At 41.3% G+C, this 72,089-nt stretch overlaps 1 protein-coding gene across 1 annotated transcript; it reads left to right on the forward strand.

The window, feature by feature from the left end:
- Positions 1 to 12,910: 12,910 nt before the first annotated feature.
- On the forward strand, positions 12,911 to 42,774 carry PPP1CC (protein phosphatase 1 catalytic subunit gamma). The gene is made up of 9 exons (XM_043972632.1): positions 12,911 to 13,025; positions 14,618 to 14,653; positions 29,080 to 29,211; positions 30,728 to 30,958; positions 35,256 to 35,360; positions 40,198 to 40,421; positions 40,556 to 40,690; positions 41,361 to 41,421; positions 42,382 to 42,774. Exons 1-9 carry the CDS (start codon positions 12,971 to 12,973, stop codon positions 42,450 to 42,452), a joined length of 1,050 nt encoding a protein of 349 aa, XP_043828567.1. The 5' UTR covers positions 12,911 to 12,970; the 3' UTR covers positions 42,453 to 42,774.
- Positions 42,775 to 72,089: the final 29,315 nt, after the last annotated feature.

Here is a 72,089-nt window from a genome sequence, read left to right on the forward strand (position 1 = left end):
AGCTGTAAATCAATCAGGGATGACAACTATTTGTTAAGTATCTACTATTCGCCAAGCACTGTGGTCTGAAGAAAGCCAATTCTGATTTCCCTTTCCAGGCAATCCTTTTCACTCTCCTCTGCTAGATGATCATTCTCTGGGCACCACTTTGGGGATACTGATAAGCTAGAGTGTGTCTGGAGAAGGGTAACCAGGACAACAAAGAGCTTCGAGTTCATATCACATGAGGATTGCTCAAAGGAACGAGGAATATTTAGCCTGGAAAAGAGAAGACTCGGGGTAGGGGGGGGGGGACACACAATAGATGTCTTATTTTAAATATCATCATGTAGAAGAGTGATTTGACTTTTCCGTTTAGCCTCAGAGGGCAGAACGAGAAACAATGAGTAAAAGTTTGAAAGAGATCAATTTAAGTTTAACCATCCAGGATTTCCCCCAAATGAGAGTTTTTTAAAAGTATTATGGAGTTATCTCAGAGAGGTGGTGGTTCCCCTTCCTTAGAAGTCCTTAGGTAGCAGTTGGAGAAGCATTTGTTGGGTATGTTCTACTGGGAATTCCTTTTGTGTATGGATTGAACTGGGTGACTGTTGAGGACCCTTTCACCTCTCAAAATCTGGTATTCCTTGAGCCCACTGAAAGTGGATGCACCCCGGGTTTTCTGTCCTGAACACTCTTCTTTCTCTAAATTTCTTCTCCTGTAATGATCTCATCAGTTCTCATGGCTTCGCTTATCATCTCTTTATAGACAACACTCAAATCTTCATAACCAGTCTTAATCTCTTTCCTGAGTTCCTATTTCACTGCCTTCTGGACATCTCTACCCGGATGTCCCGAAAACATCCCAAACTCAACAAACATAAAACAAAACTCATTCTTCCACACCTCCCCAAGCCCATTACTCTATTTTTTTCTTTTTTCCCCAGTGAGGCAATTGGGGTTAAGTGACTTGCCTAGGGTCACACAGCTAGTAAGTGTCGGGTCTGAGGCCGGATTTGAACTCAGGTCCTCCTGAATCCAGGGCTGGTGCTCTAGCCTATTACTCTTCCAATCTTCTCTATTTTTGTTGAGGGCCCCATCACCTTTTCAGTCAACCAGGTTCACCATCATGGACTCATCACTAAAACTCCATCCCTAATTTCAGTCAAATGCTGAGATCACTCCTCTCATATTGGCATAGATCTGATTGCTAAGAAAGCTGACTTTTCCATTTCTGAGCATTGTTGCCAACCTCTGGAGCCAAATAGGATGGATCTAATGATTCATTCATGTGACAGTCCTTCAGATACTTAGAGACAGCTGCTACAGATGTAGACACACATTTTCATCTTAAGAGCTCTCCAAATTCTGGGCACACTCATTGAGCAATATTTTATTCACTGTGGAGACCTTTCTGACTGCTCAGAAATGCCAAGTCAGATAAGTGATAATGACATAAAGCCTGACCGGGGTGCCACAGCGCATCCCACCTTCTGAGATTACTCCATGGGGACTTGCACTTGAAGCCAAGTGTCATGCTCTCCAGATGCCCCAAGCAAGACTCACCCACCTTGGCCCAGCCTAGAACCTACTGCCATCCCCATACCCGACACAGAATTAGCACCAAGGATTTGGCCTTGGAACCATTCTGGTTACACTCAGGCATAGAAGTGCCCAGAGAAAAGGAGATCCATACCCAAAGGTTTTTCCTTTCTGCACACACTCATCTGCTTCACCAATACATGCAATGATCCACACCACTGTCTTTCACTTCATTATCCCTCTTGCTCTCTCCTCCCTCTCTTTCTCTCTCTCCATCCCTCTCTCCCCTACTTTCTTTCTCTCTTTGATCTCTCTTCTTTTCCAACTATCTCTTTGTCTCTCTCTGCATCTTTGTCTCTCTTTCTCCCTCTCCCTTTCCCTCTCTCTTTTTCTTTCTCCCTCTCTACACCTCTCCCCTTCTCCACTCTCCCTATCTCCCTTCCTCTCCCTCTCCCTCTCCCTCTCTCTTTCCCTTCCTTCCCTCCCTCTCCCCCTTTCCCTTCTCCCTCCCTCCCTCTCTCTTCCTCCCTTCCTCTCCCTCCATCCCTCCCTCTTCCCTCTCTCCCTCGCTTCCTCCTTCTCTTCACCTTCTCTCTCCCTCTCTCCCCCTCTCCCCTTCCTCTCCCCTTCTCCCCTTTCCCTCTATCCTTCCCTCTCTCCCTCCCTCCCTTCTTCTTCCTCTCTCTCTCTCTCTCTCTTTCCCTCCCCCCACTCTCTCCTCCCTCCCTCATCCTCTCTCTCTCCCTCCCTTCCTCTCTCTCCTCTCTCTCTCTCCCATCTACTCCAACTCCTTCATTTTATAGATGGCCCAGCCAGGTCACACAAATAGCAAGTGTCAGAAGCAGGATTTGAACCCAGGTCCTCTGACTCAAGGGCCAGTGGTCTGTTAGGGCTTGAACAAACAAAAGATACATGTGCACACCCACACACATACACACGAGTATATTGACTTGAACCAGGTAAGTATCCAAATCACCCACCTTAGTTCCATCCACCCCATTCAAATTTCTTTTCTTTGTCTCTCACATGGACTTATTACTGTTGTTGCTGCCTTTAGTTGTATGCAGCTTTTTTGGGGGGGTGGGGGAAGGGCAATGAGGGTTAAGTGACTTGTCCAGGGTCACACAGCTAGTAAATGTCAAGTGTTTGAGGCCTCATTTGAACTCAGGTCCTCCTGAATCCAGGGTTGGTGCTCTATCCACTGTACCACCTAACTGCCCCAACATGCAGCTTTCATTTGGTTTTCTGTATCACTTTACATGTCTTCCTACAATTACTTGAGTTCTCTGCTATGTACTCTGTTACATTAATGGTCAGTTGTCTCCATCAACCATTCCCCAAATGCTGGGAATGCTAGTTTGCTTCTGGTGTTGTTGGTTTTCGTCAAGAGGCATGGTAGCAGAATGGGATTTGAAGTCAAAAGATCTGGAATCACTTACTCTCTGGGTGACCTTGGACAAGTCATTAAATTTCTCTAGGCCTCAGTTACCTGATCTGTAAAATGATAGCATCCGCCTAGATGACCCCTGAGGTCCTTTGCAGCTGTTTCTCTGATGGTTCTTCTATTCTCCTTTTTATAACTTCCTTAGAGTTCTCATTTTATCCAGTTCATGCTACTAATGTAATTTTTGCAGCATTATAAGATTTTAAAATGTAGTTTTACTTCATAGAAAGCCCCAAGTCCTTTTTAAATGCAGTCATTTATTTGGCAAGACTCAGCCAAAGGAAAGGAAGAGGCATCATGAGTCTGGAATCAAAGGACCTGGGTTCAAAGCCCAGCTGCACAAGAGAGAACAGAAAGAAGGCCAGAAAGAGTCGCAGAAAAGTAGAATGTTTGAAAGTGACATGTGGAATTTATTACAACGTTCTAAAGGAGATCAAGCTTATGTAACAGACACTTAGGTTTCATATTTAATCCTCTTTTTCTAGGCTATTATTTATATGGAAATATCCAGTGTATTTGGTATTTAAGTTCAAAATTTAAAAAAACATATTTTTAAAATCCTGAGTCATTCTTATTAGACAAATGGTCAAAGGATATGAACAAGGAATTTAAAATCATTTATTTAAAATTTTTCCCCAGTTACATGTAAAAACAATTTTTAACATTTGTTTAAAAATTTTTTTGACTCCCAAATTCTCTCCCTCTTTCCTTCCCTTCCCCCTCATTGAGAAGGCAAATAATTCTACACGGGTTATACATGTGCAGTCATGCAAAATATATTTTCACGTTATACATGTTGTGAAAGAAAAGAGATGAAAAAACCCTAAGAAAAATAAAGTTTTTTTTAAAGTATTCTTTGATCTGCATTCAGACTCCATCAGTTCTTTTCTCTCCAGAGGAAAGACTAAGGGATAGCATTTTTCATCATGAGTCCTTCAGAATTGTCTAGGTTCATTGTATTGCTGAGAATAGCTAAGTCATTCACAGTTGATCATCTTACAAAATTGCTATTACTATGTACAATGTTCTCCTGGTTCTGCTCATTTCACTTTGCATCAGTTCATGTATGTCTTTCTGGGTTTTTCTGAAATCCACCTGCTCATCATTTCTTATGGCACAATAGTATTCCATCACAGTCATATACCACAGCTTGTTTAGCCATTCCCCAGTTGATAGGTATTCCTTCACTTTCCATTTTTTTGCCACCACTAAAAGAACTGCTATAAATATTTTTGTACATATATGTCCTTTTCCTCTTGTTTTTCTTATTTCTCTGGGATAGAAATCTAGTACTGATATTGCTGGGTCAAAGGGAAGCATGGTCTTTTGGGCATATGAACAAGCAATTTTGAAAGAAAAAAAATCCAAGTTATCAGCAAACATTTTTAAATGCTTTGAATTACTAATAATTAGAGAAATACAAATTAAAGCAACCCTGATGTTCCACCTCACACCTAGCAGACTGGAAAATATAACAAAAGAGAAAAATGACAAATGTTGGAGGGTCTGTGGGAAAACAGGTACACTCATCCAGTGTTGGTAGAGATAGTAATTGATGCAGAATTCTGGAAAGCAATTTGGAACTGTGCCCAGAAAGTTACTAAACCCTTTCATCCTGTTTGAGCACTACTAGGCTTATATCCCAAAGAAATCGAAGAAAGAGGGAGAGTATAAATAGGTATGAAAATATTTATAGCATCTCTTTGCATGGAAGCCAAAAGTTGGAAACTAAAGATATGTCATCCTATTGGAGAATGGCCAAACACATTGTGACACATACATGAAGACAATGGAATATTATTGTGTCAAAAGAAATGATGACACTGATGATTATGAACTGATGCAGAGAAAAGTGAGCAGAACCAGGAGAACAATTTATAGGATGAAAACCTCATAGAGAAGTACAACTTTGAAAGGCTTTAGAACTCTGATCAATGCGATATCAAACCACAAGTTCAAAATAATGAATATAAAATACACCACTCATCTCCCTACAAAAGAGGTGATGAACCTAAAATGTATAAAGAGATATACATTTTTTTTGCAGGGCAATGAGGGTTAAGTGACTTGCCCAAGGTCACACAGCTAGTAAGTGTCAAGTGTTTGAGGACGGATTTGAACTCAGGTCCTCCTGAATCCAGGGCCAGAGATATACATTTTTTTTTTTGCAGGCAATAGGGGGTTAAGTGACTTGCCCAGGGTCACACAGCTAGTAAGTATCAAGTGTCTGAGGCCGGATTTGAACTCAGGTACTCCTGAATCCGGGGCTGATGCTCTATCCACTGCGCCACCTAGCTGCCCCCCCCAAGTAATTTCTTATGCTGACCCATGATATATTGAAACCACAATGGGAAAAAGTCATGATGTGGAAGGGATAACTGTATTCCGTTCCCAAACTCTATTTTACAGTTCTCTACCCCAACCCATGGGAAGTGCTCTTTCCCTCTTCAAATTATCTTGTATTTATGTATCTGTATACATGGAATGTCTCCCCCAGGAGAATGCAAGTTTCTTGAGGGCAGAGAAGGCCTGTCTCACTTATATTTCTATCTCCAGTGGCAAGCTCAATGTCTGGCACAGAACAGTCGTTAAATACCTGTTGAGTTTAATTGGATGGAATCTGTAAAATGGTGTGAATAATACTTCTGCTACCAATGCCATAAGCTTGTGGTTAGGCAAAGCCTTTTCAAAGCATGCTAGAATTTCGGAAATGAAAACTGGGAAGAACACAGAGGAATATGGGAAGACTAATAGGAACTGATGCAGAGTGGAGGAAGCAGAACCAGGAAAACAATGTGTACAATGGAAATGGAAAGAAAAATAACAACAACTGAGATGGAATGCTGCAAAATCGGAACAACTAAGCCTGACCCCAATGGAGAGTTATAAGAAGGCACTTCCTTCCTTCTTTTTTTTTGGGGGGGGGGGGAATGAGGGTTAAGTGACTTGCCCAAGGTCACATAGCTAGTGTCAAGTGTCTGAGACCAGATGTAAACTCAGGTCCTCCTGAATCCAGGACCTGTGCTCTATCCACTACACCACCCAGCTGCCCCCTCTCCTTCCTTCCTTGGCAAAGGCTGGGCTGGTGGGGAGCTCTCTGGATATGGAATACTACATAGACAAAAGAAGGAAACAAACATTTATTAAGCACCTACTATGTGCATTTTACAAATACCATCTCATGTGATCTTCACAGCAACCCTGGGAGGGAGGGACTATTATTATTCCTATTTCACAGTTAAAGAAACTGAAGCAAGCGGAGGTTATATGCCTTACCCAGAGTCATACAGGTAGTAAGTGTCTGAGGCTAGATTTGAACTCAAGTCCTCCTGACTCCAGGTCCAGTGCTCTATCCAGTGTGCCTCCTAGCTCCTTCTGGAATATGCATTTGATGTCAGACTGGGTAGATAAGTTCTTTTTGCTGAATTGTTCCCCCCCGCACCCCGCCTCCATTTTCTTGTTTATTCTTATGATTGGGTTTTTGAGAGGGAGACACATTGGGAAAGATAGGTTTTATAGAAGTGGAAGATTTCAATAAAGCATTTTAAAGTGAGTTACTCATTTGAATAGACTGTTAGCAATGAAATCCTCAGTGAAGACATGAGAAACCAATGTCTAATCTATAATAAGTCCTTAGTAGATCTAGATGTACTAGGCTCATAGGATCCTGGATTTAGAGGTGAAAGGCACCTCAAAGGCCTTCTGATCCAACCCTCCCTCATTTGACAGAGGAGGAAACTGAGGAAGAGGGAGGCAGAATGTTGCCTAAGGTGACACAATTCATATGGGTCGGAGGCAGGATTTGAACCTATGTTCTTCCACTCCAGAGTAGGTATTCTTCCATTATTTTCAGATGTGCCATCTCCTAGTCAACCTGAGAACTCTCAAGGCAGGGCTTGGGCAATGTGTTAAGCCTTCCTCACCCTGCTCCTGAAGGCAGGCTTGGGACTGCTGCAGCTCACAGACACTTGGAATCCTTCCTTCTACAGGAGGCCTCTGTCAGTATCCCTCCCCTTCCTCAGCTGCAAATGGCCACCCCCTCTCAGTCTTGAAATGCTTACTGACTGACCCCCTAGACATCCCTCCTGCATCCATCGACAGGAGATGTATTTTAGCAGTGGGGAGGAGCTGACACCCCAGCAGACACACTCTCATCCTCCTCATGGCCAAGGGCACACACCTGCAAGTTTACCAGCCAAGGAGGCCATCTCTGCTCAGGGAAACAAAGTTTTGGCTGTGTGTGGCATCAAGCCTGCAGCCTCCTTCACACCGAGCATTAACCAACTGAGCTAACTGGCTGTGACAGAGACACTACAGTTATGGGAGAAGCGGGGAGCAGTGGGACAGAGAGACTCGGCCTCTGGCGATGGTTCTGTGAGATCTAATGAATCTGGAGGAGACAGCTGCTCAGTCCTGGCTCAAGAAGGCAGCTCTACTGAAGCAATTCCAAGGACTTATGCCCACTGTCATATCACTGCAGCTGCCCTCCCTCATCTGCTGGTTTATACAAAGAGCAGAGAGGGCGCAGGAAAACCCGAGTTCAAATCTTGCCTCAGACACTTACTAGTTGTGTGACCCTGTCAAATCGCCTCACCTCTGCTTGCCTCAGTTTCCTTATCTGTTAAATGGGGCTAATAATATTGCAGAATCAGGGTGAGGATCAAATGAAATAACACTTACAAAGTGCTTTGTGAACCTGAAATACCAGCTATGGTTGTTATTGGTAAGAAGGGGAGATTTCAACACGCAGGGAAATTAACTAATGAAGGCCTGCTTCACACACACACACACACACACACACACACACACACACACACACTTCCTCTCAGCCCAGACGTACTTTGCTCCAACAAACTCCCTGAAATATTAATATGTCTTCCCAGGAGGCCGAACAGGAGCCATCCTGTGGACAGATGGAAGGATTTGTAGAAAGCATTTCAGAGACTCCATCAATCCTGATCCTGGACACGTGAGAATGAGGAGGTGGTTGGAGCATCAATGTAGCTCAAATTGTTACAGGGCAAATCCCCAGGAAAAGCTGCAGACAGGAGAACAGTGTCCAAAGCCCAGCTAGCAGCCCACTTATCTCAAATATTCTCTCTTGTAACAATAGCATCAAAGATCAGTAATAGCTAATATAAGTAATAATATTAATTAATAATATAATAAGTAATCACATTCATGTAGTACATTAAGGATTGTAGAGTACTCTACCTGTGTTATTCTCTTTCAATGTTCACAACAATCCCGTGAGGGGATGTATTCCTGGTGGCAATCCAACAACAACCTTTTGAGGTAGGCACTACAGGTTCTTTTTTATGGGTTTTGCCGCTCCAGGGCTTATTTTATTGCTGTTTTGGGGGTAATTGAGTCAGGAGCTCTGTGCATTTAATGTTTTTCCTCTGCCATCTTGGCTCTGCCCCCCTCTACAGGTTCTTATAGATGGGAAAACTGAGGCTCAGTAAAGTTAAATGTTTTACCCATGTTCACATAGGTACTCAGTATTAAAGGCAGGATTTGAACTCAGTCCTTCCTGACTCAAAGTCCAGTGGTTTATCCACTAAGCCTCACCTTTTCCTCAAAGGCAACTCTCTATGGGCCCCAAATCCACTCACCAAGTATTTATTATGCATCTTCTATTTGCCTGGGACTGTGCTACATGCTAAGAATACAAATATACCTTGCCAACAGGGAGCTTACCTTCTCATGCGGAGAATTGGATGTGCATAGACACATAACTATTGAAAATACATACAAAAGTAAATATAAAGCAATTTTTTGATGAGGAAGGGCACTAACCACAAGGAGGATCAGGAATAGGCCTAGTGGGATGTATCACTTGAGCTGAGCCTTGAAGGACACAATAGACTGCAAATAAATCCCCATTCCTAACCCCCCATGTCCCCAGTAAACTGTAGTATTCACATTCAAGATTGAACTAGTTCTTTGACCCAGAGTTGCCACTATTGGACCTATGTCCCCAGCATGTTAAAGAATGAAAGGCCTCTTATATATAAAAATGTCTATATAATAGCACTATTTTTTAGTAGTCAAGAACCAGAAGCACAGTGGGCACTCATTGACTAGGGAATGGCTAAGCAAATTGTGGTCCATGGATGTAAAAGGCTATTACAGTGAAAAAATAATGAAGAAGAATTCAGAGAAGTATGAGAAGGCTTGGATGAAATGATTCAGCACATTGTAAGCAGAATCAGGAAAACAAGACATACAATGGCTAGTAGAAAGAATGGCAGCAGAAAGGAGCAATCATATGCCCCTTAATGATATTGATAAAAGCTTGGCCCTGAAGACAGGAAGAAAATGCAACTCCTTCCCTTCATTGCAGTGATGGGTAACCCATGAATGAGGAACCTGCATAAGTCATCTGATTCAACTGATGTGTGAGCTGATTTTGCTAAACTCTTTTTTTTTCTTCTCTTTCTTTTTAATTGTTTTTGATCATACTGCATATAACAGCATATAACAAGTGTTTAATAAGTGCTTTTTCATTCATTCATACAAATAGGGATCAATCAGCCAGTCTTTGTTTTGTTGGTTTTTTGGGAGGGCAATGAGAGTTGAGTGACTTGCCCAGGGTCACACAGCTAGTAAGTGTCAAGTGTCTGAGGTCACATTTGAACTCAGGTCCTCCTGAATCCAAGGCGGGTGCTTTATTCACTGTACCACCTAGCTACCCTCTAATCAGCCAATCTTTAACAAGCATTTATTAAGTATCTCTTATACCTACAACACCAGGCAAGTGCTTAGTCACTAGAGATGCAAAGGGCAAAGAAACAGGCCCTATTCTCTTCTGTGAGAAGCAGTAGAGTGCTGGGCCTGGCGTCAGGAAGACCTGAATTCAAATTTGACTTCAGATTCTTAATATAAAAATGAGGATAATAATAGTGCCTGCCTCCCTAGGTTGTTATGAGAATCAAATGCAAAGAAAAAAAGCATTTTGCTAAGCTAGATATATAGCACTCCTATAACATGCTTACAAATATTATTTCATTTGATCCTCACAACAACCTTGAAAGATGGTTGCAATTATTATTTCCGTTTTATAGATGAGGAAACTGAGGCAGAAGTTTAGAGACTTGCCTAGGATCGAACAGTTAGCAAGTGTCTGAGGTAGGATTTGAACTCAGATCTTCTGACTCAAGTTCCAGAAATGAGATTATGTAAAAGCAAGAAATGTTAATTAATTTTTTTACATTAAAGATTGAATCAAATCTTTATCTTTTCCTGGCCAGGGTTGGTTTTGGCATAAAAATGTAAAACAGTAGGTGTCAGTCTCCTCTGTCCCTACAGACCCCCAAACAACAACATTTCCAGGAGGCTTTGTTCTCAGCAGCCTCTTTGGCTCTCTCGCCATGAGGTAAGAGTATCTGTCTCAAACCCCTTAGCCAGTTAATCAACTTTAGAAACTTTTAATCAACTTGCAGAAACTTTTTTCTGCAGATGAGTTACCTGACCAGTTACCAGACCAGATTCAAAGCTTCAAAATGTGCCTGGCCTTTGTGGTGACCTTGTCAGGATTGGGAGATTCCAGCTCAGAAGGGTGTTAATAATCCTTGCAATTTAGTAGATTGCACCCAGTTCTCCATCTGACAAAAATTACAGGCTTCTTGCTATGTATAGTGCTAAATTCATCGCACTCAGATATGAGCTGTCTTGCAAGAACAAGCCAGCTGTGCACAGCTGTGCACACTAGAAATGTTTAATGGAAGTCCCATACAGCCTCCACTGAAAAACAATAACAGGCCTTGGAACCCTGCATGGAAAAATGGCTGGCTGTGGGGCTGTTAAACTGTTCCCATTTAACGGAGATTCTTTTTTAGTCCCAACTGGTGTTGAGGCTGGGCCTGGGTGCAACCTCCAGGCTTTAAAGATAAGGGAGACTCATACCCAGACTATATTGCACAAATATAAACACTCAGCAGTTTCCAGGTCAGAAAACTATTGCAACACCGTGTTTGTTTGTTTTTCAAAAAATGAGTCTTCATTGTCCTGTCTTTTTTGCTTTCTGCAAATAAGTCTTCCTCTATTCCCTGTTTCTCCCTCCTTCCCCCCACCCCCATCGCCCCCTAGCTCAGGCTGATCCCAGGCTGTCTGAGAACCTTAAGGATTTTTAGGAGGAGGGAACCTTAAGGTGCTAGGGAATTTGACTTCTCTTCCCATGGAATGAGGTGAATTCAGCGATCTTTTATTTATTTGGTCACTTTTCTCAACTTATTTCAAGAGATGCAAGAGACTTTAGGACCATAGCCAGAACTCTCCCTCACTTCTCAAAGTAGAGGTGTCATTGCCCCAAGGGCAGTTTAATTACAGGGGTGGGATATCTCTTAGAGAGGAGAAAGGGGGGTACAGGATAGGGGAAGGGAAAGAAAAATTGAAAGGGAAAGGAAAGGGGGGAAGAGAAATAGATGCAGAGAAAAAAGGGAGAATCAGAGGGGGAGGGAAAGAGGGGGAGAGAGAAAAAGGAGAAGGAGAAGAAGAAGAAGAAGAAGAAGAAGAAGAAGAAGAAGAAGAAGAAGAAGAAGAAGAAGAAGAAGAAGAAGAAGGAAGGAAGGAAGGAAGGAAGGAAGGAAGGAAGGAAGGAAGGAAGGAAGGAAGGAAGGAAGGAAGAAAGAAAGAAAAGCCCACTAAAAGAAGGGGTAAAGGGAGATCGGGAAAAGAGAAGTGGGAAGGAGAGGGAGCAGAAGGTGGGGAAGAAAAGAGAGAAGAAAAAGGAAAGAGCAAATGAGTATAATAATAAAGGGAAAGAAGGAGAAAGGCGGGGTAAGGAAAAGAGTGAATAAAAAGAAAATGAGAGGAAGGAACACAGAGACAGAGACAGGTACAGAAACAGAAAGAGGCAGAGGCAGAGGAGGATAAGTGACTGCGTTGCCACGTGGCCCCGGCTCTAGGCAGAAAGCCTTGACTGCCGCCCCCAAAGCCCTCTCCTCGGACCCGGCTTGCTTCTTGGGGCAGCCAAACGTGCCCCCCTCGCCTTCCCCCTGGACAGAATGGAGGTATTTAAAGCATTTGCTTTTCTTCTGTGCCACCCAGCCCAAAGCCCGAGCCCCAGAAAAAAGGAGGACCCCCCCCCCGCAGGGCTGCGGGGCTGGAGAGATGGCAGGCCTGAGCCCCGAGACAAATAATCCACCCCCTCCCCCCTTTAATCCGGATCCCAGGCCAAATGCGCTGCGCCTGGGGCTCTGAAGGATGCTCCAGTGTGCAACCGGACCTCTGCACAGTGGGAAGGGAACACCACCTGGCTGGACTGCAGTAACAGGCCAGGGATTCTCCCGTGCACCCCGAGCTGAAAGTGTCTGTGCGGGTCAGGGAGAGGAACCCCCGAACTAGTACAGTCAAAGCCAGCTCCACCGCACCTAGCACATCCCTCTCTGGTCCGCGCGGCTTTTCGAAATCCCTCCCTAGCCGGGGCCCTATTTGTTCCCCGGATCGCGGAAGGATCCGGCGCAGAGCGCGGCGCGAAGCGTCTAAGATTCCCCCCGCCCCCTCCCGCCTCGCGCGCCGAGTCTCCGCCCCCTTCCCCTTTAGCACTAGGGCCCATAAAGAGGTTCCGGACGTGCCGCCGCGTTGCTCCGCGTATCCGTACGCCTCCCGAAGCTGGCTGAGGAGTCGGCGGCCATTTTGTCCCTCTCGTGGCTCCAGCGGGAGAGAAGGAGGAAGAGGGAGCCCGGGGGGGGGGAGGGAGGGGACGGGCAGGGAGCCGGCCGCCGACGCTTCCACCGCCGTCTCCACCGCCGTCTCCACCGCCGTCTCCACCACCGCTACCCCCGGCGCCTCCATCGCCGTCGCCGCTTCTCTGTGCTCTGGAGCGTGGGGAAGGGGCAGACGGGGCCGTGAGTCCGGGGGCTGGGGGGCGGGCGGCGGCGCCGCCGCTGCTGCTGGGGCCGAGCCGAGCCGGGCCGAGCGGAGCCGAGCCGGGCCGGGGGGTGGGGGGAGGGCCGGTGAGGAGGCGCCGCCGCCGCGGCCGGGGCCGGGGTGCAGGAGGAGGCGATGGCGGATATCGACAAGCTCAACATCGACAGTATCATTCAACGGCTGCTGGAAGGTGAGCTGCCCGCGGGGGTCTTGGGGCCGGGGGGTGGGGTGGGGGGATGAGTGTGCACGGCGGAGAGGGGGGGTGTGCCAGGGGGGGTGTTAGGCTCCCGCGCCCGCCGCTGCTCCGGGGGGCTCTAGGAGACCCCAAGGCTGCCTGGCCTTGCAGGCTGAGATGGAGAGGAGGGGAAACCAACACTGAGGACCCCCCCCCCTTATCCCCCTTCCCGTTGAACATCCTCATCCCTCCCTGGGGAGGGACTGGGGGCCCCCTCATTCATTGCCCCCGCCTGTGATCGAGGGGATGCACGGACACGTCCTTGATGCTTAGCCGCAAACCTTGCTTTCGCTCCCCCTGCCCCCCACCCCCCACATCCCCTTGGCTTTGAATTAGAAACCGAGATGTGAAGTAACTCCTTCCTCCCCTCCACCCCCCCGCCCCCCCCCCAAACACTCCTCCTTGGCCGCCCCAAAGCCTGGCCGGTCTCTGCAGACTTTTCTCTGAGGTTGGCAGGGCTCGTCCAAAGCCGCAGGACGGCGTGTTCCGTCCCTTTCTGCTGGGGCGAGCATCGGGTTTCTCATAGTAGCCTCCACAAAAGCCGTTTGATGGGGTGGTTGGTTCACTGGGTTTCTAGGTTTGTGGGCTTTTGTCCAGCGTACCCTTTCCCTCCCTCCCCCTACAGACCTTAGTCCTGGAAAGTCTTCTTTCTAAAGTTTCAAGCTCAAGAGAAGGTTAAACGATTTAACCCTCTTCCCCACTCCCCCCTTTTAAAAAAAATAATTCCATTGAGTAAGTAGGCACTTATTTCACTTCCTGGCATAAGACCTACACCGAGGAGGGAGAAAGGTTCTATTTGCTTAAGAGAAAAAAGAATAGAAGGAGATTTCCCCCCTCCCCCTCCCAATAATCGAGGGCTAAAATGCACTTTGGGGCTGACTAAAGGGTTCGTAGGTAGTGTGACTGATGGAGATCGATGTAAGGGAAAGATGCAGATCATTTCAGTAAAACAGTCTGAGATTCTGGGCAGATGTAACAAGGCTAACATTTTATCCAGACTTTCGAAGAGCTCTTGGCACTAAGTAATCAAGGCTTTGCTAAGTTTCCTGTGAAGTGCTTATCTGCTGTCCTCTTAAAAGATTCTTTGTAATGTGAATGAATGATCCTAGTGCTGAGGGGAAAGTAAGAAGAGCGTGAACTATGTGGCCTGAAAATTGCCATCTCTTTTGGGACAGATGACTCACATGTAAAAACCAAAATGAAATTTTGTTTTCCTTCTAGTAGCTTTATTTTTAAACAACAACCAAAAAACCCACCTAACTGAATGTGAACGTGTGCCCTCAAGTATTCTTGACGTGTTGCTACTGTTAGGTGTGAGCTCATCTGCTTGATGTCTGTTACAGATATTTTACAAGATAAGATTATTCCATTTTTATGAGTGTTTGTAGTTCTTTGCCCAGAAACTGATGAAAGCAAACTGCATTCTATGATGAGCAAAGAATCTGTTTAAATAATTTGACAATTAAAGTAATCTAAAATTGAAATTGAATAAATGAAAGAAATTGAAAAGACAGAAGAATTCATTCTTTTTCCTCTTCATTTGTTAGGTTGGTGGGTTGCTCTTCAGAGAAAGAAACTCCACGGTATTTACTTTGTCACTTAAAAGGTCTTAATGGGATACTTTCGTGAGTTATAGGCATAAAAATTAGGGTTGTAGTTAGCATATAAATCTATTAAATTATAATTCCTTTGCCTTTCCTTAATATATTTCATTTATTAATGTGGTTTGTTTTTTTATACAAGTGTACTTACCATAGTACCATTGGAGGCCACATTTTATATTTCCTTGATTGTCATTTGAAAACCTGTCATTGCAAAGCTTGTCCCATCACATGTAGCATGAATTAATCATTCAAATAAATGTAATAAACCTAGTATTTCCTTAATGTTTAGGTACTAAAGAAGGCATGCACACTGAATATTTAAATAACTTGTAGCATATGCTTAGAATTGGCAAATAAATCATTTCTCAGGCACGATAGGCAAAAATCCACTTAGGCAGTGGCTCACCATCCAAGTAGGAAGACTTAATAATGAAGGTTAGTAAGTTTTTTGGGTTTGTTTTGTTTTTTAACCCTAAAAACCATCTCTCAAGTTTTTCATTCAGATAGATATGTCTGGAAATAGAAAGAAAATGCTTGCTCAGCAAGTAATAGAACGTTCCTTCCTTGAGGCAGACCTTTTACATATTCAAAATGGACAGGCCTTTAAGTTGATTTAAAACAGTGTGTTTATGATGATATATGGTGGTGCGTGTTTATGATGATATATGGCTCAGCAAAACCGGTAGACACTAGAGAAGCCAACTCAAAATGGATGGCTTGCTTTAGGTGGGGTTAGAGGGTCAGTTCTTTGCAAAAGAGCATTATTTTAGATTTTGCCAGTTTGAGTTTAAGGGTACTAAGCTTTTTCATGCAATTTTTTCATAAATAGAAATGAAGCTTCCTATATTCCATCTCAGTAATGATATTTCACACGTAGAGGTTGATGTGTACAGATAGTATTTTGTAAACACTTAACAGTGAAGTAACTCTTTAATATTACTAGTATTCCCGTTATTTAAGCTATTGTAAGATGAAGAAAAATAAACTTGCTAATGATTTCAGTAAAAGCATGGGTATGCTTGCATATTTAAGAGGTGCATTCAGTTTATTACACTAAACAGTAATAGTGCTTTATAAAGCATAAGATGTACACATTGAGGAGCTCAGAACCTTTGCTCATGTTTCCTTATGGCAGTTGCCACATTTTCCTGGAAACTTAGACTAGACTGTTTATTTCTCTTTATTAGTGGAGGCAAAATTTATCTTTTCCTTTAGACTAGCTCTTGCCCAAAGTCATGTAAACAAGTCTGTGGCATGGCTCGCTTCAGATTAGAATTCCCTGACTTGTTTTGACATCATAGATGCAGCCTTTCTATAAAAAGCGTATCTATAATAACCTCCTTCCATTTGATCCTTTGAAATTTTGCTCCTGAATAAGTACATTGCCTATATTAATACCATTAACTTGCATTGGAACAGTCAATTCTGAGGTGGAAATTCTAAAATTAAGTAACTTTCAGTTTTTAGAGCATCAAGTACCCAATTATCACTCAGATATTAATAAAGTAGGAATACTTGTTCCTAGTGAGCCTATTTAGTATAAGTAAATTTAATATGTGAGTTAAATTCAATTTATTAAGCACCTACAGTATAGTATAGGTGGCACAGTGAATAAAGTACTGGGCCTGGAGTCAGGAGAACCTGAGTTTAAATTTGGCCTCAGACATTTGCTAGCTGTGTAGTCATGGCAAGTCATTTAACCCTGTTTGTCTCAGTTTTCTCATCTGTAAAATGAGCTGGAGAAGGAAATGGCAAAATCACTCCAGTATCTTTGCCAAGAAAGCCTCAAAAGGGGTCCTGAAGAGTCAGACAAGAGTAATTGACAAAACAACAGTTACTAAGGAATTGTGACTGGGAAACTAGGATGAAAATTCATACCATCCCTGCCCTCAGAGCTTACAGCTAGCTTGTTAATGGAGAGTAATGTGAGTGCATGTATAGTTTGTTTAGGGCAGGGAATATTAAATGCAAAGGAGTGTCCCAGAGCCCCATCAATGGCCATGACTCCCATGCAGAGTCTGATTTTTGAAGGTGGGAGAAATGTCCTAGAGGTCAGTAGACCTGGCACCGAGAATCAGGTCAAGGAGATTTAACTTAGGGCACAAACTGTGGAGGAAAGCATATTGAGTGTTGGTAGCAAAGCAAATGTCTGAAAGGGAAAAGGCATTTTCTACTTAGTAGTTCTAAATGACTTGGGACAGAGAGAATAAGAGGTTGGGATTTAGCCTGAAGGCTCTGAACAGATATTTCATGTGTTGGGCATTTCCCTGGTGAACACCAAGGGGCAGTGGTCCTTTCTAGAGAGAAGACTCTTAATGAGGAGATATTAATATTTTTACACTTCTTTTCTTTGATTCAAAATATGGTTTATGTTAAGTGCAGTAACAATTCATGCAGGTGTTCCCTTCCATCTCTCAAAATAACTCCTAGCATACTTTTTTTTTTCCGGCAGCTTTGTGTAACTCACATCCTCTGATTATGCCCTTGCTAAGACATTGGAAATTCTACACCAGAATCAGATAATCTGCTGTTTTGAGGCAGGGTTAAAGAAGAGTTTAATTGTTGGTCTTTGGTTAAAGAGGATTTCTCTCCCTCTAGAATTCTCGTTGCCTATATCAAGCAGTAGGCAATGGTGAAACCGAGATCGTGTATTTGATTTTTCTGCTCCTGAGAGGAAGCATTGTGTAAAAGAGTAACAACATAGATTTTCCTTTCCAACAGAATTGTGAACACTGGGTGAGAAGGAAGGGGGGGGGAGAGAGAGAATCTAGCTGCCTATCAACAAGAAATGTTTATATGTTTTAAATGGCATGTGCTTATGACAGATAAATTTCAGTTAACAGTATTATATGATTAGTTTGACCTAGGGAAGAATCATTGAAGTAATGTTTAATTGTTGCTTGTAATTATGACTCTTAGCATCTCTTGAAGACAATTGAGTCTGGCATGGCTCACTTGAAGCTTGAAGGAGGGGAACAAACTTGGAAGCATCAAGAAGAATAGGTTTTAAAATAGGTTCAATTTCTCTAATAGTTCTGGCATTCTGGAAAGATGACCGAATCTAATGCTTTAGTATATTCGTTGTGAATTTAAATTAGCTTAAGGTAGGTCTCTGAATTAGTGGATATAGATAGTTCTACTGGTGGGTATCCAGGTTGCTTGCTGCCCTACTCCCCAGGGTTTATGGGACTTTTTATCCCCAGAATGATAGATTATAATGGGTTAGTGGTACTTCTTGCCTGCTCTTCTGCTGTGACTTCTCTCATCTCAGGGCTTCAGAGGATTCAAAAGAAGTTAGTTGCTTTTCACCCAAAGAAAAAAAATTAGAGGTCCCAAATGGACCTAAATTAATTCTAATTTCACATGAAGGGCTATTTTTTCTGTGTTTTTGCTAAGGAAACCTAAACTTGAGTACTTTGTATTTCATTGTTAAAGTGTGTTGCTCACAACAACCCTGTAAGGTAGGTAGTGGAAGTGATCCCCATTTTGCAGATTAAGAAGCAGGCTTGGGGCAGCTAGGTGGCACAGTGGATAAAGCACTGGCCATGGATTCAGGAGGACCCGAGTTCAAATCCAGACTCAGACCCTTGACACTAGCTGTGTGACCCTGGGCAAGTCACTTAACCCTCACTGCCCTACCAAAAAAAAAAGAAGAAGAAAAAGCAGGCTTTACAAGCAGTTAAGTGACTTGCCCAGGGCCTTACAGCTATTGATCTCCAAAGCTGGAATTGAGGAGGGAGGAGTCAGATACTGATTCATAGAACCAGATTTAGAGGTCATCTCATCTAGCCCTCTGTTTGATCTTATAAATTAGGAAACAGGTCCATCCAGAGGGGTCACCCAGAACAGAATTTGAACCCAGGGCCACTGATTGAAATTCCATTTTTTCTTTGCACAGCACCATGTTCCTGTTTCTTATTCCTGTTGGATTCTTTTTTGGTTTTAGCATTTCAAACTTTATTTCTAAGGCTGTTAAAGTATTATAATTGTGTCTGCTGCCATTGATTTTTTAAAAACTGTCATTGAATTAAATACAGTTGGATGTATTTGTTTTGGGGGGTTTTTTGTGTGTGGTTGTGGTGGTGGTGTTTTGGTGGGGCAATGAGGGTTAAGTGACTTGCCCAGGGTCACAGAGCTAGTGTCAAATGTCTGAGACTGGATTTGAACTCAGGTCCTCCTGAATCCAGGACTGGTGCTTTATCCACTGCGCCACCTGGCTGCCCCCCTAATTGAATATATTTTAAAATCAATAAGATCCATGCCCCTCAAAACTTTCTAACTAGATATTTCCTTGTGGATATGGGTTTTTAAATTTTTATCACAATCTTTCTACCTTTTATTGTTTTTGTATCTGCCGAGTAGTCGAAGTTTTTCTGCAGTAGTTAAAAGGTTTTCTGATTTTGTGCTTACTGTAACTCCAAGTAGGTTTTTTACTTTTTTTTGTTTGTAAGGTAAACAACCATCTCCGAAATTGTAAAGTCCTTCCTTGCATAAGTAGCTTGCTTGTTTCATCATTTTGCCCTTGATAGAATTTCAGGGAATTAAATGTTGTCATCTGAACAGTTAAACTATCCAACAACATTGCCCATGGCTCAAATGTATAGTACGGGAGAATTAGGAGAGGGTCTACTAGACAGGAAATTATTTAGTATCTCCCTCTAAGTTCCTGTAGTCCTTATTTAGGCTTCTCATTTAGTACTTATTTAAATAATCTCTTGGATTTATTTAGTGTCTTTTTTGTATCTCACCGCACCACCTAGTTGTGATGGGGGGGGGGGGTTGGGACAGGGCTTTAGGCTGCTTTGTTGTGCTCGTAACACTTGGAGAAAAGGCACATTTTTTACATTGTGGACATTTGTTATTTGTTGGTTGGTTGAATATATGCTGAGAATTGTTGTACAGGGCTTGGTGGTGAGGTGAGCAGGTATTTTTAATGACCCAAGTAGTCTCGTACTAGCATATATAAATGAGGGCTGTCACTGGAGAGCCGGGTTCTGCTGTGATGTCACAGTATTTCTGGACCCTTTGTCGTTCTTCAGGTGCATGAGTGTGTCCTTCCAGGCGGGAACAGTGGTGCTTTTAGCCTCACTGCTCATCTGGCAAGGTCAGCTAACAAATGAGGTGTGCCTCATCAGCAACAAGATTGGTGCCTTGTATAAAGTCACCCCCAAACCCTATCTCCATCACCACCAGAAGTTTCCAGTTGTTTTGAATAATTGGAATAGTAAGCTAATAATAAGTTGACATTTCTATAATGGCACCTGTGTGCCAGGTACTTTACAGTTATTTCATTAGATTCTCCAAAAAACCTTGGAAGATAGGTGCTATTATTATTCCTATTTTACAGATGGAGAAGCTGAGATAAACATTAAATGACTTGCCCAGGATCACACAGCTAGTGTCTGAGGCTGAATTTGAACTCCAGTCTTCCTGACTCCAGGCTCAGAACTCTATCTACTATGCAACCTAGCTTCCTTCAGAATAACCTCCCAAAATAACAATCATTTTGGATCCATCAAAGTAACTTTCCGGCAGTCCCTGCCATCTCTAGAGCCTCTTATTCTATGATATCCATGTAATATGCATGTAGCTTTTTGAATTAACCTCTCATTTTTGTATGGCGATACAAAGCATAGACTCTGGTCCGTCCAGAGTGCCATGTTATGAATTCTCTGAGTAGGTCGCCCATCATGAAGTGGTGCAGATTTTTAGGCCTTGGGTTCAATGATTTGCCAGGTAGATTCTGTCAGCCTGAAGATTCTGCTTTACAACCTTTTATTACAGACCTCTAAAGTCCTTACAAACTAGTAAAAGCCTAATGCTTTCAAGTCTGTATCACTGAGTGCTTTTTTATCAGCAAGTCAGGTTTTTATTGTGGAAATAGAAGTGTTTAGTTTTCATCTTTTTATGTTCAAAATGCTACTCATTTTATTCCTGTGAAATATCTAGATAAATGGAGCCTAGGAATACATTTAACTTCATCCTTTGGATTCAAAGTGACATTGAAATAATTTGACTTTGCTATTAGATAGAACTACTATTTAGAGGCTGTAACGAAGTGGTAAATTTTGAGTGTTTTCACCTCTGGGCTTCAGTATTTTGTGGGTTTGTTTTTGCCACCACCCCTTGCCTGCTCAAATGATCTTTGGTGAGAGATTTCCCAGATTCAGTTTTATGTTACTTGATCTTTGTCATTTTTTGTAGCTAATGAAAGTAAAATGAAGTGTTCAACTCTGAATTCTCTTATTTTAATCATACTTTTTTGTACTCATTTTAGTTTCATCATTTAGCTTTCTGTATTAGATGAAGGCAGTATTCATTTATGCAAAAAAGTTCTATTAGAAATTCCCTCCTCAAAAAAAAGTTATAAAATTTTAGGGTGACTTTAGAAGAATGATTTAGGAATGTTTGTTTTTGCTTATTTCTAGCCTAATAAAATAGAAATGTTACCTATCTGCAGAAATAAATTTTGAAAGCAAATATTTTAAGATATTAAACCCTATGCTTTTACCATTCAATTAATGCAACATGTTACATATTTGCTTGGTGCTTGTCACATGAAGGTTGCTTCAGTTCAAAAATTAAATATGTAACAGAGAAATTGTTAAAATGCTGCATTTTATGGCCAGTAAAACAGTGAGTTTGTAGCCTAAAATTCACTGTATATGGGTTTCTCTCTTGTAATGATTTTATTTTATTTTATTAATAATTTTAAACTCTTTGGGGACGGGGGCAATGAGGGTTAAGTGACTTGCCCAGGGTTGCACAGCTAAGAAGTGTCAAGTGTCTGAGGCTATATTTGAACTCAGGTCCTTCTGAATCCAGGGCCAGTGCTTTTCCCACTGCGCCACCCAACTGCTCTTGTAATGATTTTAAAGAAATCCAGGGGGTTTTATTTTTATTTTTTTGTTTTACAAGGTTGACTTGTGAAGACCTGATTGGAAAATTTTGGTATCTGTCTTCTCAGGCTATAGTTTGGAGGAGACAGGCAGTATTTGCACTTAAAAGAAATTTTCTACTAATCTTCTCTATTCTTTATGCTATCCCTGTGTCCTCCCTAAATACATTTCTCACCATCTATAAACCTCTTAAAGGTGGGCAGAGTTTATACTTTGCATGCCCACAGGACTAAATACTGTGACTTGAACAGAGGCAAATGTTGTAAAATTAATGTGCATGTTGTGTGCCTTAGAGTTCCTGTCGTTTCTCTCTAGAGACAAAGATTATCATATGGACTCTATGGGAAAGTATTAATTGAATGATAACCATATAAACTTAGTATAGTTAAGCTCCATCTTTCCTCTGCCATTGTCATCCGTCCCGGTGAGACAGGCCCTCATGACCTCACCTCTCCCTGCCACTATTCCCCCACCTCTAATCCATCCTTTGAGTGTCAAATAGTTCTAACCGTGGCAGCCCCCTACTCAGTAAACTCCACTGGCTCCCTAGCACCTCCAGAATCAAGTATAAGATCCTCTTTGGAGCATTCAAAGCTCTTCACAACCTGGCCCCCCTCCTACCTTTCCAGCCTTCCTACACCTTTACTGCTGCCATGTACTCTGTGATCCAGTGACACTGGCCCCTCATTGATGTCCCTCAATAAGACTTTCCATCTCCTGACTCTCTCCCCTTTGCCTGGATTCTCTCCCTCATTTCCACCTTTTGTTGTCTTCAAGTCCTTGTTGAAAATCCCCCTACAGGAAGACCTTACTGCTAGACCCTTCCTTTTATGAATTGTCTCCAACTTCGGTCTTCAGTTTCTTTGTACATGGTTGTTTGCATGTTCTCTCCGCCGTTAGACTGTAAGGTCCCTGAGAACAAAGACTGTCTTGCCTTTCTTTGTATCCAGAGTGCTTGTAACATAGTACTTGACACATAGTAGGTACTTAATAAATGCTTATTGATTGATTGACTGTCAAGCACATGGAACACCAGCAGCAGCGCCTAACAGTACAAACCTGCAAGTCTATTTAAAATGTCTCCTGTACTTAGAAGAGCCCTTATTGAGCCTGGGCCTCGAGGGCAGTGGGAGCTTAGCCTCTGGCAAAAGATAAGAAAAGGCCTAGAGAGATTCCCAACTCTTGAGACTGGTCCCTAAGCTCCTACGGCTACTCCTTCACCCCTCTCAGGGCAGGTCAAGAGCTCTTCTACCTTCCACACTACCGGCCCTGAAAGTTCATGTCATTTTGGAATTGAAGGAAGCTTGTTTCCACGAATAAGCGAGAAAGAAGCTCCTTCAGTCCAATTCACGTGATTCTTTGGGAAACCCTGTCTTTGAATCGAGGGGATTCTGCCCTCTGAAACAGGAAACCATGTTCTTAATTCCAAATCCCTTGGGGACCTCTCCCCTGCGGTCTGGACTCAAGTGAGAGAGGCCCAGCATTCTGCACTATTTCCAGTTCATTCTAAACAGTGTGAGGGAAATAATGACAAGAATGACTGGGGAGGCGGCAGTGCTTTAGTGGTCAGGTGTTCTGAATACAGTCACAAAGAAAACAAGCATGAATGAATATTGCTGCTTTTTTCCTGGTTCTATCTCTGTTTTTTCCATCTTAAACCAAACTTTTTCTTATTGGTCATTGTGGGTTTGCAGATAAAGTGGTTTTAGCACTGTTGGTAGTCAACAAAAATCTCAAAGTATGACTTGAAAGAAGGATTCTGAATTATTTCCCGTTGAATTTTTTACTTAAACATTAATTGCTCAAGGGAAAGTCTGAAGCCGTGCCGGTCAGCAGTGGTGTTGGGGTTTGAAGAGTGGGCAGCACACCTCCAGCCTAGCTAAGAAAGGAGAAACCCAGTATTTCCTTGCATCCCACAATGCCACTAAGTGCTTTGCTAAATTTTTTAAGGGTTTTTTGCTTTCAAAATCAGTATGTCTTGCCTAATTTCAGTATCGTCAGTCTTACTATATTAGGTCTATAATATTTTCCAATTTGAAAGACTTTTATTCTTGGCTAGTTGAGGAAAATGGATAGTTTCTTGAGGCCATATAAGTGTTGCTTATAAAGCATTGTTTTGTGAACCTTGGTGTGTTCAAGAAATGTTTGAGTACATTGAAAGTTCGTCTCGCACTCATTCAGGTAGTTAACATTTGGTAGTAAGTATAAATACTTCTAACCTACCTGTTTTATGAGGGGTATATAGGGTAGCTAAGGGCAGCCAGGTGGCACAGTAGATAGAGCACTGGGCTTGGAATCATGAAGACTTATCTTACTGAGTTCAAATCTGGCCTCAGATACCTACAACTTGTGTGGTTCTGGACAAGTCACTTTACCCTGTTTGCTTCTACTTCCTCATCTATAACAAGGCTTAAAACTGTGGTACACAACCCCGTTATAGGGTCACATAACTGGATTGGGGGGAGGGGCATGAAAATTTTGGCAACAGTCAAAGGTTATGTATACCTATTTTATGTACCTATATACCCAGGGTCGCATAAAAATTTCTTGGGTGAAAAGGGGTCGGGAGTGGGAAGAGTTTAAGAAGCCCCTGGTCTATAAAATGGACTGGAGAAGGAAATGGCAAACCACTAAATATCTTTGCCAAGAAACCCCCAAATGGGGTCATAAAGAGTCAGGCATGCCTGAAACGACTCAACAACAATGGCTAAGTCCCTTTTAGTTTCCTTATGTTGGGGATATTTCAGTTTTACTGGGGGAGTAAAGAGTGTAAGATATCAAGAAATAATATTAGGGTTGGGATTATATTTTAGAGTGAAGTGTCTGCAGGTACAAATAAATCATTACATAAATATCCCCCCAAATAAATAAAACTATTTTGGAGCAAGAAAGTCTGTATTTGTACAGAAGCAGCATATAAATCACAATGTTCCCAACTCCCAATAGGCTGCACAGAGGCACCTCTTTCTGCTGGGAAAATCACCTGAGAATCTTAAGTTCATAGCTTTACTGCCAGGTGGCAATAGCTTAACTCTTAAGTGTTTTTTCCTGGTTAGAAAAGCAAGACTCTTTCCACATTGGGTGCTTCTGATGAGAACACACCATTGCTTTTTCTGAAAAACCATTTCGTCTTAATTTTTACAGATGGAGAAACTGAGGCCCCAAGGCCCCCAGAGAAATAAAACGAAATTACTTCCCTAGGGCTCTCACAATATTAAGTGGCAGAGCTGAGACTTGAACTTGGGTCCTGTTACTCCAAGTTGAGGATCCTTTCAGCCGCCCTGTGAGAACTCTTTATAAAATGAGGGAAGCCCTGGACCCAGAGAATTTAAATAATTTCCCCAAGTTCCATAGCTAACTATCTCTAGTCAGAGGCCAGGCCTCCTGATCCCTCTGTCCAGTATTCATAATACCCTTCTCTCATTGAGTGTGCTCTTCAGCTGTTTGTCATCTTCCCTCTTTCTATTCTAAAATTACTTTGCTTAGAGTGTCCCACTTCTGATCAGAATGCATTAGATGAGAATTCTGGGTTATCAGCAGAAATACTAATCTTAATGTGTTTTTAGGGCTACCCTGTCCTTTACCCCGATGGGGCTTCTCCTTCCCCTGAAGTAGGGAGCAAGACCCCTTCCTAATGATGGACCCTCTGGTAACCAGGTTTTGTGGGGTTTTACCTAGGCACTGTTGGCCTTATTGTTATATAGATGAATAAAAGGGTGTGGGTTTATCTTAGGTCTCTAAGGTATACTCTTCACTTTTTCTGTCATGTAATACACAGGTTTTTTTGCTTTTTGTTTTTGGTTTGGTTTTGTGGGACGGTGGGGGTTAAGTGACTTGCCCAGGGTCACAAAGCTAGTAAATGTCAAGTGTCTGAGGCAGAATTTGAACTCGGGTCCTCCTAAATCCAGGGCTGGTGCTTTATCTACTGCGCCACCTAGCTGCCTCCCTAATACATGGTTTTTGTAGCTCTTTTGTAATTTATTTAGGTCATTTCAATTTGAACAGTTGCTAATTCGGTATCACTTGCAGATTTAAAGAGCATGTTTTATATTCGTTTGTTTAGGTTATTGATAAATTATGTTGTTGTTTTTTTGTTTGGTTGGGTTTTTTTGGTGAGGCAGTTGGGGTCAAGTGACTTGCCCAGGGTCACACAGCTAGTAAGTGTTAAGTGTCTGAGGTTGGATTTGAACTCAGGTCCTCCTGAATCTAGAGCCATTGCTCTATCCACTGCGCCACCTAGCTGCCCCGATAAATTATGTTAAATAATTGTGACATCTAAATTTTAATGAAATCATTAAAGGTCTCATGAAAGAAAGCAAAACTTGTAATTCTACTTGCTGAGTTTAGAAATGCTTTTTGTAGATTTTAAGATCGAATCTGGGATTGTAGAGTTTGGGAAAAAATAGGGGGGAACATAGATAGGAAATGTGTGTGATCATCCAGGCTAGGGCTTCGTAAACATGCACTCACAACTCCTTTTCACCCAAGAAATTTTCATGAGACCCTGGGCATGTAGGTATATAAAAAATAACTCTGTGTGTGTGTGTGCATACATGTATATATAAAGGTATTCAGACTCCATATGGGGTCATGACCCACAGTTTAAGAAGCTAGGATCTAGGCCAGGCCTTGAGCCTCTCGATTAGAGCTGCAAGTCTTTGACAAAGTTTCTCTTCTTAAGGAAGTAGTATCTTAAATTATCTAACAATTCAGTTCAACAAGTATTAAATGCCTACAGTGTATGCAAAGCACTGTGGTTTGTGTTGCTTCTTAACCATCTAACATCTATACTATCTCAAGTAACTAAAGTGAATTCCTTGTTAGAATCACTCTATAAAAAAAGGATAATTAGGTGGTCTTATAGTAAGATAGAATTTTCTTTCTTTTTTTTTGGTGGGGCAGTGAGGGTTAAGTGATTTGCTCAGGGTCACACAGTTAGTAAGTGTCAAGTGTCTGAGGCTGGATTTGAACTCAGGTCCTCCTGAATCCAGGGCCAGTGCTTTATCCACTGTGCCACTTAGCTGCCCCCCATGAGGTAGCATTTTCAAATTTAATTATTGGTTGGTTTGCTGGAAATGGACAAAAAGGGGAGGAGAATGAATGGAAAGAGTACAAAGTGATTCAGCAGAGATAGCAAAGGGAAGGGAGATCTCTAAAATTTCAGATATTTACCCAAGAAATGTTGTTAAGGATTGGGGCTGCAGATGAGTGAATGAATGTAAATATATTTGAACATGGCCAATATGACAGTTTGTTTTGCTTGACTTGACTATACATGTTTGTTACAAGGTTTTTTTGGTTTTAAATGCTTAATAATAATTTTTAATTTAAACAATTCTATAGTATGTGGTCAAGTAGGCCATTTCATGTCCTACTTCTTTAATAATATTCATTCCTTTGGCCTTTCATTGTGAAAATGACTAGCCTTGAGATTTTATTTTAACTCTTTGCCTGAACCTTCATAGATCCCCTGAGGAATGGCTAGTGATAGAGTGCATCTTCATATAGCTGTTTCCTGTGGTTACCCATTTTTAATGGAGCTGGAATAGGTACAGATTAGGTCACCTCATTGATCAGAAGGATGGAAAGGCTGCCATATGAGGACATTTTTTATTAAAACTAGGACTTTTTTATACCAGTGATAGAAGAAAAGATTGAGGTCTATAAAATCATGAAGGATGAATAGGGATTTGTTCAGTAAATTGAGCGTTCCAGAAAGAAGAGATAGAGGACAAAAAGTAGTAGGTAAGAATTATTATTGAGTAAAACCCTATGTTAAACTGAAGTAAAATTGACTACTAAATCCATAATTCATTGGTCAGAATATGGACCACACTGCTAAAATGATATCTCTTTAGAAAGGAAAAGAAATCACTAAACATTATAAATAATAACTCATAATACTACCTAACATTTATATAGCACCTACTGTGTGCCAGACACTGTTCTAAATGCCTTACAATTATTATCTCATTTGATCTTCACAGCAACCAGGGGAGGTAAATGCTCTTATTATCCCCATTTTACATATGAGAAAACTGAGGCAGGCAGAGGAAATATGACATGCCCAGAGTCACACAGCTAGTACGTGTCTGAAGTTAGATTTGAACTCCGGTCTTCCTGATTCAAGGCCCAGCACTCTGTTCACTGCTCCACCTTGCTGCCTCTATACTATAGTACCTGCTAGGTGCTGGAGGTACAAGTACAAAGAATGAAGAGATCCCTACTTGATAAGAATTGTATTTAGATTCTATTTGAAAACTGTGGAAAGTATAGTTCTTATTGCCTTTACATGCATCAAAAAAGGAAAAGGCTGGCAGGGTGCTGGTGCTAAGACCATTTCTGTTTAGTTCCAGAGGATGACAACCAGCTTTGGAACTACAAAAAGGAAAGTTTAGATTTGATAGGAAGAAAAGCTTGCAAACAGTGAGAATTGTCCCAAAAAGGAATAGGCTCCCAGGCTTTGGGAGTTGGGGTTGGGGCTCATGGCTGCAGTGTCAGAAGCAGCCCCTGCATGCCCCCTTTTCTTCCCCAGTCTGCTCAGTGTGACTTCTGGTTTAATCAGTTTGATCATAATTGGGAAGAAGCTGAGAGATCATTCTGTACATCATTGGACTGAAGTTGAGCCTCAGCTTCTATTCTTTGTTCACCACTGACTTTGGAGTTGATCTTAGAATAGTGCAGTGGAAAGACCTCTGGATTTGGAGTCAAAAGAAACCTGGGTTCCTATCCTGCTCCTGACACTTAATAGCTGTGTGAACATGGGCAAGTCATGTCACCTCTCTGAGCCTGAGTTCCTCTATCTGTCAAATGGAAATACTATAACTCGGGCTGTCGTGAATTTCAAATGAAATAATATATGTCAAATAGTTTAAAAGTGATAGATAAAAGCCAGCTATTTAATTATATAATAGAATAAATAATCTTTCCTGATTAAAAAAAAAAAAACATGGCACGGGAGGCTGTTGGCACTGCACCACAGGGATTCCTTTCAATTAGGGTGTTGGGCTAGGGAGTCACTGAGGGCCCTTGCAGTTCTAAAAACAAACACACCCTGTGGTTTTGTTATACTTTATGGGCTCTGAACACTGTAATCCTAAATTTCAATAAATTAGTTTAAAGGGTCCTTTAAATTCTGTATGAATTTATGTGATGTCTTATCTTTCCATGTAAATATGATATTAAATTAGAAATTAGTATTTAAATTACAGATTCTTTTAAATATTGTACTAGAATGTTTCTAATAAAAATAAGACAACTACAATGTTTTAAAGTTTTCTCTCTAAAACACTAAAAATACCTGAGGAAACTTATGTAAACATTTCATATGTTTTGCTTGATTTCACATGTATATTAAAATATTGCTTGCCTTCTCAGTGGGTGGAGGAGGGGTGAGAGGGAGGGAAAGAATTTGGAGCTCAATTTCTTTAAAAGAGTGCTAAAATTAAATAATAAATAGATGTTTTGAAAAGGCATTTCACCTGATTGTATTTTGTCCTTCCTCAGTGAGAGGGTCGAAGCCTGGTAAAAATGTCCAACTACAAGAGAATGAAATCAGAGGACTGTGCTTGAAATCACGGGAAATTTTTCTCAGTCAGCCTATCCTATTAGAACTTGAAGCACCACTTAAAATATGTGGTAAGTAGTTCTGGTATAATAGCTAGGGTTTTGGTTGTTGTTTTGTCATTGAATTGAATCATAGATGTGTTAATAATAAGGCACTTACTCAGTGTTTCATTCTTCTCTCTCCTCTCCCCCCCCCCCCCTTTCTTTAAGGCTGGAAGAGGACAGGTTCTAGTTTCACTGGCATAGAAAATTGCCATTCAGCAACCTTGGTGTCCAGTTCAAGTGGACAGTCTTAGGGAGCCATCTGGGGCATAGAGGTGTGCCTGCCCAGGATCACACAGCCAGGACTTGGCTCTAGGTCTTACCGGAGTCCTGGGTCAATTCACTGACACTGTATTGTGCTGCCTCCCACTCAGTCATTAGGCATAAGTGTTTGAACCCTTACTCCTGTAAGGCTTAGTTTATGTGTCCCTTCTGTCTCTACATTATGATCCTCTTTTGTTTAGATGCTTGAGAAGCCCCTTGTGGTGGTAAAATCATGGGACAAACATGGGCATTTAACTTCTCCACATGTTCTAGCCAACCCTGTATTGATTAGAGGAGATTTTCTCTTATAGGGGAACTTCCCTAGATGAATGAAATCTCAGTATAGGCTTTCTCTTCCCCTCATCTCCCACCCCCTGAGGTATGCAAAGGGAAGAGAAGTACTTGAGATATTTTCCTTAGTGATTTTGATGATTAAGGAGAAGAGTCTTGGGGGGAGGAGAGAAGAGATGGAAAAAGTGTGAAGAAATGGAATAGTTTTGGGTTTGGGGTTTCTTTTTTAATCTCTTCACCTCAGTTTTCTTATGTATAAAACAACTAAAATATTACATATATTGCCCGTGTCACAGGGTCAAAGAATTTGGAGCTGGAAAAGAGGCCTTAAAGAGATCATTTCCTACTTCTAACTCTCATGTTGCTATAAATGAGGAGGAAGCCGAGTTATAAATCTGAGTTGTTATTCTATAGTAATTCCTTCATGCAAATTGTGTATTTAAGCCTGAGGACTAGAAGTAAAGACCTCTCTAAATAGCACTTTAAAATCTGTTGGCTATTACTGCTCAGCAGACCTGGAAGAAAAGCTGTTATTTGACAAGGACATTTAGAAGTATCTTTTGTTTTTGTTTTTGTTTTTTTAGGTCTTTATTGAATTTTATTTTTTCCCCAATTACATGTAAAAATAGTTTTAACATCCATTTTTAAAACTTTGTGTTCTAAATTCTAGGAGTATCTTCTTAATGAGACATTTAGTCCCTTGGTCAGGTGTGATTTTCCTCCCTTGGTGGAAAGATTTCAATAGTAAGTCTACTGAGCTGCATTGAATTGAATGAAAAAAGTACTAAGCTACACAGTATATAACAGGGTCCATGAATGCTAGTTTGCTAAAGAATTACCGAGTTTTAGGTCATATGTAAAAGTAGAGGCTATTGAATGTACCATGTTATATGGAAGAGTCTGCAAGGGGTGTGTTTACAAAGGTCTAACTAGCAACAGCAAGGTGACTTGAGAGCATGAAAGTGGTGTGAGACACAGCTCTTGTTCTTAGGTGACATTCACGGACAATATTACGATTTGCTTCGGCTTTTTGAATACGGTGGTTTCCCACCAGAAAGCAACTACCTGTTTCTCGGGGACTACGTGGACAGAGGGAAGCAGTCCTTAGAGACGATCTGCCTTCTGCTGGCCTACAAGATCAAATACCCAGAGAACTTCTTTCTTCTCAGAGGGAACCATGAGTGTGCCAGCATCAATAGGATTTATGGCTTTTATGATGAGTGTAAGTAACTTGTCTGTGTGAGAAATCGTTAACATCTTTTAAAAATGCTTTATCCCAAGAGGCAGTGCCCGTCACCACCAGTGAGTAACACCGTCCAGAAGACTGGAATTTGGGGGATACCCTGGTTATTGTTGCATGCCCTACAACATAGTTCTGAGACCTTTCTTCATGAGTTCTTCTTCCTTCCTTTGAGGGGGGGGGGCGGGGTGCAATGAGGGTTAAGTGACTTGTCCAGGGTCACACAGCTAGTGTCAAGGGTCTGAGGCCAGATTTGCACTCAGGTCCTCCTGAATACAGGGCCAGTGTTTTATCCACTGTGCCATCTAGCTGCCCTCTTCATGAATTCTTGAAACCATTTATTAATGTGTATCGTTTCTCCTAGTATATATGTGCCAATGAAAAGATGAATTTGCTCACTTCAGAAACATGCTGAGAGAGGCAAATAATTCGTATTGCTAGGAATTCCGTGCAGTATCCAGAATGGTTTGTTGTAATGGATTTTTGTTAAAATGCACACATTGATCAAAATCCTCTTTTGAAATCATGTCTCCAAAGTGTTTAGCACAGTGCCTGGCACATTGTAGGTACTTAGCAATTGTTGGTTCCCTTTACCCTAGAGATGAACCTCCACTTCATCTGTAATGAATGAGGGTAGCAGAAGGAGACTCATTCTTGCTCTTTTCCTTTTGGTTCTTTCTGCACGTGAGATCTGGTTTGGGTTTTACCTGGACTGGCTAGGGCATTAGGAAGAATTACAGAGTAACCCCAAAATAACAGCAAGCTTTAAGGCCAGTTACATTTCTGTATCAGAAACATCCCTTTTCCAAAGCTGATTGCCTTTGTTGATAACAGCGATGCTTCAGTGTAACTGTTTACACAGTTTGTTGTGGAAGAGCAAGGACTTCCGGTTGTTTCCATACTCTGATTATAGTTCTTCCATTCACCAGTCATTTAGGAGATATTAAACATTCAGGCTCTGGGGATCCATGCCATCTATAACAAAGGCAGATACTATGTGCTTAAAGTCCAAGTGTTCAGTTTTCTTAAAGTTACTTTAAGACTCATGATTACTGGTGTTGTGCTTTGATTAGCCATTGACAACCAGAACCAGTGTGTTCATCTTTGAAATTATGATCTTCAGAGTTTTCCATTTGTGTAAATGGATTGTTTCCCTTCTGTCATTTTGCATACAGCATTTTTATGACATATACATCGAGAGAAAGTTGTTGTCTTTTTTTTTATAGCATCTCCCTGTAATTGCATTCATTTACTTTTTTCTTAAATTTAATGGAGTTAGGGTGTCGATGAGGTTAAAGTCTAAGCAGAAGGTCACAGAAAGCCCTAGATAGCCTCACATCTAATGTTGGCCCTGCCTTTGTGAGCTGCTTTTTCCATTCTCATTTCACATCATTCCCTCTCACCTCCTCGATATTAAATTCAAATGGGCCTCCTTCCTGTTTCTCATCTCCATGCCTTTGTACAACCTGCGCCTGTAATGCTCTGCCTCCCCCTCTCATAATCCCTAATTTTTCTAGACTCGGCTCAGCTAGTTTCCAATAGTGAGGCCTTTTTCTGATTCCTCATGTTGTAGTCCTTTTCTCACTCACCCTCAAATTATTATTTCATATTTACTTGTATACATATTTTTCCTTGGTAGACAAGAGCTCCTTGAAATCAGAGATAATTTCATTTTTCTTTCTATTATCCCAGTTCTTAGCCCCTTTCCTACAGTACATGCTTAATAAATGCTTGTTGAGTGCTTTTTAGAGACATTGGGTGGGGGGCAACTAGGTGGCACAATAGATAAATTACTGGCCCTGGATTCAAATCTGGCTTCAAAGGGACAGCTAGGTAGCGCAGTGGATAAAGCACTGGCCCTGGAATCAGGAGGACCTGAGTTCAAATCCGGCCTCAGACACTTGACACTTACTAGCTATGTGACCCTGGGCAAGTCACTTAACCCTCATTGCTCCACCAAAAAAACAAACAAACAAACAAAAAAAAACCAAATCTGGCTTCAAATACTTGACATTTACTAGCTGTGTGACCCTGGACAAGTCATTTATCTGTCATTGGTGAATGAATGAATGAATGAATGAATGAATGAATGAAAGAGGCATGGGGGGAAGAGAGGGGTAAGAGTATAGATAGAACAATGTAATCATTACTCATATGAGTAGGATCATGTTTTTTATACAGAGCATATATTTATGGAACTTTTTTTTAAACCAGTGATACAATTGACTTCAGAAAATGAATAAAAACATTTTGATATTATAAAGACTCCACAAGAACTTCTTTCTTGAATTCACTTTATCACGTACCTCTGATTTACAGTGATATAGTTGTGGGTTTGGAAACATCCCTACTATGAGATTTTTCTATAATGACTTTGTTTCTAGGAAGATGAATACAAACGTACTGCTCCAGATAGCATAATTTAAGCTTTATGATCTTATATGAAAATGTACTCTTTTATGAAGTAGTCATCAAATTAGTTTAATGGAGTATGAGCCTGTCATCACATAGAGCTTTGGAGGGGGGGGGGCAATGGGGGTTAAGTGACTTGCCCAGGGTCACACAGCTAGTAAGTGTCAAGTGTCTGAGGCCAGATTTGAACTCAGGTCCTCCTGAATCCAGGGCCTGTGCTTTATCCACTGTGCCACCTAGCTGCCCCTATCACATAGAGTTTTAATTTTCCCCTGTAACGATTGGAATGACACCACCTGCTGGAGACTTACTGTAGAAGAGTTCTGCCCATGAAGCGAAGGTCTTTGAGAGCAAGACCAGGAGTCTTTTCTTTGGTGTCAGGAAGTGACATTGGCTAGTGGGAGGAAGAAGGAAGAGACTGGCGCTCGGTCTCGCGCTCTTTCCTGAGGACCCCGGCAGAGAAGGAAGCTAGAAATGCACTCTCCCTTTGATAGATAGGAATCTAGGCCTTTCTCTCTCTCTTTACCAAATTCTCATTCTCCTTAATAAATGCTTAAAAGTCTAACTCTTGCCAAAGCTTATAATTTATTGGCGACCACTCATTAGATATTTTAGACAGTTTAGCTAGAAATTTAGCCCTTAACACCCCTTTCTGACTCCAGCAGCTGTTTTAGATACTCTGCAGTAATCGGTAGAGGCTATTTTGTACCAGAATAGAAGTAATTTTTAGTAGTTAGTTCCATTGCTTAGAATAAAGTCATAGATATTTGGTGTTAGGTCACAACTTAGATGAAGCAGTCAGAGGTGAGAGAGAAATCACCGTATAGCTTACAAGGTCAGAGTCTAAGAGATGACTTCATTGGAAAAGAAGGGAATGGTCCACAATGTCAATTGCAGACTGCATACTTAGAAAAGACCATTGGGTTTGCCAGGAAAAGAACAATGAAGGCCTAGGCCAGATTTGCCAGGGGATTTATTATTTGGAGGAATTGGAAGTGATCATTGGCCTGCAAAACTGTCTTACAGTTTACAAATATTTGCAAGTTGGTTTAGCTTTTGAGACACATTTTTCCTAGAAAACTGTTTTAAAGAGAAGTTAGTTTCTTTTTCCCTCTGAATTCCAACAAAAATGTACTTAATTCATATACTTTGTACAGACACACTAATGCTCGGGGTGGGGGGAGAATAATTGCTGGAGACCTTTCCTTCACTAAGCAAATCTTTATAAGTACAATGGTCCCCAAAAGAAAAATCATAACCTATTGGCCATGTTTTGGTGAAAAGCCCCTCTGAACTTTGCTAGGTTGGTATTTGGTTTATGGATAGTTCATCATTGAATCTTTCCAGCTTCTTGCGAGGCATAACACTGGTGTGTGGAGCTTTAGAGAATTCAGCATTAGGCCCATGTCAGGAGGAGGCATTAAATAAACAAAGCTTAAGTGTGGAGGCTGAAATGTGGTTCTGTCCCATCCTCTGCCACTGGCCTCCTTGCTCTTCTTCACTGGAGTGCTGAGTGGCTGTGGTATGGACAGACAGTTGGGTTCACAAGGGGAGGGTGCTGTGGAGGTGTATGGAATAGGGGTTTCAAGTTGAATTTATGTTAGTACATATTCATTGGCTTTGACAAAAATGACTTGATTATATTCTCATGTCCAAACTGATTTCACCGTGAAAATCAAAATGCCTTGGTGTTGATCAGGTCCCTCCATAGAAATGGTCCAGGGTCTAAATCCCTTCCAAACCCTCTAGTGTTTACTACTTGAGGGTTTTAGTGATGGTGGTGGTGATGTTTAAAATCTTAATTTGTTGAAGATTATGTTGAGCAAGTGAATCTGCAGATTGACAGTTGATTCTAAAATCTTTATAGGTAAAAGAAGATACAACATTAAACTATGGAAAACCTTTACAGACTGCTTTAATTGCTTACCAATTGCAGCCATTGTGGATGAGAAAATATTCTGCTGTCATGGAGGTATGTGATAGAGTTTGATTTCTAGGTACCTGTTGTGGGGGGAGGGGGGGGTTGATTTTTATATTTGCTTGTAGATATCATAATATTGACCCGACTTCCAAAATAATCCAATCCTCACTGTTGACTTTAAATCACCTGTCTTCCCTGACCCATCTGTGTTTATCAAGTTGGAATTGTCTAAGGAGAAATTCAAGATAAACAGCCCATTTTGTGGGCGGGCATTTTTGTTTATGTGCAATTCTAGGCTTTTGGTTCTAAGGGGTTTTTTTGTTTTTCTTTTTTTAACCTCATTAAAAGATGTCACTGAATTGCTCCCTTTGCCTTATGATCTCTAACCTGTTTTTTGTCTTTATTCTCTTACTATATCAGGGAAAAGTTAGCAGAACTATGGGTCCTCTACCATCTTACTCCTATTCATTTACTATTGAACTGAGCCTGGAGAGAATCACAAAACCACATTGAATGTGCCCACTACAAATTTGTCATCGCACCCCCCCAGTTCGTTGAGAACCTCCCTCTTCTCCCTTCTCCCCTTCTGACAACACATCCTGGTAGCACTTCCTTCACTCCTGTCTTTGAAGAGGCAGCCTTTCTCCTTGTCAGAGCCAACCTGTTCATGCACCTTTGATACCATCCCCTCCTCCAGCACTGTCTAATATTTAATTTCTCTGGATTCTTTCCTGCTACCTACAGACATGTATGCGGCTCCCTCATCCTTAAATCCTCAATCCTGCCATCTCTTCCAGCTACTCTTTCCCCCTCCCCTCAGGACCCCCATTTCCTCTCCTCACTCTTGCACACCTTCTGCAATCTGATTTCCAACCTTATCGGTAGATGGAAACTATTTTCTCCGAAGTTACTAGTGCTCTTTTAATGGCCAGATCTAAGTCCTTTCCTTTTTGGGGAAGAGGCAGCATATTGTAATGGATAGAGCTGGGCTAAAAGGCAAGTGGACATTGGCTCCAGTTCCGCCCCCTGTCTCCCTCTCTGACCCTGGCACAAGTTACTTAACGTGTCAGGGTTTTAGATAAGTCTCCAAGAGGATAGTTGCAGATAAAGTGCTGATATTTATTGTGAGAGGGAATTTCCTCACCCTGGGAGCTAGTGTTTGAGTGAAATCAGTCAGAGATCCAGGTCCTGTCCCTGTCTGTTCTTTTTGACTTCTCTTCACATTTGATGGACTGCTGATCCCCTCTTCTCTGGGAAGACGCTCCTCTGGGTTTCCTCCTCCTCCTCTGACTGCTCTTCCTCAGTCTTGTTTGTTGGGTCTGTCCTCCAGGGCTCTGTCAGTGCCAGCACCCTGGGGTCCATGAGCTTGAGTTTTTGTTTGTTTTGTAACTGCATTCTGATAGAATTGATTTCTTTTATAATCTTTTATTTTATTCAATAAATGACATTGAGAATAAGTCCATGGGTTGCACCAGACTGCCAAAGGTCAAGAACTCCTCTTGTGTATTCTCACTTGGTGGGCCACATCACCACCTGCCCAATGGACATCTGAAGCTGGCTGTCTAGTAGATAGATCAAATGCAGCTTCCTCTCTTCTCTCACCCACCCTCCCCTTTTTTCAACTTCCCAATTACTATTAAAAGCAATATCATTCCCAGCCTCCCAGGTCCACAATCTTGGTGCCAGTTCCATTGCCAAATCTTGTCAGCTGGGTGGCACAGTGGATAGAGCAGCAGGCTCGGCGTCTGGAAGCCCTGAGTTCGAATCCAGCCTCAGACACTTACAAGCTGTGTGACCCTGGGCAAGTTACTTAACCCCTGTTTGCCTCACTTTCTTCATTTGTAAAATGGAGATAATCATAGCGCCTTACATTCCCAGGCATGTCATGAGGATCGAATGAGACAATGTTTGTAAAGTGCTTAGCACAGTGCCAGGCATATAGTAAGTGCTATATAAATGTTAGTTGTTATTATTGTTATCATTTCTACCTTCACACTGTTGCATATTATTGCCTTTTCTCACTATAATCAACTGCCATCTCTGTTTGGGTACTTATCACCTCACCTAGACTGTTATAGTAGTTGTGCTTAGTCTTAAGGCTTAAGGCTTTTCTTCTGTCCACCCTCCATTCATCTCTAATCAGTCTCCTCAAAGTCCAGCTTTGACCGTGTCACCTCCTGATTCAGTAAGCTCTAGTTGCTCTCTATCACACCTCCAGGATAAAATGCATAATTTTCTGTTTGGTTCGTAAAGCCCAAGGTTGGAAAACTGCTCCTCTGTAACACATCATTTTGTCTCTAGTTAAAACTGACTTCATTATATGTCTGTTCTGGTTATCATTTACAAAGCTTCCCTCCAGATATCTCCTCCTCTTTCTGCCTGCCAAATGCAAAGCAGAAAAGCATAGCATTAAAATGGATGATTTTGATTACATTAAATTAAAAAAGTTTTGTACAAACAGAAGCAATGCATCCAAAATTAGAAGGGAGGCAGAAAGCTGGGAAACAATTTTTGTGGCCAGTACTTCTGATAAAGGCTTCATTTCTAAAATATATTGGGAACTAAATCAAATTTATAAGAATCCAAGTCATTCCCCAATTGAGAAATAGTCAAAGGATATGAACAGGCAGTTTTCTGATGAAGAAATCAAAGCTATTTATTCTCATACCAAAAAAATGCTCCAAATCACTAATGATTAGAGAGATCCAAATTAAAACAACTCTGAGGTACCACCTGACACCTATCAGATTGGCTAAAATGACAAAAAAGGAAAATAATAAATGTTGGAGAAGCTGTGGAAAAATTGGAACACTAATGCATTGTTGGTGGAGCTGTGAACTGATCCACCCATTCTGGAGAGCAATTTGGAATTATGCCCAAAGGGCTGTGAAGCTGTGCATACCCTTTGACCCAGCAATACCACTTTTGGGTCTTTTTTCCAAAGAGATCATGGAAAGGGGAGGACCCACGTGTACAAAAATATTGATAGCTGCTCTTTATGTGGTGGCAAGGAATTGGAAGTTGAGGGGATGCCCATCAATTGGGGAATGGCTGGACAAGTTGTAGTATATGAATACAATGGAATACTATTGTGCTGTAAGAAACGATGAGCAGGAGGAGTTCAGAGAAACCTGGAGGGTCTTGCGTGGGCTGATGATGAGTGAGATGAGCAGAGCCAGAAGAACATTGTACACAGTATCATCAACATTGAGTGTTGGCCTACTGTGATGGACTATATTCTTCTCACCAATGCAATGGTACAGAAGAGTTCCAGGGGACTCATGATAGAAGAGGATCTCCAAATCGGGGTGGGGGGGAGACTGTGGAGTATAGATGCTGAATGAACCATACTATTTCTTTTGTTTTTGGTGCTGCTGTTTTTCTATTTTGAGGTTTTTCTTCATTGCTCTGATTTTTCTCTTATAACATGACTAATGCAGAAATATGTTTAATGTTTATTTATATATATATATATATATATATATATATATATATATATATAAAACCTATATCAGATTACCTGCTGTCTAGGGGAGGGAAGGGAGGAGGGGAGAAAAATCTGAAATTGGAAAGCTTGTATAAACAAAAGTTGAGAACTATCTTTATATGTAACAGGAAAAAATAAATAAAATACTTTATTTAAAAAAAAAAAGAATAGCATTGATTATCAGTGGCTTCCTTGGGCTAGTATAAGCCCAGTGGGTATGGATGGTTTAGTCGCTCTTTGCTGAGATCCACCAACAGGGTGTTCAGGTGCCTGTCTTCCCACAGCCCCTCCGGCACTGACCGTTCTCCTCTTTGCCATGTTTCAGGGTGTGAGGCAAGACCTCAGATTGTTTTCATTTGTGTTTTTTCTTACTAGTGACCTGGAGGCTCCTTTTATGTGGTGGTTTAAGTCTGCAGTTTTTCTGAGAACTGCTTGTTCCTCGCCTTTCACCATCCATCCGTTAAGGGCTGGGTTTTTGTTTCCATGGCTTTTTATTGGCTCTCTCTTGCCTAGGGTAGTCTCTCTCCTCATCTGTGTCTTCACATGTCACATTCTGCAGGAGGCCTCCTGGTCTTCCACAAATTAGAGCCTTCCCCTTGTTTAATTGCCATCAATTCCAGCTGTATTTTGCCCATAGCTGTTGATTTACATACTGTCTCCCCTTCTAGAACATAAGCTTTCTGAGGACAGGTACTGTTTTTGCTTCTCTTTGTGTCCCTATCTCTTAGTGTCTGGCACAGAATAAACATTTAATAAATTTGTTAATTGTTGACTGGCAGGCTGAGGAGACTGAACATGATTGACATAAATATTTCACTTTCTTTTAAAGACCTATATAAGTCAGGTTAAGTATTAAACATCCAGGGGGTTGTGGGCCTAAGAGGACCTTTAGATTTAGAATGGAAACTAGTGGTTATATCTTTTGAAACAGACATGTTTTTACCTTCAGAAATTATGTTTGAGTTTCAAGGGCATATATGTTCTCGATTTGGGGGGGGGTGACATGTTTCTAGTCACATAGAAGTATCTATATCTGTAGTCATTTAAATATCATTGGTGGTAAAATCTAGAATTCACATGGCCTTTTTAAAAAGTCTCAACTGGGAAAATACTTGGCAAAAGCAGATTTTGTTTTTAATTTGAGAGAATGAGATACTCTTTTAGGGTAAGTTCCTCCAAAGTTTGAAGGCACTAGATACGTTCCGGATGTTAATATCCTGGTTTCTACTTGAATTCCATTGTGGGTTTTTGTTTGTTTTGTTTCAAGATAAATCTACAGTTTTAAGGCCCTCGCTGGAAAGCTTTCACCCATTCTAGGCTCTCCCTCACGGACACTTGATTATTTAAATGAAGCTCCTCTACCTTAACATTTTCCCCAAATGTTTTCTTCTGATCCGACAGGTTTATCACCAGATCTTCAGTCCATGGAGCAGATTCGACGAATTATGCGACCGACTGATGTACCTGACCAAGGTCTCCTTTGTGATCTCCTGTGGTCTGACCCCGATAAAGACGTCTTAGGCTGGGGTGAAAACGACAGAGGCGTGTCCTTCACCTTTGGGGCCGAAGTAGTTGCCAAATTCCTCCATAAGCATGATTTGGACCTTATATGCAGAGCCCACCAGGTATTCGATTTTGAATTCTACATGAGCTCTCTGTTTATGAAAGGTGTCCTTAGACAACCCACAAAAGGAAATAGAGGACTGGTTTTTACCACATTTAGAAATTATGCTTAATAACCAAAATTTTTTTCTCCAAGGTGGTTGAAGATGGATATGAATTTTTTGCAAAGAGGCAATTGGTAACACTCTTTTCTGCCCCAAATTATTGTGGTGAATTTGACAATGCAGGTGCCATGATGAGTGTGGACGAAACCCTAATGTGTTCTTTTCAGGTAGAGTATGTTAAAAATCTTGCTCATTTCTATTTTGAGTCAAATTTACAAATTTTTTTTTTTAAGTCAAATTTACTATTGTCTAAATCAGGGCTTAAACTTTTTCCACTCGTATCCCCTTTTTGTCAAAGAAATTTTTACACAACCCCAGTTAAATAGGTATATAAAATAAGTATACATAACCTTTTACTGTTGCCTGATTTTTTGTGACCTTACAGTTTAAAAAGTTATCATCTAAATCAGTGTTACTATTTTCTGCTTTGTGTTTGTGCAAAAAATTTTTGGTAGGCATAATGGTAGTGGAGATACCTAGAGTTAAGTTTTGTAAACTATAAATAGAACAGACTTAGAACAACCATCAGTTTTAACTAGAGATGAAATGATGTGTTGTAGATGAGCAGTTCTCAACGTTTTTTGGAATATTGGGATCGCTTTTGAAAATTGTTTAATTCCTATGTGAATCCCTGGCACACAAGCCAGGGACCCCCAGTGTACAATTACATGTATCACTTTCTGGCTTGAACCTGTATCACTGAAGCATGCTCCACATGGGCCTGTCCTCTAAGCCTTGCGGCCCCCTCCCACCCCACCCCCAGCTAGGTTAAGTGTCATCCTGCGCACTATTGCAGCCACCTCCTAAAACGTCCTCCTGCCTGTGTGACCATTTCAGATTCTGAAGCCTGCCGAGAAGAAGAAGCCCAACGCCAGCAGACCTGTCACACCACCACGGGGTATGATCACAAAGCAAGCAAAGAAATAGAGGTCAATTTGACACTGCCTAGTTGGGACTTGTGTGATAGGGTAGAACCTTCCCTCCTTTTTTCTTTCCTTCCTTCCTTTTTAAACTGGAACGTGCACTGGCCAGCTTGCTCAAATAGATACGTGTTTGTGGTTTCTTTCTCCCATTTTTGATTTAATGAATGGCATTTGCTGGTTATAGCAGCAAATGAAAGACTTTCTCCACTCCCCAGGAAAGTTTCATTTTTGAAAAACAATTCTCTATTCCTATAAAAAGCAACTTCCGTTGGTGTCCCTGCTGCACACTCCATAGCAGTTGATCCTGTCTTTCGGGGTAACTGTACGATTGACTTTTATTTTTTGATTCAGTACAAAATATGTGTAGTGTAAATGCTTGTTTTCCTTTAGGATCTAAGGAGGCCACTAGTGTTCTCTGAGACTAGACATATGTTACTGTCAGAAAATGCATATTGTTTATACAAACCACTGTGAATGGGTTTTTTTTCTGTTTTTTTCTTTTTTTTTTTTTTTTTTACACTTTAAAGATTTGTTTCAAAGGGATTGCTTTTTCTTTCATTGTCTTGTCATGTACAAACTAGTTTTATCGCTATCAACATTAGGAATAACCTTCAACCTTGCCAGCATCACTGGTATGATGTATATTTAATTAAAGCACACTTCCCCTACCGTATACTTTTGACAATTAAAGCCATTATTTTAAATGTTTGTGACTTTCCTAAAGCCAAAGTTTCTGTTGAAATATGTATTGACACAACCCATAAATACACGTTGGCATGGTTGTATGTAAATGCCTTCCTCTTGGGGATTTAAAAAGAAGTTTTGATTTTGAATAGCCAATAGTAATGCAGTGCTGTTTATGCTATTAATGATTAAAGTTAATAAAATTTTGTACAATTTCCATATTGCCTATTCATTAAGTAATCTTTTTACAGTTGCATCAGGCCTGAACCCGTCCATTCAGAAAGCTTCAAATTATAGAAACAATACTGTTCTATACGAGTGATCGGTTATGCTTTCTTTGGCCTACATGCTTTATTCTGCGGTGAAGTTGAGGCTTGTAAGTCAAAAAACAAAGGAATTAACTTAATGTTCACCAGTTTATACAAAACTCACAGTATCTATGACTTTTTTAAACTAAGATCTGTTAAAGAAATCTGTTTGAACAGATGACAGTGTACTATCCCATGTGGTGAAAACTAATTCAGACTTATTAAATGAAGAACTTGTTAAATCCTCTCAGTGTCAATTTATCAGCACAATACACACAGGAAAACTGTTGATGGCATATTGAGTAGATTTTAATGAATAAATTGCTCTGGAAACCACCGTGTCTCCATTTGGATTTGTCTCTTCACATTCAAATAAACTTCTTTTGGAAAAGAAAATGGAAAATGGAAACTCTGAGACTTGCTTAACCTGGTTAAAGTTCTGAGTCTGACCCCTAAAATTGCGGTTCAGCGCCATTATGGCGTTGGGATTGGGAGGTGTGGCAAATCCCCAGATTACAGACTGATCATTATTTTGGGGATTGTGATTTGATGGCATCCATGTTTTGTGGCATTAATATTGCTGCATCCTAACAGGATTCATTTGTACCATAAAATCCTCTGGGGCTTGATTTGAAGTCTACAAGTGGAGAAAAGGTCAGCTAGAACATTTGGGAAGGGGCTCTTGTGGCCAGGTCTCCCTGCATGTGCACACCGAGTCAGCATTGAGTGAATGAATGAACAAACACACAAATGAAGAGTGGGCAGGACTGGGGTAAAGGACCAGTTCTACTGAGCTCTTAAAGTTTTGACTGGTCTCTGTTTCACCTGGGAAGACTAGAAGATGGGCTTAAGTCTCAGGCTTCACGGCCATGGCCAGGTGAGCTGGCTGCCTGTCAGCAGTCATGAGTCCTCTCGATTCTTTTCATGTGTACCCATGACTCAGAAGTGGACCTTATTAGCACCAGCTGGAGGCCTACAATTGGCCTAGACTGGGAAGGAAAGCAACGAGCAAGTGCACGCACAGCCCTGCCGTGGGCTCGTGGATGGTGGGAGGGTTGGTAATCTCAGAAGCTGATGCCCGTTTATTACTGACCTCGGTATGTATCTGACTTGACTACCATATTTTCTGATTTTCAGCACATCTGCTTCTATTTTTAATGCAGTCCTTAAGTTTGTCTCAGGAGAACTTGGCTAGGTTGAAGACCAAACAGCTTTTTTCCTCCATATTACTTCCTGAATTGCACTGTAAGGGGGTCTTCTGGGGTCAGTTTATGTCCGTGGAAGAAATGGAGAGTAAAAATTTAATGTGAACTATTTTTCAGATAACTCTGCCTTTAATTCTGTTTGCTTCCCAAGTGATCAAACGGCAAATTCCAGCAGCATTTCTGTTAAGAACGGGCCAGCCCACACACCAGTTGTTCAGGACACTTTCTCTCAAGTGAACAGCAAATCAGTCGTGTTCTTGGACAAACAGGCTGTTTGACCTTTTCTAGGAAGACATTGGAACGTGTGTACAGCTAGTGTGCCAACGTAACGACTGAGATCATGTTTGTGTTCTGTGCACCATAACAGAAATGTGTTCTGCATGGTACTGGAATGTTGTACTCACAAAGGTTAGCACTGTGCCATCTGCTGGCATGCAGGAGAATGCAACTTTGTGAAAAATCATCACTCTCAGCATTCCAGGGTCTACTCCATCCACACTCTTCAGCATTTCTTCTTGACCAAGTAGATTTCTCACTGCTGGCCGTAATGCCCTGAGAAGTTTGGAGTTTTATTTTTTACTTCGTCCTGGGTGGGGAGGAAATTTAAGTTTCCACTGCCACGGAACTGGGAGGTCTCATTCGAACAGGACTTTGGCTGTGCAGTTGTGAGAAGAAACAATAAAAAGCACCCAGAAACCTAACCCCTCCCGCCTGCCCCCCCCCACACTTCAGCCATCAGTTTCCCTTCAAAACCTCATTGAATAAAATTCTTAGAAACTTTCTAACATAATACTTAGGGAAACTAGAATCAAGTATTTGAGGTGAGGGTTGTATCTAGATCAGCATTGCTAAAATATTCTTATAGACCCTCAGAGAGGTCCAAAGATAAAATGTCGGCCAGTCTCAGGTTTTGACTTAAAAAACTCATATTTTCTTTAGCTCTTTATGGTTTTAGCCTTCTGATGCCTGATAAGGAATTAGGGCTTTCAACAGAGGGGAGATTCATTTCCCTTTCCTGTGACACATTTCCTATGTTTGACTCGAAGCTGGTAATTGCTAATTTTCTATTTTGAGAGTGGACAGATTGTTGGAACTGACCAATATCTCCTGTTAGTGAAGGTGCACAAGAAAAAGGGTGAAGAATTCTCTAGAACTGAAAACAATTCCCTCTGCCAGTAGGACTAAGTACAGCTCTGTGGGCCACTTGGGCTGTGTGACTTGCCCAGGGTCATTCTACGTCAGAAGAAGGACTCGGGTCTGCCCTGTCTCTGGGGGGCTGTCTACAATACCATGCTGCCTCTCACAAGAAGAGAATATCTTTGAATATTTTACATAAGTTATTTCTTTTTTTGTTTTGTTAGTGAGGCAATTGGGGTTAAGTGACTTGGCCAGAGTCACACAGCTAGTAAGGGTCAAGTGTCTGAGGCTGGATTTGAACTCGGGTCCTCCTGAATCCAGGACTGGTGCTCTATCCACTGCGCCACCTAGCTGCCCCACATAAGTTACTTCTAATAAACTTGCTTTAAAAGGTTTCATGTTTAAAGCATCACTGGAGAATTCAATCTCTGGATGAAGTAAGCTCCTTTGTGTTGTCTTTGTAACCTCCAGCAGAATTGACACATTTCCTCGGGTGGAAAGAAAAAGTCAAATTTAGTGCCTATCCACCCACAGGTTTTAGCTTAGGCAGAGAGAGCATTGTAGGTAAGTCATCGCAGATAGCAGGCCACAGCTAAGTGTCAGATGTCTCAGGGAAAGCATGCCCTCAAGGATCAGTGGGGTCAGTGTTGGCTCAAAAGTCTGGGGAATGCCAGTGTTAAGGTTGTGGGTGGTCCCTTTTGTCCTCATTCTTGTCCTGCCTCAATTCTTAGGAACTTTACTAGGAATTTTCTGAACATCTTCATGTAGCCTGTTCTAGGCAACTATCCACCTTCTGACACTTTTACGTTGTGCAAACACAATACAAGTTACCTCATTTGATGCTCAGGAGGGGAGGAGTAGGTGCTATCACCCCCGTATTAGATGGGGAAAGGAGACGTCAGTGACGTACCCATGTTCCCGGCTGTTTCCTGAGGCAGGATCGGCACTCCCATCTTCAGCCAGTCACCACCCATCACTTTCTCAGTAAGGCGGGTGGTGCACACGCTGTTTCACAGAGGAAGAAATGGTGCCAGAGCAAGAAGGAGCCCGGACCCCAACTCCAAGATCCAAGTACTTTGCGTCATCCCACCCTCATGCTGTAACCTCCACGTAGAAAAGGGGGGGTGCTTTGAATCACTGTACAGGCCTGTCTGTATCTGGCTCCTCATTTCCCTCTGTGGATGGGGAATCCCCCTCCCAGGGGAGAAATCTTGGCAGTGTGCCCTTGCACGGTGCTGTCCATGGAGCCGATGCCATGAATGCTCAGTGGTTGATTCTAACCAAGCGGGCACCACCAAAATGGACGTGCGACTTCGCCTGTTGGGCAAAAAGTCTGCATGACGGCCTCTTGGGGGATATCATGGCTGAGGCAGACGCCTTGATCTGTTCTGGTGTGGTGGTGCTGACTTGGTGCTTCATTCATGCAGGTCCCAATGAATACTGGCTGCATCCGAGGCATGGTGCCAGTCCTGTTCATCCTTCACCTCTAACTGGAGGGATTGTTCTAGGGTGCAAAAATTCATACCCATGTTTTTCCTCATTAGCTGATTAGGCTTTCACAGCACCCTGTATAATGTATCCTGTCTGTGCGACTTTGGGCAAGTCATTTCATCTCTCTCAGGACCCTAGAAACCTTTCTAAGGCTATAAAAGTGCTGACTTGGTTTGGTAGAGGGAAGTCTTCTACACCAATGAAATAATAGGAACAAATCCATCCACTCAATGCCATTAAATTATCCCAAATAATGCCATTTAAAAATAAAAATAAACAAAACCAAAGCAACCAGTGAAATAATAGGTATGAAGGGGGGAGGGAATACTGCTGCTAACTTTGGGGGGGGGGCAGGGCAATGAGGGTTAAGTGACTTGCCCAGGGTCACACAGTGTCAAGTGTCTGAGCCTGGATTTGAACTCAGGTTCTCCTGAATCTGGGCCAGTGCTTTAAGTATATAAAAATGTCACATTTGTACTTGAGTAAATGCATGATAGATTATTCTGAGCAGGCAATGTCCCCTTCCCCTTCTGGCTGAACACTGACCGGCCTTGCCCCACCTTCGCCCTTCCCTCTCCACTCTGACCCTTAGGTATACTCCCCCTTTTCCAATGGCGGTGGATTGCTCCTGTGGAGCAGACACTGATGTCTCCCAAGGCCTCCCTGACCTTACCATCCTGAGACTAGTCGGGGCCTCCAGGCCTTTTCTTCCACCCTGCACAATGCCTGGCACATAGTAAGGTTTCTAGTTCTTTAGGAGCAATTTAAGATACATTTACAGGCAGCTAGGTGGCGCAGTGGAAAGAGCACTGGCCCTGGATTCAGGAGGACCTGAGTTCAAATATGCCCTCAGACACTTAACACTTACTAGCTGTATGACCCTGGGCAAGTCACTTAACCCCAATTGTCTCACTCCCCCCCCCCCCCAAAAGATACCTTTGTAGTATTAACATCTTTGTAAATGTAATTCGTTATGTGATGTGAGTCCTCAGTCCCGCTTCCCCTGTAGCACTTGGCTAAATGGCTTTGGGTACTAAAGAGTGACTATAGCCAAGCAATATCTCCCACTGTGTATCAATAAATCGGTATCAAGCACCTTCTGTGTGCCTGGCATTGTGCTAAGCTCTGCGGGTATAAATACAGTGAATGAAACAATCTCTACTCAAAGAAGTTAAATTTTAGAGATCAAATGTCAAAATATCCAAGCGTAAAACCACTGACTTGGGACTCTGCATATGGAAGAAATACAAAATTAAGTGGCTACAAAGCATTGGTGATGATCCTCCAAATTTAACATGCAGCTGACCACTAGGGAGGATTCAAGATGGAAGATTGAACCTAGAGGGTGGGCCAGAAGTCATGAACATTATTTATTTTTCACTATGAGAATTGACTTTTGACACAATGTAAATTCATTTCCTATATGTATGGACTGTATATGATGCTATGATATTGTAAATTAAAAACATAATAAAGGAGTTATTAAATATTCATGACCTTGGGCCCACCCTGTAAAAGAGAGGACCTGGGTTTGCAATTGGAGCTCTGATACCGAGTGCAGTCGATAGAGAGCGCTGGGCCTAGCGTCAGGGACATCCAAGATTATATCCCACTTCAAATACTTAAAAGCCATTTGACCTTGTACAAGACACTTAACCTCTTCCTGCCTCAATTACCTCAACTGTTAAATGGGAATAGGGCAGCTAGGTGGCGTAGTGGATAGAACCCTGGGCCTGGACAAAGGAAGAAGTCTCATTTTCCTGTGTTCAAATTCCGCCCATGACTGATAACCACTTTTTCATGGTCTACACCCTTCAGAATTTCCTCCTGACTGAGTAGATTTCTCACTGCCGGCCGTAATGCCCTGATGCTGGGGAAGTCGAATGAGCTGGAGAGGGAAATGGCAAACTAACCACTCCAGTATCTCTGCCAAGAAAATCCCAAGTGGGGTCTCAGAGACTCTGAAGCAACTGAATAACAACAGAAGTAGAAATGAAGATAGCATCTGCCTCCCAGGGTGATTGTGAGGGTCAAATGAGATATTTGTAATCAATATGCCTTGGGTAAATCACTTCTTGGGACCTACCTCACTTTCCTCACTTGTGAAAGGAGACAATCAGACTAGATAGCCCCTAAAGTCCATTTCCAGCTTCAAATCAATGGTCCATGATCTTCCCTGCCCATCCTGGGCAACTCTGATATGTCTTTATATAAATCCACAGGGAAAACATCCAATATACCCTAGCTCTCTTCTGAAGTGTATAGTATTATATTGGCTTTGCTTAAAGTTATGTGGATAATTTGGGGGGGGGGGACAATGAGGGTTAAGTGACTTGCCCAGGGTCACACAGCTAGTAAGTGTCAAGTATCTGAAGCCAAATTTGAACTCGGGTCTTCCTGAATCCAGGGCCGGTGCTTTATCCACTGCGCCACCCAGTCACCTCCAATTAATTTTAAGCTAAATATAAAAATAAGCACACAAATTTTGGGGGGTATAATTGGCTCACTCACAAATCCTTTAACCAATTTACAACTTAGAGTCAGTTTTCCTCTTTACAATTACCTCTAACAAAGGTCTTATTCACCTTCCTGGGTGACAGTGTATTTATAAAACCAGATTTAGAGCTGAAGGGAACCTTAGACATAATCTGGTCTAACTACCTTTCAGTGGAGAAAGAAATTGAGGCCTAGAAAAGGTGTCATATGTCCAATTTCATGTAATAAGTAACAGATCTGGGACCATATTTAACACCAAATCCACATTTATCTTTTTTAGGGGGGAAAAAAGGTTTTAATTTTTTTTTTCATTTAACAAAAATGTATTTCTTCTGCTTCTCCCCTCCAACTGAAAAAGAAAAAAAAGAGAAACAGAATCTTTGCAATGTGCATGGTCAAGCAAGACCAATTTCCACACTGGACACATCCAAAAATGGGCATCTCATTCTGCATCCAGAGTCTATCACCCTCCTGCTTCAAGGTCAGTCCTCTGGAATCCTGGTTGGTCACTGCATCAATCAAAGACTTTCAAAGTTGTTTGTCTTTACAATGTCATTATTATATAAACTTCCAGTTCCAGGGCTTTTCCATCTCACCACACTGTAGTTGTCTGCTGTCTGAGGACCAGCCTTATAAAGTTTGAAGATTGACACCAGATTGACTGTAGGGAAATGGGATTTGGGGGTTTTTTTTTTTGGCCTTAGCAACTTGAGAACACAGATTATTTATCCCATGTACAGAGGAGTGGGGATTGTCTCAGGGGTATCCATATGGACAATATCAAGTATCCTTGATCCTGTAAATATTTAGAAATGTGCCTTAAATTGTTCTCAAAGAATTAGTAAACTAAGAGTAAACAGCACCCGTCTATGGAACTGGATTGGGGGGATGAGGTGGGAAAAAGGAGACATAGCTTAAGGAAGGAAAGGGAAGGTTTTCAGTGCTTTATAAATATTATTTAATCCTCACAACAACTCTGGGAGATTGGTGCTATTATTATCTCCATTTTTTAATTGAGGAAACTGAGGCAAACAAGTAGAGTGACTTGCCCAAGGTCACACAGCTAGTAAGAGTCTGAGACTGGATTTGAAATCAGGTCATCTTGATTCAAGGCCCTAGCTCTATGTACTTCACCACCTAGGTGGCTGCAGATCCATTGGCCGGCACATTAAAAGAAAGAAAAACACCTCAATATAGAATTTATCTATGACAGTTTGAGTTACTCCCTTTGTTCTCTTTCCATTTGGCTCTGCATTTACATATGGATTTTTTTTCCTTTTACGAAATTAGATACAGCAGGATATTTTCTTCTATTCTACTGTAGCCTTCTGCCTCTCTGCTATACATTACTTTATATATCTGAATATTTCTTTTTTACTCCTCTTATTCAATTACCCTGAAGCATCTCCTTCCTTTGTAGATACCAGCCATTCACTGTAATTATTTGCCGTTCCAAAAGAGGCTCCTCAGATGTGTAGATTCATTTCTCCTTTCATATCAGCTACGAGCCAAGTTCCCAGCCTGTCTCTGGCTCTAGTCTCCAAAGAAATACACTTTAAAATGATGTTTCATTTCTGAGAGTCGAGGAGGAAGAGGAAGAACAATGGGAAAATGTATGCCAACCACCCTCTTATGACCAAACAGATCTGCCTGAGTCAATAAGCCCGACTATTCAACAGGAGACAATACTTCATTGTTAGAGCTGAAGTTTCCAGCATCTGTTCCTTAAGTTGTATAGGAGACTTCATTCATTCATTCACTCAACAAGCATTTGCTTAAGCATTTACTACACACCAGACCTAACACTGAGTGCACAAAGAGAAAATCAAAGTCTCTCACCTGGGGGCGGATAGGTGGCACAATGGATAAAGCACCAGCCCTGGATTCAGGAGTACCTGAGTTCAAATCCGGCCTCAGACACTTGACCACTTGACACTTACTAGCTGTGTGACCCTGGGCAAGTCACTTAACCCCCATTGCCCCGCAAAAAAACAAAGTCTCTCACCTCAAGAAACTTTCATGGGGCTAGAGGGGACATTTTACCAGAAGGGCACAAAATCCATTCACTTAACAAGTATTTATTAAACACCAGATTGCAAAGACAAGCTTGAACCAGTTCTTATCCTCAAAAGAGGTTCTGTTCTAACATGGAAGACAGCCTAAATTGAAATATATGCAAAATAGAAGGCAGGTCCAGGTCATTTTTACTACTTATTTACAAAGCTAGAAAGGTAGTGTGGTGCAATGGATATAGAGCTGGTCTTAAAAACAAGGAGACCAGGGCAGCTAGGTGGAGCAGTGGATAAAGCACTGGCCCTGGATTCAGGAGTACTTGAGTTCAAATCCAGCCTCAGACACTTGACACTTACCAGCTGTGTGACCCTGGGCAATTCACTTAACCCCCACTGCCCTGCAACAAAACAAAACAAGGAGACCTGGGTTCAAGTCCCACTGCTGATCCATGCTGGTTTGGTGACCCTGGGCAAGTCACTGGACCTTTCAATGATCCTGGGTCCCTAAAACTAGAAGATACGAAGAAGTTATCTAGCTTCAGTGGTGGGGAAAGTTCCTTCACTGAAGAGTTCCCTAATAATGTTTTACATAATTGCACACATATAACCTATATCTGATTGCTTACCCCCTCAGGGAGGGAGGAAAGGAGGGATAGAATTTGGAACTTGAAACTTTAAATAAAAATGTTTATTTTTTTTTAAATAAACCGGTGAAATTCCAGGCCACTCCCTTATCTCTTCATTTGGCTTTACAATGGTGGGTATAACTAGTGGCAGAAAAGCTAATCTTGCTGTGATGTTCCTTTACACACAGCTCAGGGAGCCTGGGGCAGAGCACCCACTCCACATAATTTCTGAGGCAGGAAGGAACAAGACAGGTAGAGAGACTTGGGGAGGGGGGAGTGAGTGAAGGGTAGGCATGATTACTAGAGTGCACAGTGAATAGAGAGCACTGGGCCTGGAGTCAGGAAGACCTGAGTTCAAGTCCAACCTCACACAATTTATTAGCTATGAGACCCTGGGCAAATCACTTAACCTCTATCTCAGTCTCCTCAACTGTAAAGGGTGGATAATAGCAACTGCTTCCTAGGGTTTGTTGTGAGGATCGAATGAGCTAAGACTTATAAAAAGTGCTTAGAACAGTGCTTGGTGGGGCAGCTAGATGGCACAGTGGATAGAGCACCGGCCCTGGAGTCAGGAGGACCTGAGTTCAAATCCAGCCTCAGACACTTGACACTTACTAGCTGTGTGACCCAGGGCAAGTCACTTAACCCCAGTTGCCTCACCAAAAAAAAAAAAAAAACCAGTGTGTGGTACACAGTAGGGGCTAGATAGGTGTATTCCCTTCCCCACTGCTGAACATGGGATCTGGTGTTTGTAATAACTTATGTGGATAATTAATATATCATGCAGCTGCTGCTGCATAATAAACATTTGTTGGCATGAGTCCAGAGGACTGAAGTAAAAAGAAAGCTACTCACTTCCTACTCACTTTCTGATGGACTTCAGATGCCTTTCCAGATATGGCCAGTTTGGAAATTTATTGTGAGGTTTTTCTTTTTTTCTTTTCTATTATTTCAGTTGATGGGGCAGTGGGAGGGGAAAAGATGAAAGATTTGTAAAAATTCATTTTAAAAATGCTTTAAAAATTAATCTATTAAAGAGAAATACCTGTTTAAAAGAACAATTGATTAAAAATAAGTGCTTATTGGGCGCAGCTAGGTGACGTAGTAGATAAAGCACTGGCCCTGGAATCAAGAGGACCTGAGGTCAAATCAGGCCTCAGACACTTGACACTAGCTGTGTGACCCTGGGCAAGTCACTTAACACGCATTGCCCTGCCCCGCCCAAAGTGTTTATTGATTGATGGATGGTCAGGAGGAACTGGGATCTAAGTTTGAATAATAAATCTTATTTTTTAAATTTTTTTTATTTTTTTCAGTTAATAGTATTTTATTTCCCCCCAATTGCATATAGTTTTCAATATTCATTTTTGTAAGATTTTGAGTTCCAAATTTTTCTCCCTCCCCTCCAAGACAGCAAACAATTTGATATAGGTTATATGTGTACAATCATGTTAAACATTTCTATATTAGTCATGTCATGAAAAAAAGAATGAGAACAAAAGGGGAAAACCACGAGAAAGAAAAAACCAAAAAAGTGAAAATATTATGCCTCAATCTGCATTGAATAATAAATCTTGAAGAATCTGGTATGGGGGGAAAAACACTGAATTCTGAGTCAGAGAACCCGGGTTCCAATGCAGGGCAAATAATGTCCCCTTTCTGTTGCCTAAAGTGGAAAGTGAAGGGGATTCAGTTCTACCTCTCTCGGATTTTGCCAGCCTAAGATCTAGACTATTTGAGAGTCAACAAAAAGCTACTAGAACACACCCTTTGTAATGTTTTACATGATTGCACATGTTTAACCTCTCTGGTTGCTTAACAATCTCAGGGAGGGGGAAAAGGGAGAGGGGAGGGAAGGAGTGATCAAATTTGGAACTCAAAACTTTAAATAAAAATGTCATTTAAAAAAACCAAAACAATACCCTTTCCTGTCCTTTAACCATAAAAATGCTAGCATGTTCCTTAGCCCTGCCTTGTTCTGCAGGGATATTTCCATGAGCTTTCAGTGGGAAGTACTTGGAAGAAAAAGGTGGGAAGGTCCCTGGAACTGGCATGGGTTGGGTCCTGTGCTTCAGAACATGTGATTTGGGGGCAGTTAGGTGGTACAGTGGATAAAGCACCGGCCCTGGATTCAGGAGGACCTGAGTTCAAATCCAGCCTCAGACACTTGACAATTACTAGTTGTGTGACCCTGGGCAAGTCACTTAACCTTCATTGCCCTGCAAAAGAAGAAGAACATATGATTTCATTTTGTAGCAAGAACTGGGAATTAGAGATAGAAGAAAGGTAGATTTTGATTCCCTAATCAGGACTGAGATACTATGTGTAGGAACTGCTGTGGGCTAATGGATGATAATAATAGTATTTGTATAGAACTTTAAGGTTTGCAAAGGATTTCATAAAGATTATCTCATTTCATTCTCATAGCAAATCCTGCGGTGCAAGTGCCATTGTTACCCCCATTTTACAGATGAGGAAACTGAGGCAGACAGAAGTTAAGTGACTTGCCCAAGGTCATATGGCTAGTAGGTGTCCAAGGCAAGATTTGAACTCAGGTCTTTCTTGACTCCAGGTCCTCCAGCATCTTATCCAGTGCAGCACCTAGCTGCAGACAAAAACTCATGCATGATTATGCACCTAACAATCTAGTTCATGGGAGCATTTCTTTTTTTTTAGTGAGGCAATTGGGGTTAAGTGACTTGCCCAGGGTCACAGAGCTAGTAAGTGTTAAGTGTCTGAGGCCGGATTTGAACTCAGGTACTCCTGACTCCAAGGCCGGTGTTCTATCCACTGTGCCACCTAGCTGCCCCCATGGGAGCATTTCTAAATCATCATAGAACACCATTTTACATTTTTTAAGAGTCCTTCCTTTGCTTTCACATATGTTTGGAAAAGAGTAGATTCGTTCAAAAGACATTTATTAAGTACCTACTGTTTTCAGGATACTAGCTATCCCAATGCTGCGGATGAAAAAGTTACCTCAGTCCTTGTTCTTCAGGAGCTCACATTCTGGTGGGGTTTGGGAAGAGGGTTTTTTTAATAACTTGGAGGGGTCAGGAAAGGCATCAGGGAGGAAGTGGTACCCAAGCTGTGTTTGGAATAAGCAGAGGATGGGGGCAGCTAGGTGGCGCAGTGGATAAAGCACCGGCCCTGGATTCAGGAGTACCTGAGTTCAAATCTGACCTCAGACCCTTGACACTTACTAGCTGTGTGACCCTGGGCAAGTCACTTAACCCCAATTGGGCGCAGAGGGTGGAGGAGGCATTTCAGGCCCATGCAAAGGCACAGGTTATGGAACACTGTGGTTGGGGAGTTGGCAAGTAAGCATGGAAAAGCCTGTAATCAGTTACTAATCCTGAGTTTTAGGGATGATGTTGTATGCTTGCTCTCCTAACACTATAGCTCACAAACTCCAGGCTGTGAACCTCCCCTCATTAACAATCAGCTAAATAAAATAAATATTAGCAAGGAGACTACAGCAACATATCACAAGAATTATATACTATGACCAGACTAGATTTATGGCAAGAATGCAGGGCTGGTCCAATATTAATAAAATTATAAACTTAATCAACCCTAATAATAACAAAAACAACAAAAATCATGATTATATCAATTGATGCAGAAAAGGTTTTTTATAATATACATCCTTTCTAATTAAAAAACACTGTAAAGCATAGGACTAAGTGGGATTCTTTAATATGGTAAGCAGTATGTATCTAAAACCAAGAGCCAGCATTATCTTTTTTTTTTTTTTTAGGCAATGGGGGTTAAGTGACTTGCCCGGGGTCACACAGCTAGTGTCAAGTGTCTGAGGTCAGATTTGAACTCAGGTCTTCCTGAATCCAGGGCTGGTGCTTTAACCACTGTGCCATCTAGCTGCTCCCAGCATTATCTTTAATGGGAATAAAATAGAGAGACCTTTCTAATAAGATCAGTGGTAAAGCAAAGATGTCCATCATCACCAATACTATTCAATATTGCTCTACAAATGCTAGCTATAAAAATAAGAGTAGTAAAAAAAATTAAGAGGATAAATGTAGGCAAGGAGGAAATAAAATGATAACTTTTTTACAGATGATAAGATGGTTTATTTAGAGAACCCTAGAGAGTCAACAAAAAACTACTAGAAGCAATTAACAACTTCAGCAAAGTTGCAGGATACAAAATAAAGCCACACAAATCACCAGCATTTCTATATCTTATCAACAAAACCCCACAGAAAGAAATAGAAGGAGAAATTAATTTAAGATAGCTATAAACATTATAAAATACTTGGCCAATATCTGACAAAACATACACAAAGGAACTATATAAACACAATTATAAAACATTTTTATACAAATAAAGACTTCTAAATAAATTAGAGAAATATTAATTACTCATGGGTAGGCCAAGCCAACATAATAAAAATTACAATGTTATCTAAATTAATTTTCTCATTCAGTGGCATACCAAACTACCAAATTATTACATCAAAGAACTAGAAAAAAGAATAACAAAATTCCTCTGGAGGAACAAAAGGTCAAGAATATCAAGGAAGGTCATGAAAAAAAATGGAAAAGAAGGGGGCACAACAGTTTCAGATCTCAAAGTATATTACAAAGCTGGAATCATCAAAAAATTTGGATAAGAAATATAGAGGTTGATCAGATGAAAAGATTATGTATGGTATACAGAAATAAAGAAGCACAGCAGCCTAGTGTTTGATAAACCCAAAGATCCCAACTACTGGGGCAAGAACTCACCACTTAGGAAAACTGGAAAGCAGTCTAGCAGAAACAAGGTATAGATCAGCATGTTATACTGTATACCACGACAAGCTCCAAATGGTTACATGACTTAGATATAAAGGGTGACACCATAAACAAATTAGGTGAACATGGTAGAAAATACCTATCAGATCTACAGATCAGTGAAGAGTTCACAATCAAAAAAGATAGAGAGGATCACAGGAGGTAAAATGAACAATCCTGATTATATAAAATGTAAAGTTTGTGTACAAGCAAAACCAACTCAACTAAAATTAGGAGAGAAGCAAGAAAATGGGGGGAAATATTTGCAACAGGTTTCTTAGACAAAGGCCTCATTTTTATATTTATATGCATATATACATATACATACATACATATAACAAATTCAAATTTATAAAAATTAAAGCAATTCTGTAGTTCATAAATGGTCAAAGTATATGAACAAGCAGTTTTCAGAAGAATTCCAAGCTATCAGTAGTCATATGAGAAGCAGCTAGGTGGCGCAGTGGATAGAGCACCAGCCCTGGATTCAGGAGGACCTGAGTTCAAATCCGACCTCAGACACTTGACACTTACTAGCTGTGTGACCCTGGGCAAGTCACTTAACCCCAATTGCCTCACACACAAAAAATAGTCGTATGAAAAAATATTCTAAATTAATAACTAGAGAAATGCAAATTAAAACAACTCTAAGGTACCATCTTGCACCTACCAGACTGGCTAGCATGACAGAAAAGGAAAATGACAAATGTCGGAGGGGATATGGGAAAGGTGGTACACTAATGCACTGTTGGTGGAGCTATGAATTTGTCCAGCCAATCCATTTGGAACTGTTCCTAAAGGGTGATAAAACTGTATATACCTTTTTCTGTTTGTTTTATTTTGGTTTGCTTTTTTTTGTGAGGCAATAAGGGTTAAGTGACTTGCCCAGGGTCACACAGCTAGTAAGTGTCAAGTGTCTGAGGCCAGATTTGAATTCGGGTCCTCCTGAATCCAGGGCTGGTGCTTTATCCACAGTGCCACCTAGCTGCCCCAGTGTATATATACCTTTTAACCCAAGTGATGTCACTAGGGAGAAAGAAAATATGCATTTATTTATCACCTACTACATACCAGGCACTGTCCTAATTATTTTATTTGATTCTGCTTGGTCTATATTCCAAAGAGATTATGATAAAATAATGGCATTTGGCAGCTGCCTAGGGGCCCCACCTGAAGATTGATTTGGAATTGACTGAATTGGACGAGATGAGACCACACCTGGCTGGCCCTGAGTGGGGTGTTGTTCTCAGAGGCTGTGGACTACGACATCAACAGGAGACCACCCTCAACCAATCAGCTTGAAGGACTTCTCCTTCAATTCAGTACCATTCAATTTAGTACCATGTTTAATACATAGTAAATACTTACTGACTTGTCTAACCAGATCTCAGTGGCTTTTTTTAAAAAAGTATAGTTGAGGGGCAGCTAGGTGGTACAGTGGGTAAAGTACCAACCCTGAATTCAGGAGGACCTGAGTTCAAATCCGGCCTCAGACACTTGACACTTACTAGCTGTGTGACCCTGGGCAAGTCACTTAACCCTCATTGCTCCACCCCCCCCCAAAAAAAGTATAGTTGATTTTTTATTCCATTTCATTTTCAGTTCCAAATTCTCTCCCTCCTTCCCCCTGTAACGATTGGAATGACGCCACCTGCTGGAGACTTACTGTAGAAGAGTTCTGCCCATGAAGCGAAGGTCTTTGAGGGCAAGACCAGGAGTCTTTTCTTTGGCATCAGGAAGTGACGCGGGCTAGTGGGAGGAGGAAGGAAGAGACTGGCGCTCGGTCTCGGGCTCTTTCTTGAGGACGCTGGCGGAGAAGGGAGCTAGAAATGTGCTCTCCCTTTAATAGATAGGAATCTAGGCCTTTCTCTCTCTTTACCAAATTCTTATTCTCCTTAATAAATGCTTAAAAGTCTAACTCTTGCTAAAGCTTATAATTTATTGGCGACCACTCATTAGATATTTTAGACAGTTTAGCTAGAATTTTAGCCCTTAACAGATGGCTGACCACGAAGAGGAAAGCTGAACCTCACTTCTGATCTTTCGGTTGGGTAAGAAATTTCCCCTATCCTAACCCTTTAAATCTGAAGTACTACTGAATTGCCAGGTGTTTTCCCTTTAAATTTTTTCGAATGGACCTTTTAAACTCCCTAATTACCCTATTTTTGATTTTAGTCTGTTTAACCAGACACATGGGAGATAAGATCATGTTAATGCTTTGTTTTTCTGGATTTTCTATTTTTCTTTTTATTTTTGTTAAAAGAGCCAGCAACTTACTCACACAAGGAAATATCTCTCCCTCTCCCAACCATGCTTTTTCAGAGAAACCTGAAGAGATTCCTGCAGCTTTTCCCAGTTCCAACACTAATTGTTGCTCTAATTTTGCATGCCTAGAGGCAATGACCCACCCTCTTGAAGCTTTTAATCCCCTAGCACCTGGAGGCAAAGTGGGGGAAGAGGAATCCAGGCCTGAGTTCAAAATCAAGTCTGATTCAAATTGCTCTGGTCCCTCCCCTCCTCTCCAGACCCCACCCTCTACTCCTCCCATGGCCAAGCCCATTGCTTCCCCTGCCTGGGAAGTCCAGAGAACTGATGCACATGCTCAACTTTCTCTAACTACATTTGCAGCTTCAGGCTCAGCCTTTCCCCAGCCTGGCTGTGCTTCTGAGACAACCTTAGAAAACCTTTAAATTCCAGATATGCTCGATTTGTTCATAATTTTGCTAACCTGCTTTTGTCTTTAATTAGTAATCTTATAAAGCATTTGTATGGTGAAAAGACTGACAGACAATATAGAGGGGTTAAAGAAGAAAAACTTAAGCTGAATAAGAATGACAATCATCACCATAGTTCAAGACTCTGCTTCTTTTGCCATGGAAGGGTACATATTTTACAGAAATGTAGAAGTAAGCAGCAAGGTATTGATATGAGTATTGGGGATTTTAGATATCGGAATCAAAAGTGTTCTGAATTCACTCAAAGTAATAGTATCAGTTCAGAGGTTACATAGGATTTCTATGCTATTACATATGCATTTTGAAATTAATGGTATGGGTTTATTTTCATAGAGATTTTCATGCTTTTGAGATTGTATTTTATACTTAGTTTTTAAAACAAGGAGAATATTTGTAAAAGCTTTTTATAGTCATGTGATCAAGTTTATATTTTATAATACTCTTATTGATATTAAGTTCATATTCATTTAGATTTCCCTAGTTTGAATTTCATTGTCGATTATTCCACGTGTATTTTCTTCTATTCATTCATCTATCTAATTTTGAAACATGGTTTTGATTTCATAATACAATGTTAATTCTAGGAGTATTGTGCTCCCATATTCTGAGTTGTTTGTTTTTGTTATTTTTTCCTCAACTGATTATCTGATCAAACTCTTTGAAGCATTTCCCTGGCAAATTGGTTGCCATGGCAAGTGTAAAGAAGTATTATTTTTGATAAGCATATTCCAAAAAAAAAAAAAAAGAGGGGGACATTTGTAAAAGTTTTCTTTTTTCAAAAAAAAAGTTTTCTTTGAGATTCTGTTGTGCTTTAACTTGTATTTAAATATGTTCTGATTTTTCACAAAAGTAATTGTATACTAAGTAAAAAATAGGGGGTATTATTTGAAATTGTTGCATAATTATATATTATATTCTGAGTCAAGATGTATTCACATTTTTTGCAATCATTTATTATCCTCAATTTTTAAATCCATATGAGACTTGGATTATGGGAACTTATCATTTAAGATATTAATTGCCTTTATTCTGAGTTATCAGATGCCACTTGGCCAAGATGCCATCCAATCACAAGAGGAATACATGCAAGAGCAGACACTGAACTGTCACATGAGGGGAGAGACATGCATGAAGTCAAGGTATGGCCGAGAGAACGGCTTTTGACAAATGTTGAGGTTGGATTCTCTTGGTTTAATATTTTATTTTATTTTTCCCCACAATATTGTACAGATGGCTGGAAGTATTCATCCCACCCATCTCACTTCTACACCTGGCTTCTATGCTCCCTCCTATATGCCTGATGCCATGGACATCTTAATCCCATGGATCTGATTAAGTCTGACTCAGTTTCCTCCAATATGTTCGGTGGCATGGACGTATATTCCATCCACCTATTTTAAGCCTGGCATACTGTATGGGCAGTACATATTGCTCAAGTGTGGGAATGCTCATATCCCATCATTTCTCTGTTCTTTTATGGTAACCCCCATAATTATCTCAGGTGTCATGATAAATACAGTGTTGAATTTGGCCTTGACACCTGTTACCAATTATATTAGATTTTCTAATTTCTCATAATGGCATGAGGATAATTAGGCAGATGATGCAAAAAGTGATAAAACAAAGATAAACATTATTTTTATTAATTAATATTGCAGCAATTGTCTTCTCAATTACCCTCCATAAGGGGGGGACTATAGTAATATTATAATTTTAAAGAATGTTTCAATTTTTGTTTTATTATATGTTTCATGTGTAACAACTAAGATTCTGAATTCCCTTAGACATGTTTTTGAGAACTTTCATTGTTTTATTTGATTATTGACAAAGCTATTTTAAAGTTGTGTTAAGCTCAATTTTGTAGGAAATTTTCCTGGCTGATTACCAGCATCCACACATCAACCCCTGAAGAGACTTCCATTCTACGACTACACCTAGAGGACATCTGAGAAAAGACTTTCAGAGACTTTAAATGAACAGTTTTGATTTGTTGTTTTTGTTGTTGTTTTTTTTTTTTCTCTTTCTGTTATAATATACACCATCTGTAACATGTATTCTCTGCAGAGGCCCTCCCTTTGCAAGACTAATGTCAAAGCGTCGGTTCATGAGGACAAAAAAAAAAATCGCCCCTCTGGACAAAACTTTCCTCTCTTCCTTTTCTATATTGTTGTTCACATATTATTAGTTAGCAATAGTTATTATATTCTTATTACTGTTCCATCAAGGAAACATTTTGTTTCTTGAGGAACAACAGGGGGGACTGTAATGATTGGAATGACGCCACCTGCTGGAGACTTACTGTAGAAGAGTTCTGCCCATGAAGCGAAGGTCTTTGAGGGCAAGACCAGGAGTCTTTTCTTTGGCATCAGGAAGTGACGCGGGCTAGTGGGAGGAGGAAGGAAGAGACTGGCGCTCGGTCTCGAGCTCTTTCTTGAGGACGCTGGCGGAGAAGGGAGCTAGAAATGTGCTCTCCCTTTAATAGATAGGAATCTAGGCCTTTCTCTCTCTTTACCAAATTCTTATTCTCCTTAATAAATGCTTAAAAGTCTAACTCTTGCTAAAGCTTATAATTTATTGGCGACCACTCATTAGATATTTTAGACAGTTTAGCTAGAATTTTAGCCCTTAACACCCCTTTCCATTAAGAAGGCAAGAAAAATAAAAGGCACTACAAATATGTATAGACATGCAAAATAAATTTCCTCATTAACCATGTTCCAAGAAAAATAGAAATAAGAAAAAGAAAGAAATTAGAAAAAAATATGCTTCGATCTATATTCTGAGTCCATCAGCTCTTTTTTCTGGAGTCAGCATGCTTCCTTTGGAATTATGATTGGTCATTGTATCTATCAGAGTTACTAAATCTTTCAGAGTTGATTATCTTTACAATAGTGCTATCATTGTTTAAATTGTTCTCCTGGTTTCTTCTCAATTCACTTTGCATCAGTTCATAGAAGTTTTCCCAGGTTTCTCTGGAAACATTATCTTCAGCATTTCTTATAGTACAATAGTATTCTATCATATGCATATTCCATAACTTGATCACAGTCAATTACTTCCCCAATGGGTGGGCATCCCCTCATTTTCTAATTCTTTGCCTCCACAAAGAGAACTGCTCTAAATATTTTGGTAAATCTGGGCCCCTCTCCTTTTTCTTTATCTCTTTTGGTTATAAATGTAACAGTGATGGTGCTGGGTTAGAGGGTATATGTAGTTTTACAGTTTGCGGGGGGGGCACAGTTCTAAATTGCTCTGTTGAATGGTTGGACTACCTCACAGCTCCACCAACAGCAAATTAATGTACCTATTTTCCCACATCTTCTCCAGTACTTGTCACTTAACCTCTATCTGCCTTTCCTCAACTGCAAAACCGGGATAATAATAGCATTTATTTTGCAGGGTTGTTGTGAGCACCAAAACAGACAATATTTGTAAAGCACTTGGCACAGTGGGGTCACTAGGTGACACCAGAGTGCACAGAGCGCCAGTCCTAGAGTCAGGAAGACCCATTTTCCTGAGTTCAAATCCAGCCTCAGATACTTAATAGCTGAGGGACCCTGGGTAAGTCACTTCATCCTGTTTACCTCAGTTCCTTCATCTATAAAATGGGCTGGAGAAGCAAATGGTAAAACCACTCCAGCATCTCTGCCAAGAAAACCCCACAAGGTGTCACAAAGAGTGAGACACGACTAAAAAACAACTGAATAACAAAAGCTTGGCACAGTGCCAGGCACATAATAGGTGCTCAATAAATGCTTGTTCCTTTCCCTCTTCCTAAAAAGATCCACTCACATCTTGAAAGGGGCTCAACCTACGTAGTCTGAGTAGGACATACTCTACAAATTCACTGAAGTCTGGAAGGGATACATCCTTTGTGTAATGTTTGGGTAACTGATAGCCAAGGGAGCTTCTTGAGCAGAGGAGGGACAGAGTAATTTCCGGGCTATCTACACATAATCCCACCTTCACTCTGGCCACCATCCTCATCCCTCTCCCACCAGAACCTTGGATTCTGGGATGCCAAGTTCTAATGACTGAGTTTTCACTTTTTTTTTTTTTTTTGGCCTGGAACTATGCATCATGTCACTTTCTGCCCATTGGTACCCAACACCGATTCCAATGCTGCCCATAAGATCCGTTTTCCCTCCTGGCCCTTAGGGAAGGAAAAATGACCACCTTCTCCTGATTGGGGTTCCATACTTCTAATTGTTCCTGTCTGCTTTGATGCTGATCTCCTGGGACTTTGCCAGAACATCCCATCACTACCTGATATGAGGTTAGACCTCAAGGAAGGACCTTGGCCAATCTAATCAGGTACCTCCCTCAATAGATCACTCTCCGATGACCGACACTCTGCCTGGATGTGCTCATCAGGGGCAGTACCTTCTGCCCCTGGAGCCCTTCCCTCTGATTTGAAAGATCTTCTGGTCCTCCTTAGATGGAGGAAGGGGATCAGGCCAGCCTTCTCTTCAGTTCCCAGCTCCCCCTCCTCACCCCACCTCTTTAAATTCCCTTTTATATATTGTCTTCCTTCCCCCATTAGATTGTAAGCCCCTTGAGGGCAGGGGCTGGTTTTTGTTGGTTTTTTTTTTTGTTTTGTTTTGGGATGGGGTTTTTTTGGTATGTATTCCCATAACTTGGCACATAAATATTTATTGACTAACCCCTTATATTGACTCCATCCCAGTGTTTCTGAACTCCTGGCTTCTGACTGCCAAAAGTCTTTGTCTTATCCTCAGCTCCATTACTCCTATCCACCACATCCTTAACTTCCCAAGGTCCCGTTTTAGAGGGCAGAATGGAAGGGGCAGGCAGATTGGGAAAAGGACACTGGGACACTGCTCCATAATTAACAAATTTTCATCTTAATTCCAGTGCCCTCCCTCTGTTCATTATCTCCTATTTATCCTTGTATTTAAACTTGCTTTGTATATATGTTGTCTCCCCCATTAGAATGTAAGCACTGTCTTTTACCTCTCTTTGTATCTTCAGCACTTAGCACAGTGCCTGGTACTTAGTAATTAATGTTTATTGATTCATCTTAAACTTCTTCCTTTCTCATTCCTCCCATCCTTGGCCATTCTTTTGGATTTGGCCCCCCCTGCTGTCACTGCTTCCTTTCACACCCTTCCCAGTACTGACTATACTTTCTCTCATATCCTCGAACTCACTGGTCACAATGGAGGAATCAGAACACTCCTTCCTCCTGCCTGCAGGGGACAGAGAGACTCCTTTCCTTCCTGCTCTCTCTGATTCCCGGCTGCTCTGCCAACAGGGATAGAAGAGAGATACTATGCCTTCAGTTTCCTGCAATGGTCCCCTGACCTGGGTAGCCTAAGAGGCAGGCAGTCCTCTGGGAGTAGCTATCTACACCTAGAGAATTCCCCTCCAAGAGCAAATCCCTAATGATGTTACTAACCCACCCACAATCATTCATCAATGATTGACAACCCCCCCCCCCATCATACCCTCCTCATCCCAGTGATGCTGAACTCCCAGTTGGCATTCTCCATCCTCCACTAACAGCTCTCTTATTCCCACTCCCTTTGACCCCTCCCCACCATGTTCCCTTCTCGATCTACCACCCTTTCAACTGTGCTCTCTGAAATGTTCGATCTCTTCCTTTCCCCTGCCTTTTATCTTTTGGTCCTCAAGGAGATCTGATAACCCTAATCATTCTTTCTAACCCTGGTTACACTTTTACTCATTCCCCTGACTCCCGGATTGAGGTGGGAGAGTTGAAAGACTCTTTGCTGGGGCTTCTAGGTGGTGCAGTGGATAAAGCACCAGCTCTGGAGTCAGGAGGACCTGAGTTCAAATCCAGCCTCAGACACTTGACACTTACTAGCTGTGTGACCTTGGGCAAGTCACTTAACCCTCATTGCCCTGCCAAAAAAAAAAAAAAAAGGAAAGAAAGACTCTTTGCTCTCCAATGCCACTTCCAAGTGGCATTACCATTATTCAGGAAAGTCTCCTCCTTTGCAGTTCACTCAATCCCAATCTGGGCAGCTAGGTGGCACAGTGGATAGAGCACTGGGCTTGGATCAGGAAGACTCATCTTCCCGAGTTCGAATCTGACCTCAGACACTAGCTGTGTGACCCTGCACAAGTCACTTCACCCTGTTTGACTCAGTTTCCTCATCTGTAAAATGGTCTGGAGAAGGAAATGGCGAACCGCTCCAGTAACTGCCAACCCCAAATGGGGTCACAGCCAATTAACAACAACAATCCATATCAATTTGCCAATCAAAATTCTGGTAACTGTTGTCTACAGACCCCCAGAACATTCTCCTTATTTCTTCAATGAGGTCGATACCTAGGCTTACATTTTTTTTCCTCCCCAGTGCCTGCCCTCATGTAAGGGGACTTCAACATGTATGCTGAGAGAGTCTGTTGATGATAGAAGAGCATGTGATTCAGTAAAGAAAAATGAAACTTCGAGGGCTTGTCTCTAGCAATCTCTCTCCTGAAATAGGTTAATCTTTTTTTTTTTTTGACAGGGCAATGGGGGTTAAGTGACTTGCCTAGGGTCACACAGCTAGTTAAGTGTCAAGTGTCTGAGGCTGGATTTGAACTCAGGTCCTCCTGAATCCAGGGCCAGTGCTCTATCCACTGAGCCACCTAGCTGCCCAAGGTTCACACTATCTACATTTATCACTCAATCCAAATATTGGTGGTTCTTATCTATTGATTCCCAGCCTATTCTCCTTCCTTCTTTCCTTTATGAGTTCAGTGACTGGTTCACACTGTGTCTCTCCTACCCACCCTCCTACCATCATACCAGGGGACTTCAGGATAGACAGACAGACACACTATCCTCCTAGTTTCTCAGTCTACCCAGTTCCCATGACCAATACTCTTCAGAGCATTTAATAATCAATCTCCATCAATGAGGAGGCTCAGCCTCATGATACATTGACAGGACTAATCATGAATATGCAGAAAAGTATAAGCTAGATATCCCAAGAGTTTCAAAAAGAAACTGACAGAAAGACAAAAATGAGATTAAAATAGATCTGTCTGCAATTCTAAACCAACAATAACTGTGTGGACTTTCCACATCTCAGTCACTGGTCATTCCCCCAGAAAACTCTTCACTGGGAAATCGCCTTCTGAAAGATTGAATCTACCTGATCCTCCCATCTCACCAGTTCCCTCTGTAGCTGTGATTGGACCTTTTGACCAGAGGGCAGGGTCATGGGCTCCACAGCTTCTATTTAAAGAGCGGGGCTTAGCACAGGTTTCTCCCCCACCCCATTTCCTACCAGCTTTACTGATTTTTTACTTCTTTGAAACTCTCCTTCCTGCTCCATTGCTAGGAACCTTCCACCCCAACACTTTTTTTTTTTTTTAGTGAGGCAATTGGGGTTAAGTGACTTGCCTGGGGTCACACAGCTAGTTAGTTAAGTGTTAAGTGTCTGAGTCCGGATTTGAACTCAGGTGCTCCTGACTCCAGGGCTGGTGCTCTATCCACTGTGCCACCTAGCTGCCCCTACCCCAACACTTTTAAGTTTCCTTTTGTTTTTTGTCTTCCCTCATTAAATTGTAAGTTCCTTGAGGGCAGGACTTATCTTTATTTTTGTATTTGTACTCCCAGCTCTTAGCCCAGAGCCTGGCACATAGTAGGTATTTCATAAATGTCCATTGACTGACTGACCGGTGTGCTATATGAGGAAGAAGTCTCACTTTGATGGGCAATGCTTCTGGAACAAATGACTATAGACACTGGGGGCAAAAGCATGTGAAGGCATTGAGTGATCAAATCTCAAAAGGAGAAGATGCCAAATGAATGGGGGGGGGAATCACAAGCAATATTACTACCCCCAAAAGGCAAATAAAACATCAGTAGCTACAACCTCATGTGTGCCTAATTTCTCTAGAAAAATCTTCATAAGAATGACCTACATAAGCATCAGAGGTATCCTTGATGAGAATATAAGAAGGGAATAGGTAGGATTAAAAAAAAATCTATAATCATACAAATGAGTAAAAGGTCTAGAGAATACAAGATCAGGGGATAATAGATGGAAAGAAACTAAGAGGTCATCTCATCAAACCCTTTATTTTACAGATGAGGACACTGAAGCACAGGGAGTTAAGGGACTTGCCCAAGGCCACACAGGTCATCCATGGCAAAGCTAAGATTCTACTCCAGAACCAACTCTTTTCCCATTGGACCACAGCCCAGTAAGCCCAGAGTCTGTTGATGATAGATGAGGGTTTGACTCATAGAAGAAGTTGAAGATTTGAGGCCTTGTTTCTTAGCAACCAATGTCTCTCCCGTGCAAAAGGTTAAGATCTTATTCAGTTGCTTGGTGGGTTATGGAAGGTACCTGTGTCCTCACAGCCTGACTTCTCTTGGCTCTGTCTATGTTTTAACATGTAAAATTATTTGCAGATGATAGTTCTCATATTTAATTACAATCTGGCTTATTTGCTCTATCCAGACATTAAGTTCTAGGACAATTAGCAAATACAACTCCCATTCCACTTCTCATTAAGAAGCTAATCTTCTATCCACATTTTTCATGACCCCGAAGAAAAATATGTTTATCGCAGACCTGAAAGTACATTTATTGTATGAAAACTGAGTTTTTTAAAAACAGCGTTAAACCACTAGATGCTTCATTTCTCCAATAAAAAGCTGAGTCCTGGGATCACCAGTGTGTATGTGTGTGTGTGTGTGTGTGTGTGTGTGTGTGTGTGTCTTTTTTTTTTTTTTAGTGAGGCAATTGGGGTTAAGTGACTTGCCCAGGGTCACACAGCTAGTAAGTGTTAAGTGTCTGAGGCTGGATTTGAACTCAGGTACTCCTGACTCCAGGGCCGGTGCTCTATCCACTGCGCCATCTAGCTGCCCCCTGTGTGTGTCTTTCTCTATATCTCTGTCTCTCTGTGTGTCTCTTTCTGTCTCTGTCTCTCTGTCTCTGTATCTCTCTGTCTCTCTGTCTCTGTATCTCTCTGTCTCTGTCTCTCTCTCTCTGAGGCAGTTGGCAATAAGTGAATTGTCCAGGATCACACAGCTAGTAAGTGTCTGAGGTCATATTTGAACTCAGGTCTTCCTGACTGCAAGGCCAGTGACCACAGTCTCTTAAACATCAAAATTGTGAGCGACCAAGTAGGCAACAGAGAGCTGAGTGGTGGGTTGAAGTTTGAATGTAGCACATTTTAGTGACCGAGATGTAGGAGGGATTTGGGAGATGGGTCTGGACTTGTGATTTGATGAGGGATGTAGGGAGCTACTAATGTGGAAAGTGGCTCCATCATTGCAGATTGGTATTTATCTGTGCTTTATAATCTGAAAGTCATTCACAGTCTTGCTCCCACTTATATCCCCAACCTTCTTTCTTATTTCTCCTCATTTTGAACATTCTGACATTCTTGCTATATTCCACGTCTTGCATTTTATCTCCCACCTATATGCTTTTGCACAGTCTCCCTGCTTCAAACACTCTCCTCTCTCCCCTCTGCCTCAGATTTGACCACATCACTCTCCTGCTCAAAAACCTTCAGTAGTTCCCTTTGACTCTTGGAGAAAATGCAAAATCTTGAGCCCTCTACATTTAAAGCCCTCTGTCTACAATCAGCTCCCACCTACATTTCCAAGGTTTGGTGGGGGGAAGGTTGATTCCCCTTCATAAATTCCCTGTTCCACTCAAACTGGTCTGCCAACTATTCCCTGAACACAAAATTGCATCTCCCACCTTCATTCCTTTGCACAGACTGTTCCCTATCCCCAGAATGCTCTCCTTCATCTCTGCCTCCTTGGAAACTAAGGCTCAGCTCAAATGTTACCTATACAAGAAGTATTTTCTGATTCCCCCATTTTTCAGTGCTTCCCTCCAAAACCCAAACCAAATTACTTTATATTACTTGTCTTAAATATATGTATATAATTAGTTGTATATATTCATGTATACATATTTGAATATATATAAACATATGCACATATAAATATATGTATGTGTCAAATATATGCATATATAGTGTATATTTATTTGTATATATTCACATGTGTGTTTATATACTGTTTGGGCCAAATTTAGTATGGGGAGAGTTAATTGGGTGGCCTGCCATAATATTGGGGTTCAGAAAATAATGAGAGACCTCTAGGTCCAGAGTTTCCCCTTCTCCAAACTGCCTTTTTTTCAGTTATGTCTCCCAGACTGATAAGAAAGGAGATTAACAGCCTCTTTTTCACAAACAAATCAGGTTTTATTAATGAGTACAAAATCACAACACAAATGAAGTTAATAGGGCAAGGGACGATGAGAAAGGGGATAGAGGAAGGGAAAAATATGTCCCACTTCCCAGACAGTTAGAATCCAAATCTCCAGGGTAGAAAAAAAAACAGCTCGAATAAAAAATTGACTCAAACCCTAAACCTGCCTCCAGCCTCGCTTCAACAACACAAACTCACCACCACCTGGAATCTGCAGCTCCAAGGATAATCAGCTTTGCAGTGTCTGAAGATCAAAAACACACCAGCTCTCCTCTCTCTCTCTCTCTCTCTCTCTCTCTCTCTCTCTCTCTTTCCCTTCCCCGTCCCTCTCTGAGTTCTCCTTCCCCCTTCCTGCCTCTCTCACAGGAAGGGTGGCTCTATAGCCAGTCTGAGTCTCCAATTGGTTTAAGCTACCCCCTGGGCTGTCCCCCTTATAATTTGGCCAGGCCTATGTGGGCATGGGGGAACTCCTAGGTGGGGTTAGGTACTTTAGTTTGATACTTTGACTCGATAAATATTCTTTGTGTTGTTTGTTCTATAATCTCTTAAAGTACACACCCATCTTCTTTTAGGCTTTTAAAGCTTGCATCTTTTCAGTCTGACCATGATGAAGCAAAGATGGGGTTATAAAAACTCCAAATCACAATTAATTCCTTACATTCCCGCCCCACCCCCATGCTTCATTAAGAAACATGGGGTGTGGGCAGCTAGGTGGCGCAGTGGATAAAGTACCGGCCCTGGATTCAGGAGTACCTGAGTTCAAATCCGACCTCAGACACTTGACACTTACTAGCTGTGTGACCCTGGGCAAGTCACTTAACCCCCATTGCCCCACCAAAAAAAAAAAAAAAGAAACATGGGGTGTTTCCTTGATGAAGAATCAAAAATAACAGAATATCATAACCTATGCTAACAATATAGGAAAGGGAGAAAGGGAGCAGTTTGTCCAGAGGGGCAGTTCCTCATGGACTTGTGTTTTGACAATATCTACAGAGGGAAAGCCTCTGCAGAAGATACATATTACAGATGGTGTATATAATAACAGAAGGAAAAAACAAAAATGTTCATTTGGAGTCCTTGAAATCTTGTCTTCATTGAGTATTAAGATGCTATCAGAGAGTCTGGATCCTGGTCTGGATTCTGGTTGTCTCTGGATACTTTTACTTCTTTAGCTGTTTAACTGCTGCATTTCCACTAATCTTTAGTATAGCATTGTCAGTGATCAAATTAAACATTGAGAGTTCTTCAAAATATAACCCATATAGAACAAATTTAAACTTGATACATACAGCATATTACATTCCCCTCTGTGGAGGATACTTACACTCATATGCAATACAGAGTTGAGGCAGTCGTGATATTAAGTAAGACAAGGATTTAGATCCTGGTTTTCAATACTTTTTTTTATCACCATGTGGTGATAAAATACTTTTTTTAATACTTTTTTATCACCACAATTTAGTATTGTGTCCATGATGACACCTGAAAATGTTATGGGAAGGTTACCATACCACATCTTGTGGTTCTGTAGACATCCAGTAATTGTGCTAGGCCCCAGGTGGATGGATTCCAACCATGCCACCAGACAGAGTGAAGAAGCTGAGTCAAGTAGAACCAGGTGCACGTGTTGGAGCTTCTGTGACACCAGACCATTTTTGGAGGGAGAGAGGAAGAAACTGGACTATGTCCAGTGATTATGCTCTACTTAGCTGCTATCATCAGCAAACTATGGACTTCCTGAATGGATTTGGACCAAGGGAATCCCACTGAATGGCTGTTCTCTCAGCCTCCATCAGGGCATCTTACCTGTACCTGTCTCTCCTCCTGTTGTACAGGAGCCTGCATCATGGAGTTGAACCATAAATATGCATATATTTAAATATATGTACTGTCAAATATATGCATATATTGTATATATTCATAGGTATGTTTATATGCATATATTTGAATATATAATATATACATATAAAATAAATTTACAAAATCTATTTAAATATATGTATATGTCAAATAATATGCATGTGTTGTATATATTTATTTGTATATATTCCTACATATGTTTATACATATATTTGAATATATAATATATACATATGCAAATAAATATACTTAATTATGCATTGATAAATATATGTATATGTCAAATATATGCATATATACTGTGCATATTTATTTGTATGTGTTCACATGTATGTGTAAGGGGCTAAAATTCTAGCTAGTCTGTCTAAAATATCTAATAAGTGGTCACCAATAAATTATAAGCTTTAGCAAGAGTTAGACTTTTAAGCATTTATTAAGGAAAATAAGAATTTGGTGAAGAGAGAGAGAAAGGCCTAGATTCAGCTATCTATCTCAGGGAGCCAATGTCTCCAGCTCCTCTCCCCCCTGAGGTCCTCCAGAAAAAGAGACCAAGAGAGAAAGCCTAGCCTCTTTTATAGACAGTACCCATGAGCAGATGTCACTTCCTGACGCCAAGGAAAACCCCATGGCTTGCCCTCAGACGCCTTCTCCTCATGGCGGAGCTTTCTTACAGTAGCTCTCCAGCAGGTGGCGTCATTCCAATCGTTAGAGTCACCCCTTTGTTTCTTCGAGGAACATGAGTGTTTCCTTGATGAAACACACCCTATGCTAACAAACAATATGTAAATGACAATGCAGAAAAGGGAGAAAGGGGAAAGTTTGTCCAGAGGGGCGGTCCTTCATGAACCGGTGTTTTGACACTGGCCTGCAGAGGGAGGGCCTCTGCAAAGAATACATATTACAAATGGTGTACATAACAACAGAAGGGACTAAAAATCAACAAAACAAAACTGTTCATTTAAGGTCTTTGAAACTCTTTTCTCAGATGATTCTTGGGATGTCCTCTGGGTGTACTCATGGAATGGAAGTCTTTTCAGGGGTTGATGTGTGGATGTTGGTAATCAGACAGGAAAA

This window comes from Dromiciops gliroides, chromosome 1 (assembly GCF_019393635.1).
Source record: "Dromiciops gliroides isolate mDroGli1 chromosome 1, mDroGli1.pri, whole genome shotgun sequence".
NCBI classification, from domain to species: domain Eukaryota; kingdom Metazoa; phylum Chordata; class Mammalia; order Microbiotheria; family Microbiotheriidae; genus Dromiciops; species Dromiciops gliroides.

Coding starts and splice junctions, on each gene's coding strand:
- PPP1CC (XM_043972632.1), top strand. CDS start 12,971: ATGGCGGATATCGACAAGCTCAACATCGACAGTATCATTCAACGGCTG. Junction 29,212..30,727: donor AGCACCACTTAAAATATGTG/GTAAGTAGTTCT, acceptor TCTTGTTCTTAG/GTGACATTCACGGACAATAT. Junction 30,959..35,255: donor TTATGGCTTTTATGATGAGT/GTAAGTAACTTG, acceptor AAATCTTTATAG/GTAAAAGAAGATACAACATT.